This window comes from Neofelis nebulosa, chromosome 4 (genome assembly GCF_028018385.1).
Source record: "Neofelis nebulosa isolate mNeoNeb1 chromosome 4, mNeoNeb1.pri, whole genome shotgun sequence".
NCBI classification, from domain to species: domain Eukaryota; kingdom Metazoa; phylum Chordata; class Mammalia; order Carnivora; family Felidae; genus Neofelis; species Neofelis nebulosa.
This window is the reverse complement of record NC_080785.1, coordinates 38313928-38385626: the sequence shown is the minus strand read 5'-3', so window position 1 is coordinate 38385626 and position 71699 is coordinate 38313928. Positions and strand designations below refer to the sequence as shown.

At 40.1% G+C, this 71699-nt stretch overlaps 3 protein-coding genes across 3 annotated transcripts; all 3 read left to right on the top strand.

The window, feature by feature from the left end:
- Positions 1–28727: 28727 nt before the first annotated feature.
- On the top strand, positions 28728–29014 carry LOC131509123 (uncharacterized). The gene has a single exon (XM_058724559.1). It carries the CDS (start codon positions 28856–28858, stop codon positions 29012–29014), a length of 159 nt encoding a protein of 52 aa, XP_058580542.1. The 5' UTR covers positions 28728–28855.
- IFRD1 (interferon related developmental regulator 1) lies at positions 29011–50289 on the top strand. The gene is made up of 12 exons (XM_058724558.1): positions 29011–29148; positions 32952–33056; positions 33214–33298; positions 34083–34207; positions 36026–36183; positions 38853–38903; positions 38985–39163; positions 39250–39358; positions 43673–43807; positions 47594–47722; positions 48119–48214; positions 49991–50289. Exons 1-12 carry the CDS (start codon positions 29058–29060, stop codon positions 50078–50080), a joined length of 1353 nt encoding a protein of 450 aa, XP_058580541.1. The 5' UTR covers positions 29011–29057; the 3' UTR covers positions 50081–50289.
- A 717-nt stretch (positions 50290–51006) lies between these two features.
- Positions 51007–65228, top strand: LSMEM1 (leucine rich single-pass membrane protein 1). Its single transcript, XM_058724557.1, has 4 exons — positions 51007–54555; positions 58675–58803; positions 60535–60663; positions 64616–65228. The coding sequence occupies exons 2-4, from the start codon at positions 58680–58682 to the stop codon at positions 64744–64746; spliced, it is 384 nt and encodes a 127-aa protein (XP_058580540.1). The 5' UTR covers positions 51007–54555; positions 58675–58679; the 3' UTR covers positions 64747–65228.
- The last annotated feature ends 6471 nt before the right edge of the window (positions 65229–71699 follow it).

Here is a 71699-nt window from a genome sequence, read left to right as displayed (position 1 = left end):
AACACAAATAGAGACAAACAAATAAGAAGACATCCCACCTTCTTGGCTTAGACACTGTAGCATCAGGGAGATGCCAATTCTCCCCAAGTTGATATATACATTTACTGTGATCACATTAAAAGTGGCCTTTTTTCTCCCCAGAGTCAAAAAGGTTTCCAAAGTACTTTTCTGAAAAGGAGGCACAATGGACAAAAAAATATGAACAGGTGGTTAAAATTAAAAAACAGTTTGAAAAGGAAATGGCCTGTAACTATCTGAAAAGCTACTCCGTCTTGCTTATATTAAGAGGAAAATGAATTTTAAAAGTATTTAAAACTGTTACTACTCACTGATGGTAGCTACAACAGTCCTGGCTGGCACAGCATATTGTGTAAACTTGTCTAATCACTACCTTGTAACACCTGAAACTAATGTAACATTGTCAATTATACCAAAAAAAAGTTCTGTTCACCTCTCTGATCAACAAAACTCAAAATGTTTGCTGATACCCTCTGTTGGTGAGGATGTTGACAGTCACTGTCATAATTGTTAGGAGTGCAAAATGGTGCAGTCTCTAGAGAGAATAATCTGGAATTAACTAATAAAAGCTACATTTGATTCACCTGTTGACTTAGCAATTCTACTTTCAAGAATCTCTAGAAATTAGAAACACTATGTGCAGGGAGTTATTCATTGTGACATTACTTAAAATCGCAAAAGATTAAAAACAATCCAAACATCCATCAATAGGGAACTTACTACATAAAGCAAAATAGAAAACAGAGCAGCTGTGTAAAAAAGCTTTAAAAAGGAACAGCTCTCTAAAAACAAGATTCAGAACAAAAGACTAGATAAAAGATAAAGATCGGATACAGTCTTTTGTGTAATAAAGGAGGAGAAATAAGAATGTTTGCTTATTTCTGCCAAAAACAAAGCTCTTGGAAGGATAAGTAAAAAAATTAGTAAAAATGGTTTTCTAGATGAAGCAGGAAAAAGGCCTGTGTAGATGGAGATGGAGGGGACAGTTCTTTAAATACAGTGAACAGTGGAGACATTTTATAAATTTAAAAAATCATAATAAAACGAGGGGCGCCTGGGTGGCTCAGTCCGTTAAACGTCTGACTCTTGATTTCAGCTCAGGTCAAGATCTCAAGGTTTGCGAGTCTAAGCCCTGCGTCAGGCTCTGTGTTGACAGCTCGGATTATGTGTCTCCCTGTCTCTCTGCCCTTCCTCTGCTCTCTCTCTCTATCTCTCTCTCAAAATAAATAAATAAACATTAAAAAATTATTTAAGGGGCACCTGGGTGGCTCAGTCGGTTGAGCGTCCGACTTCGGCCCAGGTCATGATCTTGCGGTCCGTGGGTTCAAGCCCCGCGTCGGGCTCTGTGCTGCCAGCTCAGAGCCTGGAGCCTGTTTCAGATTCTGTCTCCCTCTCTCTCTGACCCTCCCCTGTTCATGCTCTGTCTCTCTCTGTCTCAAAAATAAACAAACATTAAAAAAATTTTTTTAATTATTTAAAAATCATAATACAATGAAATTTAAAGGAAAATAAAAGCAAACCCTAATACTGGAAACACATGAATTTAAAATGAAGAGCAGACTGAGGGACCCCATGCCTCTTCTTCTTAGCCCTCTGTATATGTTCCCCAGTAAAGCCCGAACTTCATAACCAAATGATGGGATTCTGGAATTTGCACAACTTGTCTCAGTTACAATTATTGTCTCAACATAATTTTCCCACTGAACAGCCAGCTCTACAGGACAGGGATCTTTATCCATTCTATATAGTGTCTGGCACATAGTAAGTGCTCAATAAATATTGTTTGACTGAATGAAACTCTTTGTGGGCAGGGAAGCCATTTATGTGCTTATTAATTTACGTGCTTATTAATTTATGTGCTTATTAATGCCCCAGATCTTATACAGGGACGGCTAACGCAGCGATTGCTTAATACATATTTTTATCCAAGTCCAAATGTTTTTAGCAGAACTACAACTACATTTCTGTCCCCACTGTCATTTATTTATGTCTGGCCAATAGCCCTGAAGAGTGCTGCCATGACTTTATCTGCAGCTGGAAGTCCCTAGAAGCCAAGACACTGCCCAGGCTCACTCTGTGTTGAAAGTGGCCCAAACCGTCAAAGATTTACTCTCCTTTCTCTTTTGGTATGCTTCCAGCTGAGCTGCTTTGTAGATGTTTCAGAGCTCTCTCTCTGTTTCTTTCTAGTCCATGGACAGTGACAAACAGCGATATTTTGGATTCATGGAGAAATCAACCTGCCTTTGAAAATGGCTATATCCAGATGAAGAGATTTCTTTCAGTAGGTCTGATTTAGTAATAAACTGGATAGATATGACTAAGAAAAGCATCAGCCTTCCTACATCGCTCTCTCTGCATTTCCTTCTCTCCATAAGATCCACTAAAAGGCTTCAGTTGGGAATCCACTTCTTAAAAGGTTTTGCCCTGAGAGTGAGACACGTAGATTGGAATCCTCACGCAGGCAAAGTATTAACTCACCTAGTCCTAGAAAGGACTCGGTTCCCACAAGTTCAGCAACACCTGTATTTCAGAGTTGTTGGAAACACTCGCAAATGTGTGTCACGCTCTTGGCAAACCCTAGTTCTTCACTGAAGGGTGCTATTAATAAAAACAGGCTTCCTCGTCCTACTGAAAACTGTAGGGAAAAGAATTTGGAAGGAAATCTATGAAAATGTGGACTGTTATTGCCGTGGGGTGGTGAGGGTTTTATGCTTTTTATCTTGGTGATTTAAACTTTCCTGGATTTTCCGTGTCTTGTAAAATCATTATACAATAGTTTTATGATCAGAAAACATTAACAAAAACAAGTTGTATGACTGTTAATAGTTAAAAAAAAATTGTCAGTTCTCCTTCCTTGATTCTGTGCTGTTTCTCAATGATACCTCACAACAAAAGTCAAAGTAAAAAAAACGAGTTGTGTCAGTTCATTTCATTAACAACCAGGAGAGTTAATACAAACACACAGACCCAGGGCCTGAAAAAAAATTTAGTCTGCAAACAAATTTGAATAAGAATGAAAACTGAGGCCTTGGTCTTTAGCACAAATGTTGAAGTCAGAACTTTTAGGACCTGGTGAGCAGGTGGCAACACTTTTAGAGTGTTGACCAATAAGAACAATCTGGAGGTCAGCGAATGGCTCAACAGAGTGCCCTGTGTGTGAAGCAGAGAGAGCAGAGCAGGGGGTGTAGATTTCCTAACACGAGAGCCATCCTTTCTCTGCTGGGAAGGCATCCTCTCTGATAGCCTTTCTGGAGAGTCAGGCATAGAGGAGTGAGGCAGGAAGCACTCACCCATGCCACAGCCACCCTTGGTGATCAGTGTGGATTGGAGTAAAATGTCCACACATTTGCGAGTGTCCATCCCCACGATGGGATGGCTACATTTGCATCACCTGAGGCGGGGGGAGGGGACAGGCGATAGTTCTCAGAGATTGAAACCCAAGAGGGAAGGAAATGGTAGAGTTGGTGGTTAGTACTCTTAGGACCTGGCAGCCACTCCCACCTCCTGTCACTTGCAGGGACTGTGGTCAGGGTTGCAAGAGAAGTGGGGACAGAGGAGGCATTTGTGACCACTCAGTCCTTGTGTATCAGACTTCTAACCATTCCTTCTAACCACCTGGCATTTCACAACTGAGAAAATAGGAAGTGGGGATTTAGGAGGAAACATGGGGGCTGGGAGCAGTATACCCAAGACTTCGAAGGGCAGGGACTTTTGCCAATACAGATTATTCAGTAACAAAGATGCTGAAATACATTTCCCATGTGGATTTTTTTTTAGAGTGTTGTTGACCAGTTCTGTGACTCAGGACACCTGTAGACTGTTGTGACGCTCTGAAGCCTGGAAATCAGAACAAACCATTCATCTCACACTCCTACAGCACAGAGCAAGGGTCAATCAGTTACCAAAATTGATGCTTAATATCAGGAGAATTTATAGCAGAGAATGGATGGCAAGCCATCTTTACAACTCTGGCAGCACCCTTAGATTGCACAGATAAGATTAGGAAATTGATAAAGTAGTTGTGTTCATCTGTCTTCTGGAAAACATCTCTAATTGTTTTCTTTTGCTTCTTTTTCATCCATTTCTACTATGAGCAGGTTTTTTATTTGCTTCCTCCTCCCTCTCACTTAACTCTTATAAAAGAAAAACTTGAATGGTGTTTTCAGGAAGAGAGCACCTCTCTCTGCTCAGGGAATCCCCTGATTCACAGGTGGAAATCCCCAGGTATCAGTAAGAGCACCTGCCCATTTGGCTGTGGCTCAAGAACTGAAGCCAGGAGGCTTGTGCCCAGAGAAGGAAAATAACCAGTTTGATCAGTGGGCAAGAGATGAGAGCCTAAATTGGGCGAGACAAAGAAAAGGTCAGGTGCAAGTGGGTCAGGAGATCAGAGTGGACGAGTAGGCCCTGGAATGCTCCCCTGGGAGGCCAGCCAGGAGAGCTGTCAGTCCCCTGCAACCCCTGCCCCGCCCCTGGGTGGGATGATTCAGCATTCCCTATTATTACTAATAAGGCCAACCCCAGAGACCCAGCAAGGCTGACTCCTGTTAAAACCGGACTGTTCTCCTTCTGGCTTCTGGTTCATTCTATGTCTACATAGCAATAGGGCATTCCAGGAGGGATGTGTAATTCATCCCAGTATTTAATGCTCTTTTATTACTTTTTTTTTTTTTTAACTTGGGCAACAGCCTGAACTGGTCAGGCTTTGGGCTGATGCCAGCTACTTTATTTGGGTACATCCTCACGTAGTAACAAGTGATTACTTGTTACTATCACCCTTTTTGGTGATTGGTAGGTGCTGACATTGTGCAAACTTTACATAGACATCCTTTGTAATTCTCGGAAGCAAGCCACAGGTAGGTATTATCTTCATTTGCAGATGAGAAAACAGAGGCTCAGGTATGTTTATTAAATTGCTGAGGACCGAGAGTGTAACTCAAGCCTTTTCACTTAGGAGTCCATGTATCCTCTTAACCTGTACCCTCTACTGCCTGGCAGAGATTAGAAATGGCCCACTGAGTTTAAAGGAAAGTCAGAAGGTGATCATATGTGGGAGAACTTGAAGAAAATTGAAAGCAAACAGTGGGCCAGGAATGTGATGAGAAGGGAAGGACAGAAGGAGGGAAGTCTATGCGGTTGGTGGAAAGTCAAGGTGGTAAAACCACTGGCTCTTTGTGGCCACTTAAGGTCCTACCTAAAGGCTTGTTTACCTATTAACATCTGTTCAAGATGGACTTGCTTTGTTATCTCCGTTTTCTATGTAGATGCGAATACGGATTTATTATCTACATTTGTATTGTTTTAGCCACCAGAGGATAGGTGTATATTCAATGTGACTCTGTGTCACGTGCACACGTGTCATACTGTTGCCCCATCTTCTACCCTCTCTGAAAATTTCATATGGCAGTAACTGGGTCAGGCAGCAAACGATGGGCATTGTCTTCAGAAGGTTATTTTTGAAATGTGCATGTCGTGCTCCAAGTCACATTCCATGAAGGCAAGGATTTTGTCTTGTCCACCTCTATATCCTTAGCTGTGGGAATGTAGAGGGTAATCGGTCCGGTTTGAATTAAGAATATTAACTCAGTGAAATAAAGAGGTGAGCAGGAGGCACAGTGTCCCTTGAAATCTTTGTTGAAACTCTTGTCTAGGTGATTCATTGACTTTGCAGAGTAGAAAATGGGACTGGGTCATGTTTTAGGGGATGTGGTTAGGTAGGATTAGAGACAGGAAAGTCTGGGGCTTGGGACTCTGTATAGTGGGAGAGCTGGTGAACTGGTGGCTAGTGTCCACTTCCCACCTGCCTTCCTTCCACTTCAGTGTCCATGTCTCTGTACCGGCCTCTCACCCTTCCCTCAGCTTCTGACTTAGCATGGCGGCCATCGCTAGGTGTATGGCTTCTCCAGCATCTTTGATCTTTACTTCTGCCACCTTCAAACAAGCACAGGTATTCCTCCTCCAAGAAAAACAAAAACAAAATCTCGTTTGACTCTCAAGTCCTCTCTCATCACCCTATTTCTCTACTTCCATTTTACTGTTACCCTTGAATAAATGGTCTGCACTTTTTCTCTTCATTTGCCCAGTGCCCAGTAACTCTTAGTTCCTTGAAATCTGGCTTCTGCTTGTACTGCTTTACTAAAACATTCTCTTTTTCTCTGTTTTGTAGAAAGCAAACAGAACAGGACACTTTCCATCTGACCACCCGTTGTCCCTGATATTCCTTTCTCCTTTTTTCCTTTTATGAATAAAACTCCCCAGAGTTTTAGCTGGGCATGTATTTTTCCATTTTTAAAAAATTTAAATCCAAGTTAGTTAACCTATAGTGTAATAATGATTTCAGGAATAGAATTTAGTGATTCATCACTTACATGTAACAGCCAGTGCTCATCCCAACAAGTGGCCTCCTTACTGCCCATCAACCATTTGGCCCATCCTCCCACCCAACACCCCTCCAGCAACCCTCAGTCTGTTCTCTGTATTTAAGAGTCTCTTATGGTTTGTCTCCCTCTCTGTCTTTATCTTATTTTTGCTTCCCTTCCTCTTTGTTCACCTGTTTTGTTTCTTAAATTCGACATATGAGTGAAATCATATATTTGTCTTTCTCGGACTGACTTATTTTGCTTAGCATAATACACCCTAGTTCCATCCATGTGGTTGCAAATGGCAAGATTTCATTCTTTTTGATCTTCACTGGGGATATCAATGCCCAGCTGGAGACTGCATTTCCCCATCTCCCTTGCAGCTGGATATGGATATTTGGCCAGGAGCTGGGGGCAACTTACTGCTTTTTTAAAAAAAAAAATTTTTTTTTAATGTTTATTTATTTTTGACAGAGAGGGAGAAAGACAGAGCATGAGCGGGGCAGGGGCAGAGAGAGAGGGAGACACAGAATCCGAAGAAGGCTCCGGGCTCTGAGCTGTCAGCACAAAACCCAACAAGGGGCTTGAACTCACAGACTGCGAGATCATGACCTGAGCAGAAGTCAGACGCTCAACTGACTGAGCCACCCAGGCACCCTGCAGTTTATTGCTTTTGTCCTGTCCTTCCTCTTTCGTTCTCACTGTTGACTAGAAGCAGCCTTGGAAACTGGCAGTCAAGAGGCAGGGCTGGCATGTTGAGGACTGCAGTGCTGTTCCACGAGCCCTGCATTGATCACCTGTGCATCTCTACATGAGAGAGAAATAAACTTGTACTGTATTTTAATCATTTTATTTTGGGGTCTCTTTGTTTTAAGCAGCTTAGCATGTACCCTAATAAGCTTCTTTATTATTTCAATAGTACACATTCCCTGTAAAAACTATAACTTAATGATAAATAGGAGATGACACAACTCCTGTTAATCCTTATACTTTTCTGATATAGCTGATGCTTAACTGCCTTCTTTTCTTTCTCTTACCTACAGTAATGGGCATAGCCCAGAACTAAATTCTCTATTCTCTTGTCTCTCTCTACTTTGTCTACAGAGAATGACTCATCTAGTGATTGATTCAGTTATTAATTTGTTCACTTGAAAATAATCTAGTGGGGCAACTGGGTGATTCAGTCGGTTAAGCATCTGACTCTTGATCTCAGCTCGTTCTTGATCTTAGGGTCATGAGTTCAAGCCCCACTTTGGGCTCCACCCTGGGCATGAAGCCTACTTAAAAAAAAATTGAGTGAGAACCAAATTCTGATGAGTGCTAGAGATACGAAAATGAGTTAGACCTGGCCCCTACCCCCAAGTTGATGACAGTCTGGAGCAGAGAGGAAAAGGGAGAAAGAAACAAGTCCTCTTAACATAGTGTGCTGAGTACCTTGAGATGGGTGGAAAAGAGGAAGATGAGGAAGGGAGGTATTTCCAAGCTAAGAGCTCAGCCAGGAACCAAAGCCTCGATGCGAACACTTTCAAGGTGTTTACAAGGAAATAGAGGCAATATGTTGTTGATACTCTGAAGAACCAAGGGTGGAGAGGTACAAAGATGAGGTCGTGGAGGTCTTGCTTGTCATGCTAAGGAAGCTGAGAGCTTTCTCCTGACTGGGGCTTTAATGAAGTGTACTCACTAGATGTGTGTAATGTAGATTTACGTTTTAGATAGACAAGAGTTTTCTGGGTGTTAGGGTCAAGAATTTCTGAGAGGTAAATAGGAACAGGGAACCTGTTAGGAAGCTATTTGCAGTAGAGTAAGTAAGGAGATGGCTAGATACATGGTATTGGCATTAAGAATGAAGAAAGAAAGGAATTTGAGACGTTTTCAGGAAGTAAAATGGACATGACTTGGTGACTGAAGAGGAAATAAGAGGAAAAAAGATGACTCCTGGGTTTCTTGCTTGGGTGGTTGGATAGATTGGGCAATAGCGTTAGTGGCTTCAAGCTATCACTTACCTGTAAGGTAGCTTATTCTGAAGGTAAGAAAGCTTAATCTTGAGCCCTCCTTCCCTGTGTGGGCCCATTCAAAGGCTCTGGGAACGGTCCCAGTGGTTTTGTATTCTCAAATCAAATATTCTTTTTCTTTTTTAAAATTTTTTAACATTTATCTTATTTATTTATTTTTTTTGAGAGACAGAGTGTGAGTGGGGGAGGGACAGAGAGAGAGAGAGTCACAGAATCTGAAGCAGGCTCCAGGCTCTGAGCTGTCAGCACAGAGCCCATCACGGGGCTCAAACCCATGAACTGTGAGATCATTACCTGAACTGAAGTTGGACACTTAACTGACTGAGCCACCCAGGCGCCCCTCTATTGAACTTTCTTACTTACTACCAATCCTCTTTCTTTCTTTCTTTCTTTCTTTCTGCTTTGCTTTTATTCCAGTTGTGGCTTTTCTTCCTTAAACACTTGTTTAATCTCAGACTTGGCTATCCAGTAAAAGCTGGTGTTTGGATTATCTCATACCTATAGAAAGCCTCCTTGTATAAGCAAGCATCACTTTTTATTTTGGTCCTGGTTTACATCTACCATGGGATTATGCTTTTCAGTTCTGTTTTTGATAATGTTGAGTCAGAGGCAGTTTGCACTCTAGAATGGTCATTCTGGGCTCTAAACCTTTGACTATTAATCACTCAAGCATTCCAATATCTGGAATATAATGTGCTGTTATCTGCAGTCACAGCATCCCGAACCATCCTCTCATCAGAGAGAAGAGCTGTGTTCATTGTTGTTTACTGCACTGACACCTGAGAAGTGATGTCTGAGGGTTTCTCTGCTCTCTGAGCAGCTGCTACTCCATGTATGAAATGTCTAATTTCACTTCCTAAGCATTTTTCCCATAATGCCCCTTCTGCTTTAACAAATTCTCACCCAGACACACCAAAATCGGACTCATAATAATCATTTTATTATTTTAGCAGTCCCCATAAACAAGGCAGTCTCACCATGTTCCTTTTTTCTTTGGAGATAAGGCAAGCCTAGCCTTTTTCTATAAAAGGACATACTATATGGCTTCATGTTACAAAAGATTCAGCTTTGTTAAATTTTAACAGACAGTCCTTCAGTTTTTCTTTTAAGAAGATCACTTATGATGGATAAAAGTTGTTATATGTATTTAACAAATAAAGATAGAATGTTGATATTAGGAGATTATTCTGAGCCATAGAGCCCGGTGTTGATATTTCATACCAGATATTTTTCAACGCCTTTCTTCTCAGCTCCTTCCTACTCTCTCAGTCTTTCCCTCTCTCTGTCCCATGTTGGGAGATACAAATCAGAGGTGTCGTGGGGTTGACGGCACCCGCGGAGGCCTAAGGACTTCTTCTGGATGAATGGATTTAGGTCTGTGTGCCATAATTCCACAGAAGGGGTTGTGAACCAAGGAAAGCAAAAAATGGTAATACTAAGAAATGTGGGACAGATGTAACGTGGTGCAGGAGGAGGACTTGGGAGCCCAGTTCTTTCTTGGGCAAATACTGTTTTCTATATTGTAATTTTCTTCTGTTGGCGTAAGCCATTTGACCTTCACGGTGCCGGGAGGGATTCAGGCAGGGGAATGAGTTGTGGTTGCAGTAAAGCAGAAGCGGAAGCTGGGCAGCAGCCTGGGGAAGGTGGTTAGGACACAGGGAGTGGTGCCCTGCTGAGGGCTGAGCTGAAGCCTGGCTGGGGACAGATAGTGGCCAGAACGGATATGTAGAGCAAGTGAGCACTCCTCAAGGATTCTTACAAGTATCTGGAAGGAGAACCTGTTAAGAGAAAAATTCCCTTTTTGTCACACATGACAGGAGTTTTGATCCTTGTTGCCCTTGGAGACGAGAGAAGTCTGGCGTACCCAGAACAAACACTAGTGAGCATCTGTCCAGGAAGGGGCTAACTCCCTAGCTCCCTCTCACATACACACTCCCTCCCAGCTGCTGTTCATGCCACTTCTGTGTCTTCCATTTGGAGTTGCCCAAGTGGAAGGGGTAGACTAAAAGGTATTTTTTTTTTTTTGAGAAAGAGAGAGAGAGTGCAAGTCGTGGAGGAGCAGAGAGGGGGAGACCAAGGATCTGAAGCAGGCTCTGCACAGAGCCTGACATGGGGCTTGAACTCACAAACCTTGAGATCAAGACCTGAGCTAAAGTCAGACACTTAACCAATTGAACCATCCAGGTGCCCCTAGAAGGTATTTTATATATAGAGACCAAGGAGGATGTTGAAGACTCTCACCACCTGTTTGCAGCTTGGTACCCCCCAAAAGTGACCCTAGGCACTCATGTAGTCTGGTGTCTGAAATAAAGGGTTCTCCCAGCATCCCGTTTCATATAGGTTCAGCATCATATTCCTCAGCTAATTAATACAGATGCCCCCCAAAGGTCAGTAGGGATATAAGGGCCGTACATTAGAGCTCCTTCAGTTCAGTGTTTTACATAATTAATCCTTGATATGGCTGGACCTTGTCAGGTTAATTTATTATCTCTTGCCTTTCTCTTTCTTCTCCCTTCCCTCCTACCTTCTGTCTGCCCTCCCTTCTTTCCTTGTTGCATTTTTGGTCGTAGTAAAATTTCATTATTTTTCAGGCAGTGTTGCTGCCACTCACTGTGTCCTGTGTTCCCTGTTGTAGCCAGAAATCTGCTTACATTAAAGGTTTAGAGGGCACACAGGAGGCTGAGGAAGCTTAAGGCTAGGCCTCAAGTTTACTGCCTAGAACTTTTTGCCTAGAGAGGATTGTATGAAGACCTATAACATTGTTTTAATACTGTGTCCCATTATATTTTGAATTAAGGATCTCAATATATAGATAGGTGACAACAAAATTCAAATTGATAATTAAGCATGACCGCCCTGGACTTTTTTCCTTCTCTTGGACCAATAGTACTCTGGTATGGCTGATGGAGTCTACTTTATGATCATTCTCGGAGAAGAGGAATGACACACATCAGTATGGAATATTTTAGGTGAGATCACCAAGAAGCCAGGTTACAGGTGAGGTATAATCATTTATCTTTAGACTCACAGCTGCAATTTACCCTCCCTCCACCCAGACTTTATTTCTACACAGCCCTCTTTCCCATGGAGTTATAATGATGGGAGGGGAATATCTGGGACAGTAGGAACCTCCCTCGTCCTGACCTCCAGACTCACAGTTTCTATACTATCTGTATTTGTGACAAAGGTCACAGGCACTACCTCCCTCTGTCTAAATGGGTGGGACCAGAAAGGTCACAGTTATGAAGGTAATATCTGAAATAAAGAGGAAAGGGGCTAGCAAGTGTCCTGTATGTTCACTGGGATCTTTTTGAATTTACTTTACATGGGATCTCTAGTCACCTGAGACCTCAGGTTCTTGGAAAGCAAGTACAGAGATGTACTTGTTCAGAAATATTTTATCTCTTTTGGGTCCTCCACATCCTAAGTGCTCAATAAATGTTTACTAAACAAATGAGTGACTCTTGCTTCCTAGAATGGTGTTGTGTTGGAGGTATGAGCACAATTTTACAGAATGTATTAGTCATCAGGCTAGCCATTTAGCCATGTCCTCTATTGCCTATTCCTGTAATTACACGATAAATACATAGGCATGAATGTCCACAGCATTTTTTACAGCCTATTTTTTGTGTGTGTGTCTATTTGTTTTGAAAATCAAAACTCAGTTTTTGGTGCCTGCCATCTACCAGGCACTGTAACTGCGATGAGCACTTTATATACATTACATTCTCTGTAATTCTCACAATAGTGCCGTGAGGAATGATTTTTCATTTTCTATTCATTCACTGGTCCATTCAACAACAGCGGCCTCTGTGTTAAGATGCTAAGGACAAAGAGTGAATGAGACAGACAGCATCTGACCTTCATGGCGCTTAGAAGCCAGGGCGTAAAGAAGTAATGGGTAGTTAGGGGACACAATAAGTGACCAAGCCTGGATGTAAATCTGCCTGTTTCCAGAACTCATTCCACCTCTGAAAAAAAATACTGGACAGTCAGTTGCAAAGAACCTACAAAAAGCCAGTCCTTTACAACATAACTCGTTTTCAAGCCTTCATTCCAATCCCCTGGGTTAAGTGTTCTCTCCATTTTATAAGTGAGGAAATGGGGCTCTGGGAGGTTAAATTACTTGCTCACGATTATAGAGCTAGTGGACAGCAGGACCAAGACCTGGATGCAGGTCAGCCTGTCTCCAAGAGCCCAGGCTGCTTCCACTTGATTGTGTCGTTGCCCTGCGTAGCAGAGAAGACAAAGGTTCACAGGCCCTACCCTGTGGGAGCTTACAGGCAAGAGAAGCAAAATACAATCACAGTACAAAGCAGAAGAGCACGAGGCCACACGAGGAGTATAAACAAAGTGCTTTGAGGTTGAGGAGGAATTATTTTAGTCGAATGACTCCTTGAAAAGTGGACAAGGAAAAGTGCTTGATTTGATAGATCTACAAGGTGTCCTCTTTCTAGTGAAAAATGACCTGTGATGCTGAGTGAGATATAAAAATAGAATTTAGAATTATTTCACTTCCCCCCCCCCTTTTTTTCCCTTAGCAAATGTATCCATTATATAAAATTTATTAAGTTGCTAACTGGGGATTGCACTGTAAGAAATATCAATTCCAGAGTTGTTAAATTGTTAAAAAATGTGGATCCTAGAATCAAATACAGTTTTTTTAAAAAAGTCTTTTAATGTTTATTTATTTTTGAGAGAGAGAGATGGAGCGTGAGCTGGGGAGGGGCAGAAAGAGAGAAGGAAAGAGAGATTCCCAAGCAGGCTCCAGGCTCTGAGTTGTCAGCACAGAGCCTGACGCCGGGCTCAAACTCATGAACGGTGAGATCATGACCTGAGCCAAAATCAAGTGTCCAACACTTAACCGACTGAGCCACCCAGGCACTCTGACTTTTAAAATTTTGGATAAGTTAGAAAAAATTCTCTGTGGGCTAACAGTGACCCTGGATCCTACAGCAGGAATAACGATAATGGTGCTGCAGGAGCCAGGGTTGAAGTGTACTTTTTATTTTTGAGGTTGAAATATAATTGATATACAATATTATATTAGTTTCAGGTGTACAACATAGTGATTTGATATTTTTATACATTATAAAATTATGTCCTCAATAGGTCTAATTACCCTCTATGACCATACAAAGTTATTGCAATATTATTGACTGTATTCCCAACGCTGTACATCATCACCCCCTGACTTATTTATTTTATAACTGGAAGTTTGTACCTCTTAATCCACTTTCACCTATTTCACCCATCCCCCAACTCTCTTCCTCTCTGGTAACCACTGGTTTGTTCTCTATATCCATGCATTTCTTTTTTTAGATACCACATACAAGTGAAATCATATGGTATTTGTCTTTCTCTATCTGAGTTACTTTATTATCACAATATCTTCTAGGTCCATCCATGTACATGCAAATGACAAGATTTCATTATTTTTGTGGTGGAGTAATATTGGAATATACACACATATACATACATTCATACATACATACATACATACATACCACGTCTTCTTTATTCAATGATCTATCAATGGACACTTGGGGTACTTCCATATCTTGGCTCTTGTAAATAATGCTGAAATGAATATAGGAATTTATGTATTTTTTTGAATTAGTGTTTTCATTTTCTCCAGATAAATACTCAGAAGTGGGATTGCTGGATCAATGGTAGTTCTATTTTTAATTTTTTGAAGAACCTCCATATTGTTTTCCATAGTAGTTTCACCAATTTACATTCCCACCAACAGTGCAATAGAGTTCCCTTTTTTACACATCCTTGCCAAGACTTGGTATTTCTTGTCTTTTTAGATAATAACCATTCTGACAGATGTGAAGTGTATCTCATTGTGGTTTCGATCTGTATTTCCCTGATGATGAGTGATGTTGAACATCTTTTCATGTGCCTCCTGCCCATCAGTATGCCTTCTGTGAAAAATACCTATGCAGATTCTCTGCCCATTTTTTAACTAGGTTGTTTTTGTTGTTGGTATTATTGAGTTGAATTCTTTATATATTTGGGGTATCAATCCCTGATCAGATGTATCATTTGTAAGTAGCTTCTCCCATTCAGTAGGTTGACTTTTCCTTTTATTAATGGTTTTCTTTGCTGGGCAAAAGGTTTATAATTTGTTGTAGTCCTAATTGTTTATTTTTGGTTTTGTTGCTCTTGGCTGAGGAAACATATCTAAAGTAGTATTGGTATGACCATTGTCAAAGAGCTTACTGTGTATGTTTTCTTGCAGGAATATTATGGTTTCAGGTATTATATTTAAGTCTTTAATCCATTTTGAATTGGTTTTTGTATATGGTGTAAGAGAGTGGTCCAATTTCATTCTTTTGAATGTTGCTGTCCAGTTTTCCCAACACCATTTGTTGAGGAGACTGTCTTTTCTGCTTTATATATTATTGCCTCCTTTGTCATAGATTAATTGGCCATATAAATGTGGGTTTATTTCTGGGCTGTCTATTCTATTCCATTATCTGTGAGTCTATTTTTGTGCCAGTACCATACTGTTTTGGTTAGTATAACTTTGTAGTATAGTTTGAAATCAAAAAGCATAATATCTCAGATTTATTCTTTCTCAAAATTGCTTTGCCTGTTGGGAGTCTTTTGAGATTCCATATACATTTTAGGATTATTTGTTCCAGTTCTGTGAAAAAACACAACTGGTATTATGATAGGGATTGTATTGAATGAAGTGTACTTAATATGACAACATTTTTTAAAGTTTATTTATTTATTTTGAAAGAGAGAGCACAAGCAAGGGAAGGGAGAGAGGGGGGGGGATATTCTGTCTTGGTATCTAATAAAACACATAAAAGAAAATGAACCTTTATGTAAAAAGAAAAAGACTAAATTTAAGGGCGCCTGGGTGGCTCAGTCAGTTATGGTACTCTTGATTTTGGCTCAGGTCATGATCTCATGCTTGGTGAGTTTGAGCCCCACATAAGGCTCTATGCTGACAGCGCAGAGCCTGCTTTGGATTCTCTCTCTTCCACTCTCTGCCCCTCCTATCCTTGCACTCTCTCTCTCTCTTTCTCTCAAAGAAGTAAACATTAAAAAAAGACTAAATTAAACTAAAGACTAAGACTAAAACTAAAAAAAGACTAATTACTAATATTAATGTAAAATCTGTTAATGAGAAATTTTATTGATTCTCTGTTATTACATAGAGACAAGTTGTAATATGGAATAAAATATAATTTTAGGGATTTCACAGCCCATCTAATCCCATTTTGGACCTCAGATTAATATAACCATAATTTTGTATGGAATGATTCAAAAGGAATTGAACACTTAACAAATACAACATGTGGTCAAAACCTAATATTTTCCCTATGGGCAGACACTTAAAAGGTCACCCACAGTTTAACATGTACATGATTGTATATTACCTGGTTACTGAGTAATCCACTTTGGAAGTGTGCGATACTTTTTGAATCACCCTGTATCGTTTTCTCAACTTCATCTCAGGGGTTTTAAGTGCCAACTTGGCAGTCTTAGTTTGGGGTGCTATTGTGCCGTGGATACATATTCATTATGGCTCACTTTGCAAGTTGACTTTTATAGGTTGGATCAATGATGAACAGAGTAGTTCTTTATTGGATGACAATAATTTTACTTTAGATTTCAGTGAGCGATGTTGGCATTACTGCATTACTCAAAATCAAATTGAAAATATAACTTCTTCCAGATTTGGAGCCTCTTAAAGGTTCCGAATTGTCATAGTGACCATGAAATTATAAACTACTCTACTATCATAGATAGTGAAGTTTCCCAGGACAATGAGTCATTATTATAGCAGAGAGAGAGAGCCTCTAAAGGGTTCCCTCATTAGACCAGCTACTGTGCAACTGTAAAGCGTGCATCTGACAATGTGGTTTTCATCACTAGCCGGAGGCTGTCTTCCACTTCACAGAGTAGCTCATGAAACTGTCATGTTAAGTGTTGATTTTTCTGGCCAAATGTCATCTTTAAGAAATACTATTTCATCAGAGAGTTTGCTGAGAGGAGACTGGCTTGGGATTTTTACCATAATCCAGAGGAAATCTGCTGCAGGTGGAGGGGGTGGGTGACCACTAGGTCGCTAGTTGAAATGCCACATGATCTGACTGCAAGTATATACATGAGCCCCATTAACCAATGTAAGTTCAAGTTGACCTTGACAGCAATACTTTTATGTGGTCAGTTTAGGTAATAGCTCTTCGTAAAATTTTAATTTTCTCCTATCAATAAGAACATTCATATATTAATGTATCATTAATTTTGAAATGTTCTATTCAGTTTATTCTGTTGATAATTTTTTCCTTTTTAAAACATGCAAGTATTTATTCAAAGGAGACATGTTTTAACCACAAGTGAAAGCTGAATATTAACAATGCAGTATGAAATCACCAGGGCACATGCCAAGCATTTTGCTTTACTATCCGAAGCAACAAGGATGAAAGTGATTGCAGGCAGGATTTGCATGTTAGGGATGTGCACTATCAATGATTCAGTGGTTAGCAGTTTTCCTAGCCTAACGCGTAGATGATCTATAATAATTGTTGACATTTTGTTTATTTACAAATAATTGCTGAGTGCCTCACCTGTGTCAATCACAGAATTGGGTGGTTGGGATGCACAGATCAATAAGGCAGGGCCTCTGTGTGTTGCACCCTGGGTGATCAGTGCTTCATTAAAGAGACCAAAGATAACGTAGCAGCACATAGGAGGGAGGGATCAGTTCTAGCTACAGGGTGCCCACAAAGTCTCGAAATGCAGACGTATTATTTCATCCCATAATGTAATATAATGCCAACAAAACTATTACATATTTGCCTGTGTTTCTGGACTTGGTGGCCACCTATAAGATGGTCAGGAAAGACTTTGTGGGAAAAGATACTTGATTTGGGTCTTGAATATCAAAAGACATCTACCAGGTTTGGAGAAAGGGCCTGGGAAGACATTCTCAGTTAAAGGAAATGTTTGGGGAATTACAATGGTCTTGCTTAGCTGGAATGTAGAAGATGAAACAGAATAGACGTGTAAGAGCCAGATATCAGAAGTTTTGTAAATCATGTTAAGTGGATGGATTTTATACTACAGGCAATCAGGAGCCAATGAAGGATTATGAGCCAGGCAGTAACATGGTCAATGAATCAGAAAGTGTTCATAGAGTGCCTAGTACTTTTCAGGCAAGTACGAGGTGCTAAAGCTTCAAAAATGAATTAGATGCAAATAACTCAAAGCCTGATAAAGAAAAATACTGAGAATGTGGTGCAATGGAAATCAGATTTTCTGTCATAATCATATAATTATTACATTTATGGAGTATTTACTATGTGCCTGGTGTGTGCTAAATGCTAATGTGCATTGTCTCATTTAATTCTCCCAATAACACTAGAAGCATTATTGATTAGTACCACCTTATAGAAGAGGAAACTGAAGCACACAGATTCAGTACTTGCATCTGGTAAATGGTGGTGCCAAGGTTCAAATCCTAAGAGTCTGACTCCAGAAAATGCCCTTTTTACCATATTGGAGGGGACAGTTCATCTGTAGGGACAGAGGTGGGGTTTGGAAAGCCTTCATGGAGATGGTGATGGGATTTGCCTTAAGGAAGGTCGCTGTTAATTCGGAATGGTAAAGACGGAGAAAGAAAAGGATACTAGGGAAAAAAATCTCAGAAAACACTCACATCCACTAGTAATGGGAGTGAAGGAAAGGAAATTCTCCAAATAAAGTGTTTTAACGGGTGTCCTTGGACAGACTTCTGTGGAGGTGGCACGAAGTGGGCAGTGGCACTATGTTGACACCTTCTGTGTACAAAACAGCAGATGACAGGAGTGAGAATTTCAAAGACATTTTCTTTCTTGGAACATAGGGGACTTTTAAGGGTTGTAGGGGAACAGTTGAGGGATTATTTTTTATTCAATTCACTTTTAAGCACATATAAGAATGTTAGAAACTGGGTGCCTGGGAGACTCAGTTGGCTGAATGTACAACTTTTAATTTTGGCTTAGGTCACGATCCCAGGGTCATGGTGTTGGGCTCTACACTGAGTGTGGAGCCTGCTTAAGAATCTCTCTCTCTCCCTCTGCCCCTCTCCCCTGCTTGTTCCCTCTCTCTAAAAAAAAAAAAAAGAATGTTAGAAATCGCCAAATGCTACCATCATGATTGATTGATTGATTGATTTAGCTACCATCATTTTAAAGGGATTGTTAGATATAACAGTATCAGTTGGGATCCTTTCAGTCCCAAGTCACAGAAATCTCCAGTTAAACTTGACTTAAATATTCAGGACTTTTATTATCTCACATAATGAGCAGTCTAGAGGTAGTAGGTTGTGCCACTTGGTAACTGAGTGTCTCAGAAATCTCATCCAGTTTCTGTAATCCTTCTGTCTTGTAGTTCCTGGTATATTAGCTTTGTTTGCCCTCATTGATCACAAATGACAACATCCTGAGAAAGAGAAAACCATCTCTTTGTTTGTATTTCTCTTGGGAAGGAGAAGTCTTTGTGCAAAACCCCTCACCCTTTACACCTCATTGGTTATAATTATATTGTGTGTCCAAGACTAAACCAACCATGTGTAAGAGGAATCAATCATGGGATCATTCATGACCCAATGCCTACAGCTGAGGCTAGGTCCAGCCTTCCCTGAAGCAAATGGCCGCTCAAAGGAGGCTGGAAAAATGGACAAAATTGGGGTTTTGTGAATGAGGAGGGAGGGTTGGATAGATTTGGGGTAGGCAATCAATGGTGTCTGTTACAAATTAATTACAAAAGCCTTTCTTGAATGGAATGAAAAAATATTTACCAAATGTATCTTATTAATAAAACTTTCAGTCTTTTATCAATGTGTTCAATAGCCAATTTTCTCTTATTTTTAATAAAATAATTATAATTTTAGAACTAATTAATATAAATATTTCAATGTGATAAACCTAGTATGGCTAGTTCAGTTTGGTTTAGGTTTTTAAACTAGCTCTTTAGAATTCTTTTGGCTGGATTGATTCACAACAAATATCACTGATGATGAATGAAATTTGGCAGTTCACTAATTCTCCATAATTTAGAAAAATGCTAACATGCCTCCAAAGTGTTGGAGAATCTGTTCCTACTTCCTACTGCCTTTCATCTGAGAGCAGAAGATAGGTTTTGCAAGTCCCATTTGCAGCTGCCTAAACAGTTTCTTGGGTCTCCAAGAAATATTAGACTCAAGGAAACAGGGCATTGCCAAGAAGAAACTATCAGTCACTCCAGCTTACAAGAAATAGAAACTGACTAGACATAACTTAAGCATAAAGAAAGGGTTTATTTTATTTTTTTAAAATATTTTTTAATTTCATTATTTTTTTTCATTTTATTTTTTTAAATTTACATCCAAATTAGTTAGCATATACTGCAACAATGATTTCAGGAGTAGATTCCTTGGTGCCCCTTACCCATTTAGCCCATTCCCCCTCCCACAACCCCTCCAGTAACCCTCTGTTTGTTCTCCATATTTATGAGTCTCTTCTGTTTTGCCCCCCTCCCGGCTTTTATATTATTTTTGTTTCCCTTCCCTATGTTCATCTGTTTTGTCTCTTAAAGTCCTCATATGAGTGAAGTCATATGATATTTGTCTTTCTCTGACTAATTTCGCTTAGCATAATATCCTCCAGTTCCATCCACGTAGTTGCAAATGGCAAGATTTCATTCTTTTTGATTGCCAAGTAATACTCCAGTTCTTCTTTATCCATTCATCCACCGATGGACATTTGGGCTCTTTCATACTTTGGCTATTGTTGATAGTGCTGCTATAAACATTGGGGTGCGTGTGTCCCTTCGAAACAGCACACCTGTATCCCGTGGATAAATACCTAGTAGTGCAATTGCTGGGTCGTAGGGTAGTTCTATTTTTAGTTTTTTGAGGAACCTCCATACTGTTTTCGAGAGTGGCTGCACCAGCTTGCATTGCCACCAACAATGCAGAAGAGATCCTCTTTCTCTGCATCCTCACCAACATCTGTTGTTGCATGACTTGTTAATGTTAGCCATTCTGACAGGTGTCAGGTGGTATCTCTTTGTGGTTTTGATTTGTATTTCCAATGATGAGTGATGTTGAGCACTTTTTCATGTGTCGGTTGGCCATCTGGATGTCTTCTTTGGAGAAGTGACTATTCATGTCTTTTGCCCATTTCTTCACTGGATTATTTGTTTTTTGGGTGTTGAGTTTGATAAGTTCCTTATAGATTTTGGATACTAACCCTTTATCTGATATGTTGTTTGCAAATATCTTCTCCCATTCTGTCGGTTGCCTTTTAGTTTTGCTGATTGTTCCCTTCACTGTGCAGAAGCTTTTTATTTTGATGAGGTCCCAGTAGTTCATTTTTGCTTTTGTTTCCCTTGCCTCGGAGACATGTTGAGTAAGAGGTTTCTGCAGCCTTTTTAAAATATTTTTTAATGTTTATTCATTCTTGAGAGAGAGAATGAATGGGGGAGGAGCTGAGAGAGAGGGAGACACAGAATCCAAAGCAGGCTCCATGCTCTGAGCTGTCAGCACAGAGCCTGATGCGGGGCTTGAACTCGGACCAGATAGCGAAATCATGACCTGAGCTGAAGTGGGATGCTTAACCAACTGAGCCACCCAGGCACCCCAGAAAGGGTTTATTTTAAAAGTTCAGGGGAGGGGCGCCTAGATGGCTCAGTAGGTTGAGTGTCCAACTTTGGCTCAGATCATGATCTTACTGTTCATGAGTTCGAGCCCGCGTTGGGCTCTGTGCTGTCACTTCAGAGCCTGGAGCCTGCCTCAGTTTCTGTGTCTTCCTCTCTCTCTCTCTGCCCCCTCCCACTCATGCTCTCTCTCAAAAATAAACATTAAAAAAAAAAAAGTTCAGGGGTGATCCCAGAACCCAAATTCAGCTGAGTCTTAGGAAGTTCTGCTGTCTGAAGGTAGAAGCCCATCTCTTGTCCCTGCTTCTCTCTATAGTCCTGTTTGTTTCTTTTCTCTATGGGAACTGGCTTTCTTGTTTTTTCATGATGATAGAGAGCTAATTTACATTCCTTGCCATCACATCCCCTCTGCTGAAAGGACTAGTCCAGGCTCTTAATGTCTCTAAATTCTAACTCTGAATTCCCAAGAGAGAGAATCTAATTTACAAATGAGGAAGCTGTGGCTTAGAGTAAGTAGCTTGCATAAGGTCATCCGACTAGACTAGTAAGTGGCAGATAAGCATTGTGACTCTAGGTCTGTCTGGATCTAAAACCTGGTTGACCTTCCAACAAAATAGATGGCTACCAAATAGATTTTCAGGAGCAATGCGGATGCCTTGTTGACTCAGTCTAGTCTTGTCCTTGTTACGAAGCCTGTTTTGGAGGCTTGGTGCAGTTCTTCCTCTTACCTTGTCTACCAGCTCCTAGCCAGAAGATCTTCCCTTGCTGATTGTTGTCTACAATTGCATCATGAGGAGAAGCCTTTCTTTCTCTCACTTAACACATGGAGTATCTCATCCTTATAGAATACTGGACAGATTACAAAGACTACATAATGATTTCATTTTATTTTTACAACAATCCAGTGACATAATAGGCAGGGTTGTTTACTCCCTTTTATACCTAAGGAAATGGACGTCCACAAGGGCAAAGTGATTTGCTGCAGAGGAGAGGATTGCCCTCCCTGGGGAGCCTGTGGACTAGTTGCTCAGGGGTAGATGAAGGATCTCATTGGTCAAATCACTGGGGAATGTAACAGTATCACCTCCAACAGAGCTGTGATGGCAGGACAGCTACAGGCCACTTGGTGCTGAACTCTTGATAAATTAGGAACTTCAGGAGGCCAGATAACTGTTCTCACTCATCTCTTTGTTCTCAGGTTCTAGCATTGCATGTTATACATAGCAGACACCTGATGAATGTTGAAGAAATATGAGACTTCTTAAAATGATAACTGTGCAATACTGGAATGATCTGTCTTGAAAGTTGTGCAATACTTAGCACTGGCAGAATTTAAGATGAATAAATATCTGCTTGCTAATGTTAAAGACTAACATTTATTGTTTACCATGTGTTACTTAGCACTGGGCTAAGTGCTCTACATGTATTATTTCACATATTCCTCATTATAAGTCTGTGAAATAGGTTCTAGTATTATTCTCATTGAAACCAGGGCACAGAGGGGGAAGTGATTTGCTCACAAATCCATTGTAGGGAGTGTGGCCAGGACTCAAACCCTGAGTTAGAGATCCGCTAGACTGAGTTAGAGATCAGGATCTTGGTCCTGTTGCCAAAGTGTTTCCTAGATGAGATAGGAGATTGAGGTAGATGACCTCAAGTCTTTTTTTAATTTAAGATTCTCTGGTTATTTGGCCAGAAGATTGGTGCTACCACAGAGAAAGTGAGGTAAGGAGAACTGGCTGAGGATTTTAGGAGAGAGGGGTCAGTAGAGAAAAAATTGATTTTGATTATGTTGGGTATGAAGTATCGGAGGACATCCAAATGAAAAAGTCCAATGATAGCTCTCTCTTCAAAGAAAAGAAAATCCATACATATGCTGTTGCCATGCAAAGCCCCTTCAATTCAACCTGTGATAAACATGGTCTGCATGTGTATATTGTAGTATTTACAGCTCATTGTCCTCTTTTCTCATAGCCTTATACTGTATTATTGATATTAGCACAACTTTGTGAGATAAGCAACATTCTCTTCTTAGAAGACCTTTGACAACCTTATTATCTTTTATTTTTCAGAAATTTCGTTAGAGAAAGTGTATGCAATTTCAAAACTGACAACCCAAAGAAATGTCTCCTACATAACAAAAAGAAAAAGCAAACAAAATATATTTGGAAGCTTAGGAGCTTTAACTAATTTTGCCACTGTATCTCTTCTTAAAAGAAAGAAACAGGGACTTCATATTTAGCATGTTGCATTATCACCATTCCTGGCAATAAAATAAAACTTGTAAAACTGTTAAGAAAGCAACATAACCTAAAACATAACAAGTGATAATGCATTAAAAAATTATTTGATTGAGGGGTGTCTGGGTGGCTCAGTCGGCCTTTGGCTCAGGTCATGATCTTGTGGATCATGACGAGCCCCACGTCGGGCTCTCTGCTCTCATCACGGAGACTGCTTCAGATCCTCTGTCTCCCCTCATCTCTCTGCCGCTCCCCTGCTTGCATGCTCTCTCTCTCTCAAAAAATAAACATAAAAAAATTATTTGATTGAATAACATTGCTATTTGATAATACAATTCTGCTATTGCCTAGAAATATCAGAAAACTCTAAATCTGCCAAACAAACAAACAGGCAGTCAGAAATAGTAGGGGTCAAAGGACACCAAAAAAAGGCTGAACAAGGCAAGATTGTGCCCACATGGGCCCGTCCTAGCGGAACAACATACATAACCTGTGGCTCCTGGGAAGAAGCAGTCAGGGCCCCATGTGGCCCAGGTCAGCCAAGGACAACCTTGGAATCAGATGGGCCCGGGTTTCAATCACAAACTATTTGATAATGGTACAACGTTGGGGAACTGACAAAACCTCTCTGAGCCCAGTTTTTTATCCACAAAATGTTAAAACTGATCTGTCATGCATACAGTGTAAGAAGTATATAAGATGTGAAATGAACCTAGAATTAAGTGTTCTTATTACACACACACACACACACACACACACACAGAAGGTAGGAGGAAACTTTTGGAGGTGATGGGTATGTTTATGGCATTGATTGTGGTGATGGTTTCACTAGCATATACATACTTCCAAACTCGTCAGGTTGAATCCATCAAACAAGCACAGCTTTTTGTATGTCAATCATACCTCAATAAAGTGGTAAAAAAAAAAAAAAAAAAAAAAAAAGGAAAAAACCAGAAAAGCACCAGCAGCAGAGTGGACTTCTGATAATTGTTAGTGTCATCCTTTTCCCAACTTTAGTTTCTTTGTCTTTAAGAAAATTGCCCAGATACAGAGGAAATTCACTCCCTCACAGAATTAAACAACTACTGTCTACCAGGACCCCTGTGTACAGATGGATAGGTTGTTCCCTGATGAAGGGAGAGAGGGGGTTAAATTCCAGCTCATTATTACTCATCAAGCTGGGTGCCCTGGCCTCTAATTTGCACAAAGGTGCTGCACGTGCTTGTAAAGCTCTGGAGTCTGATTCAGTAATGATGATCTTGGACTTTGCCCATTTTGTGTCTGATGGGGAAACAGACAAGTAACCAAGAATTATAATACATATAATTACTGCTGTTCTAGGGAACAGCACTATAGGAACATAGAAGAGAGACATTTAAATCTGACAGGGGAGGGGAGGGAGGTCCAGGATCTGTGACTTAAAGGATGAAGGGAGATTGTGGAGAAGGATGTTTCAGGCAGGGGAGTGACATTCAGTTATTTATCCATTTATTCGTTCAGTAAACATTAATTTAACATGTACTAAGTACCAGTACTGAAGATACAGCAGTGAGTAAAACAAAATCTCTTTTCTTATAATTCTAACATTGTACTAGAGAAAACACTCTACAAGAGAAAACAATAACTGAACTTGAGAAACCTTAGGTGGTGAGATGTGCTTTAGGAGAATAACATAGGTGGGGTGGTGGTAGGTGGGATAAGGGGGCTACCTTAGAACAGAGAGTAGGGGAGGCCTCTTCAGGGATGTGTCACTTAAGCTGAGATCTGAATGGCAATCGTGGAAGCTCAGGGGTGAGGGAGGGCTGTCAGTCTTAAGCGGGGGATAAACTTTGTAGTCTGAGGTGGTAAAGAAGACACTTTAGGCAATGTGCCATAGTGGGCAAGGAGTGGGAGAGGCCTGGAAGCTTGAGCATGATAAGCTCTGAGACCTGCCAGGGGTTCCATGTGGCAGAAGGGAAGGGACTGTGTTGTTAGGTGTTGAGAGGTGAGTTGGGAGAGATAGGTAGGATCTAGGTTATGATAAGTCTTAGCTGGATCTGGGAGACATTTAATTCTGCTTAATGCCATGCAAAGAATCCCAAGGAAGCCATGACTGAAGACATTCAAAGAAAACCTTTTATGTTTATGCCTTCAAGGGAGGTTTGAATACCCAAGTCTTATTTGTGTTAATTGTTCTTGAACTGCATTTCTCAGGATATAGACCCCATGAGAGCTTAGAACTCTTCTCAGGTGTGCCGACAAATTCAGATTAATTTAAAATCTATTTTTACAACAATGAGTATGCTTACCATGATAGTGATATCTGTTAGACAGAATGTTAAACTGAGTAGTAGGTTGTGTTTTTTTAGGAGGAGGATACATCTTACTACTGGTAAGAGGTGAGAGACAGCACATAATGTCAAGTTGGTAACAAATATGTGATACTTGTTAGAACACGGGAAGACTTTGTCATAGTACATGAAGAACACACTGCTAGATGCCTACTCTACATCCAGGATCTCCCCTTCGTTCTTATCGACAGAACGCAGTTTTGATTGTCAATAACTCCAGCTAAAAATCCTTGTCTTCTAGACTCCCTTTAGGTCCGGGACTGTCAGGTGACAAAAGTCTGGCCAATGGGACCTAGGTAGAAATTCCCAGGGAAGGTGTTCTTTCCTGAATAAACAGGCAAAGCCTGGCTAGGAAAAAGCCCTTGTGTCCTGGGTTCCCCTTTCTTCCTGCTATTTGTAGTCATTTGGTGACTCACTTAATGTTGTTTGGAGTCTCATAATTTCTTTAAATATGTTGTAAAACCAATATGTTAAGGACCACTGTGTAATGAGGACAGTGACTAAATCTTCTTGGTATTTGTACATATCTGAGGTAACTATAGATATAAAAATATATTAAGATGATTTTATCAAAAGTTCTTCTTGGAGTTCGTAATTTGAAAGTTATCTTCCATGAATGTAATGTATCTCCCTTTTCTTGAACTAGAGAAATCTAGTCAATAATTATTTCTTAACCATTCATTTAACAGACACTGACTGTAATTACAAAGATAGCACTTCTTTATATGCCATGAGGAGTAGGAATAATGAAAACAAGGTTCTTGTTCTTGGAGACCTGGCAATTTTATTAGATGACAGATGTGTTCACCACTAAACGTAAAACAAGTATGTGTATGATGTGGCCGGGCCTGCCCAAGAAAAGCCTGTAAGTGGACATGAATATGGATGCAGATAAAAGGAAGATGCCTCACATGCAGGCGAAGTACAAGTTCAAGGTCTGGAACCTGGACATCAAGCCTGGGTAACGGGCTCACACTGTAGCAAGATTATTGCCTTATGTGTAGTATTAGTTGTTTCCGGATGATGGAGAGTCTGGGTTTATAAACGTTACGGAGTTCTGTGCTTCTCCAACCTAGGGTCATCTCACTCAATGTGCACCCAGGCCACCAGGCTTCAGATGTGTAGTCATCGGGAGGGAAATTAGTGTGAGCTATGTCCACCAACCTGCGTCCTCATCTGGTTTACAAGGTCTGTGTAGTTTACTTGCTGCTTCAGGGTTAAGCAAAATGAAAGCTACCTTGAATTCTTGCCCCCTGAAGAGCATCTTAGAAAAAGCTGTGTGGCCTGTGGTGATATAATTAGTGGCAACAGAGCATTACAAAGAGTGCTGAGAGTTGTGAGGAGGAAGAAACAATTCTGGTTAGAAGCTTCGTGAAGGAGGTGGGGGATTTGAGCTACACCTTGAAAGATGGCTAAAATTTTGTAAGGTGAAGGTGGGAGGAAGGACGTTACAAGAACATGGAACAATGTGAAAGAGAAAATGGAGATAGGAGAGCAGAGTTGTGTCCTGGAAATGACAAGCAAGAGCAGTGTGGCTGAAGAACAGGATGTGTATGGGGGCAGCAGTGAGAGATGGAGCTGGGAAGGGAGTCCAGGCCAGGCTAAGAGGGTTGGCATTTCACATATTAATAATGGAACCAAGGAATGTTTTTGAACAATTGTTAAATTAGTGAATTAGTAAGACAGGGATACATAAATAAATCTGGCAGCATCATCATGCACGAAACCTTGGTGAAACAACTGGAAGATCTTTAAGTGTCCAGGTATGAACTGAGGCCACGTGTGACTGGAGAATGGGTCATGAATTTGAGTTTTATTGTAAAGCCCATTGTTTTGGGAGGGCATTAATTAGAGAGGGGAACCATGTATGAAGTTGAGTTTTTATTTTTATTTTTAAAATTTTTTTTAACGTTTATTTTTGAGACAGAGAGAGACAGAGCATGAACGGGGGAGGGTCAGAGAGAGGGAGACACAGAATCTGAAACAGGCTCCAGGCTCTGAGCTGTCAGCACAGAGCCCCACGCCGGGCTAGAACTCACGGACCGCGAGATCATGACCTGAGCCGGAGTCGGCGGCTCAACCGACTGAGCCACCCAGGCGCCCCTGAAGTTGAGTTTTTACTTTGGACATATGGGAGGATAGTAGTACTGTGAACACACAAAGGGCAGACAGGAAGAGGGAAACAGTTCTTGTTATAGTGATACTGGATTGAGGTGCAGGTGGAACATTCCGGTGGAAATGTGCTACAGGCAGTTGAAAATAAGAGGAGCTCAGGAGAGGTGCAGTGGGGGATGAGTCACCTATATTGAGGTGAGTCAGTGAGTTCGGTCTGTCATAAGCATGACAACTAATAACAGGTCCTAAATAAATAACAAATGTAACAAGGAAGACATATCTAGGAGCACCTTGGAAAATAAAAAACACTGCAATATTGGTATTTATAGTTTATGTTTGTTTTACCATCTGTTAAATTCTCAGAAACCAGACTGACCCGGCAGGTATAATTGTCAAACGACACATTCTTGTGTAGAAATACGACTCCTGCGACACTGAATCGCCAGATCTTTCTAGTCTGTAATAGGAGAAATACACAAACTACACGACTAAGTAAATTAAAGCACACCTTTTTTGGAGGTGCACACAGCCCTGAACCACAGCTCAATGATAGATATTGGTGATCGCTAAACGAATCCAACAACTAAAACCTTGGGGGTGTTCTCGAGCAGGGGTATGGCTGTGCCCGAGCGAGACTGCAGAGAAGCAGGGTAAAGGTTAAACAGAAGAACTCCAGCCTCTGGAGAAAGATGAGCTAAGCTGATTGCGTAGCTCCCAGTTGGAAGCTGGCCGTCGTCATCATGCATACTCCCTGCATTGCTCATCACCCACGATCAACTCAGTCTCTTCCAAGGCGGGGCTGCTGGGAAGCAGGGGAGGGGTCATGAGGTGGGAGGCAAGCCCGTTGGGAGGAGACAGAAGGCCAACCCCTCCCCGGCCCCAAAGGCCTACTACATTTCCCAGAATTAAGTGCGGTAGCTAAGAGTCACTCCCTGGGCGCTGCCGGAAGACTTGCGACATGGGATTGGTAGTCAGGATCCGTCAGCCGCCGGAGGTAGGACTCTGGTCGGGAGATCTATACGGATTGGTTACTGGGTGTTCGAGTCCTGCCCACATATGGTGACGACGGGCGGCGGTCTTGCTACTTAAGGCGTCGTGGCCCAGCCCGCCCCGCCTTAGCTCCCGCGCTAGAGAGAAACATGTATCGTTTCCGATCACAGCTCTTCACCGGGATTTCTGCTGCTGCCACCGCCCACTCTTACCCCCGCCGCTTCTCGCCTCTGTTGTTAGCTGAAGACTCGCCTCTTAGCCGCCCTCCGCACAGACGCACGAGTAAAAAGTGCAGCTCCATCGGCTGATCTTTGCTAAGCCCTGAGTTTAGGCGGCACCGGGCGTCCCACGATGCCGAAGAATAAGAAGCGGAATACTCCCCACCGCGGTGGCAGTGGTGGCAGCGGCTCAGGGGCAGCTGCAGCGACGGCGGCGACAGCAGGTAAGGGGGTATCCCCGTCGCCGGCATCCCAGTTGCCGGCCGTACTAGCGAGTCTCTTAACCTCGGGCAGCCTGGGATTTGTAGTTCCTTCGCTTTAGACATTTGTGTTGGCTGGGCGCTTTAGTTGGCTGGCGAACTACAATTCCCAGCGTGCCCTGGCGACAGTACCTCGCGCGATTTGGATCTGGCTTTCGAGCAGAACTCTTAGGCACCGTCCGTGGGGGCGGGGAGGGGGGCGAATAGGTCCTAGGGTCTGAGAGTGGGTCGGAGTCCGGCGTAAAGGGTTGCTGGGCTGGAGAGGCACTGTTTTCAGAAGCTGGTGCTTGCTCTTCAGAGCTCGCCCTGACGGAGGGTGGGGCCGAGTTAGGATTTGCGTCTGGGCTGTCAGTGGTCGTCTTTGACCCCCCGACTCCAACATGGAGTTCTCGGGAATGCTAAACGTCCGGCGGGTTTGGCCGGGTTCTTGCGTCACGAGGCCTGGACCTTGAGCTGTGGGGCCGACGTGACGCAGAGGCGCACGTGTGGCATCCCGTTCCGCTGCCTTCCTGGGCATCCCGCGTGTCCATCTGGCTGGGCGCAGGCGTAGGAGGCTTGGGGCCACTGTCCCAGCCTACGCTCTATTCCTACCCCTGACTGGCACCTGCAGAAATCCGAGCCCCCTCCTCCTCTTGTGGCCGGACGGTCCAGGCGACCTCCTCCCCGGGGCAGAAGTCGCGTTCTCCTTTGTGCTGCGTTCTATAGGTTCTGTGCTCTGAGGCCGGAATAGGCGGGGTGGCGAGGAGCTCTGATTGCAGTTGGCCAAAAGTTTAGGTTTTTGTGTTCTCACAGCAAAGTTGAAGCTTTTCCTGAATGGGTAGGTGCTTCAATGAATTAATGATTCTGTGCTACTAACTATAGGGGTAAGAATAAAGGACTTCAAAGCGGAAAGTCCTACGAGACACCACTAAACTCAAATCGAGTATTAAGTTAAACTGGGTGAAGTCAATTTTTTGATGGAGATTTTGAAGTTAAATACTGGAATATTCTCAGACATTATCCCATCGGAACTACCAGCCGTTATGTATTTGTCAACAGAGTTGCAAATCCGACCCACAGAATGATATGCCTTTGTTCATTACTGAATAGCCCAATTTTCTTGTTAACAAGAAGGATGATTGGAAACTAGCATTTAAAGCGCTTTCGTATAGGATTTATAGCAGCACGAAAACTCGTGTTCATGTATTAAACATTTAATAATTGACAATAGGAATGGATTGTTATAAGTGCAATTTTTTTCTTCATATCGCTCTATATTTTGATTGTATCCCTTCGATATTCGTGAAATTCATTTTTGATCAAGATGTAAAGTACAAAATTAGTTTGGTGTGGCATATGATTGCTCTGTGTCAGTTGAGGATACCTCTGTACTTTTCTGTTGTTAACCTTTTCCTCCTCTGAAGTAAATCTGGATTCTGTCTGGAAGGCCCTTATTTTATTCTCCTTTAAGCTTGCCTTTTGTTGATGGAATAAATGGTGCAGAGCTGCAAGCCAAAGTCATTTAAAATTTGTAACGATGTTACTAATGGCTTCCTTGAATCGTAAACAAACCTTTTATTCCCTGTGAAACTTCCTGTCTAAGCTTCCTTTCTTCGTGGTACTAGCAGAATAACCTCAAGTGGCAGTGGGGGATTGCTTTTCAAATTTTACCTCTAGGCTCTTTCCTGATCTTTAATCAGCCTGATTATTTTCAGTAAAAAAAAAAAATAAATAAAAAAGTATATTTAAACACTGAATTTTAGTATGTTTAAGTAAGTGGAAAAGAATTCCTTGATTAGTTTATAAAACTGTACAGGTTTTGAATGTCTTTGGAAATTTACTCTAGAACTTGTTAACTGTGCTCACCTCTGGTAAATGGAGTATGCAGGTGGAATTTACTTTTTTAAAACCTTAATTTGATTCCATGTGAATGTATTACTCAAGTGAATAAATAATAATCGAATAGAAGAGGTAAAAAGTTGTCACAAACTTGTACTAATTTATAAGCCACTTACTTACTGGTATTTTTAAATGACACCTAGAAGAGATGGGATTCAGATGAGATTTTAACATGTACAACTAAAAGATAACCAACTTTTCTATCACTTTAATTGGTTGCCCATTTAAATTCTAAGTTCATGCAAAGTTCTAGGAAGCTGATAAAATTGACAAGTATGCATACTAGTTATAGCACTTAATTTGAAGAGAGCATTTTTTTTGGTGAAAGAGCAAAACCTTGTAAGTCAGCCCCCTAAGAAATAGGACTATATGTGTCTAGAGTGCTACGTAATTAAAATTACTTGGGAACACAAGGTGGGTGAGTTTGATCTAGATATCAGGCATTCATACATGGTTCTTTTTCTTGGTTTTTCTTTAACTTCTCTTTCCCTGGAGTCTTGGAAACTGATTGAAACTTAGAGAAAGAGCGGGGTAAATGTATAGAATACGTTTCTTGGCAGTTTAGAAATAGACTGAATATGAAAAGGAAAAAAATACGAATTGTTGAATAAATGTTAGTATTATTCAGATGACTCTCAACCATAGCCATGACTTCACATCATGAAGACAATGAAGATAGATCCAGAAATAGAGAATGATGTCATAGATCCTTGTTTATGTGTTTGTTTATTCCTGCCGTAAGGACTCTGATTAATATGTTGTGGTATCTTGGCTTCACTGCTTATTCTTTATGCTTTCCTACTTTGATTGGCAAAGTTTATTCCTTTGGGATAGCAAGCAAATTTGAAGGCCGCTTGCCACTTTATATTGATTTAAAAATCAGGCAAATCTCTGTTCTGATTAAAAAAAAAAACTCTAGAAAAAACCCTAAATTTAGCAGTAAAAACCCTAAATTTAGCAGTTTTAGTCAGAGAGGATTTAAACAACAACAACAACAACAACAACTTTTCTTAAGGTGGTAAATTTCTTGAACATACGCACCTGGTGATGTTTGGTGCAGTCTTTGATTTTACTGATAAGGGAACTTGGGCTCAAAGAAATCAGGTGACTTAGAGTCATTTTGGGGGCAGAATTTGGGATGTAGTTTGATTCACTGCTCAGTGTAATTCATGATTGGGCAGTACTTTTATTAATATCAAATTCCTGCCAAAAAAACCCCACTTACCTATGGATTTATTTTTTTTAAGTTAATTTGAGGAGAGATCCTAGTTTTAAAAAAGATTTTTCTAGTAACAGCCCTGATATTTTTAAAGTGTTGGATATGTTAACCTTTATTTAGAGGTGAACTATATAACAGGCTTTTATATTAAATACCAAAATTTCTATTTTACTTCTGTTTTTCCCTCTTAACTCGTTTTCTTTAAAACTACCATCCCTTAATGTCTTAATTCTTCCTCATGTGGCAGGTAACCTAAAAATTAATCCATGTTTGTTTACTGTCATATTTGTTCACTAAGCTCAGTCATTCTCCTTGAAAAATACACTTTTCTTATTCTTATGATCTATGATCTCATACTCTATCTGGATCTATTTTCATCGTCTTCATGATTTAATGTCATGTTTGGAAATAGTTTTTTCATCCATAATACCAGTTTTTGACATTTCTGAAATTGATGTAGATTGTAAACAGTTGGTGGTCTGAAAAACAGGTGAATTGACTTATTTTAGGAATATTTTAGTATGTTTTTTGTAGTATAATCATCTCTTCACCTAAGTAAGGTTGGGTTTTTATTAATGGATTTTTCCTAAGTAAATTTTAAAATTCCCAACGTAAATATTTGTATATATGGCAACACAGTCATCTCCTTTGACCCTCTTTTACCTAATAGGTGGCCAGCATCGAAATGTTCAACCTTTTAGTGATGAGGATGCATCGATTGAAACAATGAGCCATTGCAGTGGTTACAGCGATCCTTCCAGCTTTGCTGAAGATGGTATGAGTTTTAAATTTAAATTTGAAACTTTAGATAAAGGATGTTTTAGGTGGAAGAATTCTTTATAGCTAAAGCATACTATCACCGTTCCCCATCTGCTTTTTTTTTTTTTTTTTTTAAACTTAAATTACAATGGTTAGTTTATATTATTTCTTAGGACCAGAAGTCCTTGATGAGGAAGGAACTCAAGAAGACGTAGAGTACAAATTGAAGGGATTCATTGACCTGACCCTGGATAAGAGGTAGGAACTACTGGAAACTGTTCGTTCTATGTCAGGGATTCTGGCCAGCCACCGTGTATATTGTATCCACTTCTCTGAACTTCTCTGATCTTGATTTGTTTACTTTGGATGTTTTAATGTTTTTTGTTCCTTTGGACTTCTAATGTGGATAGGAACATACCAGTAGACTTTAGATGGACTCGGATTAGTCATTATACTAGCATAATAGCACATAACTGTATTTGATTATAATTGAAATGGATTCATTGGATTAACAGTTAATTTTCAGCTTGAAAGAACAGCTAAACCCGGCTTTAAGCCTCTTGTCCACTAATTTTGTTGCCTACATGAAAAATAGCAAAGCTAAATTTTCTTATTTCATAGTAGTTCTAAAGTTGACTTACAACACACAGAATTAAAAAGCCCTGGAGATGCAAACATGAACTCTAGACTTTTGTAATAAAAGTGTTAAAAGAAAAAAAAAGTGTGACTTTACTTAAATATGTACTACAAGAGAACATGTCTTGCACATTGAAACTATAAAATATTATATGGCCATTTAAACTTATGGTTATTAGATGAATAAGCAGAAAAATGTTCTATAAAGCAGCTTAAAATCTTTGTGTAAAAAGATGAATTGTATATGAAAATTAAATTATTGAAAAATGGTTAGAGCTTGATGACAATTACATAAGAAAATGATTTACAAGTCTGTCAATAGAAACAAAGAGGGGACTAGTGGAGTTTTTGTAAGTCATTGACCTATGGTACACTCCAGCTGGATCTTTGATTTTGTTTTAAATAGTGCGAAGACCAGGCAGGCAGCTCTTGAAGGTATTAAAAATGCACTGGCTTCAAAAATGCTTTATGAATTTATTCTGGAAAGAAGAATGACTTTGACTGACAGCATTGAACGCTGCCTGAAAAAAGGTACTGTCCTTATTTTTGAGTCAGAGTCACAGAACTAAAAAGGAATTTGCCACCTCTTGGCAGTAACCTTTGTTAATGGAAATAGAAAACTGGCTCACTCTTTTAACTTTAGGTGTCAAGGAATACACACTATGCTTATTCAAATTCAAAATGAGACTTGTTAGAAACTTTGTTTTTATTTATGTAATAGACAGCTTAACACTAGGATTGTGGTGGATTGTCATCCTTTTTTTGTATTGCAAGAAGTGATTGCCATTCTCAAAGAAGAAAGTCTTGAAAGCTTGTGTCAGATGTCAACAAAAGCCATTATTAAAAAAAACCATCCCACTTCATCTTTCTGAAATTAAAAAAGTATTATAATCACGTAGCTCATTTTCCCTTGCATGCACTTAAAACATCAATCATACCTGCAGATGACATCATTTTTAGGATATTCCTTGGGATATTTGAATTCTAGAACTTTGTAGTAGAGATTCTGGAATTCATATTGTTGTAATCCTAGAACTTTTAAGAATGAAGAGAGGGGCGCCTGGGTGGCTCAGTCGTTAAGCGTCCGACTTCGGCTCAGGTCACGATCTCACGGTCAGTGAGTTCGAGCCCCGTGTCAGGCTCTAGGCTGATGGCTCAGAGCCTGGAGCCTGTTTCCGATTCTGTGTCTCCCTCTCTCTCTGCCCCTCCCCCGTTCATGCTCTGTCTCTCTCTGTCTCAAAAATAAATTAAAAAAAAAAAAAAAAAAGAATTAAGAGAGACATTAAAGATGAAATCTAGTATCACCAGACTTCAGCTTTAGGAACCACCAAAACTAAAAAGACTTGGGGCTGCCAGCTTAATTATTTTGCCAAGTGAGGACATTGTGAGGATAATGACTCTTCATCATTATCTCTTTGTTAACAAAATATTTTTAGCACCAGAATGTGGGAAGCCCACATGCTCTTTTAAATTGAGTGAGCTTTATTAGCTTTATGTCTTTGTTTTTCTCATTTTACCTTACGTGAAAGCTTTGTCAATGAATGGGTATTTGGAAACCTTTCATCCTTTCCACCTCTCTCATTGTACAGAATAAAGGCCTAGGAAATGGGAGATTGGTCTAAGGTTATATAACTTCTTAGTGGTATAGTTGATAGCAGAGCCCGCTTTTCTGAGATGTTACAAAGGCTTTTATAGAGGTGTTTACATTGAAACTATTTTCCTATAATGATAGTTGGATTAGATGACTTCTAAAAATTCCATTCCAGTCTGCTTATTTTATAATTTTTTTGTTTGGCAGGTAGTAATTTGCATTTAAAATCTGCCCAAACCCTTTGGTGTCTGTAGTTTTTGTATGGTTTTAACCTTGTTTATTTTTAAAAAATTGGGATGGGGCAGGGGGGACCCTGAAGGTTTAGGCTTTCTCACGGGCTGTGTACATCTGAAATGCTTCAGAGATTAATGCAGAGGCTACCTGAGCACAGTTCTGTGAGTACATGAAAGGTTTGGAAGGTCAAATCAGCTGAAACACGTTATTTTGTAAAACAGAACACGTTTTGTTATAGTACTTGCTTAAGGTAGATATTGATCTCCATTTTACTGCTGACGAAATATGTTTTGAGAATAAGTCATTTGGCTAGTAAGTGGTGTGGATATAGGATTTGAGTGAGGTCTTTTCCCAGAGTTTGAGCTCACTAGGGTGCTGCTCAGGTCAAAACTTGGAACGTACTATGGGTTTTGTAAATGGTAGATGATATTCTGGAATTGTACAGATTTGGGAAATGGCTGTCTTAATAAGGTAGTCTTCTCAAAGTCCTTTTTTTCACGGTTGCACTGTTGTTTTTTCTGTAGGTAAGAGTGATGAGCAGCGTGCGGCTGCAGCACTAGCATCTGTTCTGTGTATTCAGTTGGGCCCTGGGATCGAAAGTGAAGAAGTTTTGAAAACTCTTGGACCAATCCTAAAGAAAATAATTTGTGATGGAACAGCTAGTATCCAGGCTAGGCAAACTGTAAGTATGTGATTTTTTTAGTTTATAAATTTATCTAGGCGTGACAGCCAGTGACTCTGATGAATGATCTAGGAAAGTTAGATTTTTTAAACTAGCAGGTTTGTAATTAACATTTTATTTTCATTTGTCTTTTAGTTTGAGTGAACAGACTTAGCATAACAACTGTTTTCTTAAATTTTCTTTGATGCCATAGAATAGCCCAGATAGATTTCTACACCTTTGAAATTGAAGGTCATACACTAATAGGGAATACTCTATTGGGTTACTTAGGATGATTGAAGAGTAATTTTGAGGGGTGCCTGCATGGCTTAGTTTGTTGAGTGTCTGACCTCGACTTGGGTTTGAGCCCCACATCGGGCTGGCTGCTGTCAGTGCAGAGCTTGCTTCGATTCTTCTGTTCCCCTCTCTCTATCCCTCCCCTGCTCTTGCTTGTGCTCTCTCTCAAGAATAAAACATTAAATAATAAAACATTAAAAAAATGTTTTTTGGTTGGAACTTAAAGAAGTGATCTAACAGTGTTTGTTGGGTGGTTATTTTTTACTCTTAAGAAATGTAATAGGTGTTAAAAAAATTGGCTTGGTGTGGCCGACAAGTCCTTGTGAAAAGCTGAATGCTCTATTTCCATGGGTGGATTTGGGTTGATGTAGGAATCTGTAACTTGTGAGATCCTCATCTAGTTTTGGGGTTTGAAAAACTTTCATTCTCTAATTTGAAATTTATCACTTATAACATTTGACTTCAAATTGGGTTTTGTTTGTTTTTGGTATGCTTAAGTGATTATCACAAACATCTTTCTGAGTTTAGAAAGTAGATTTGGATCTTAATGGATCTTAAGAATCTTAATGCATCATAAGAATTTAATCTTAGTAGATTTGAATCGTAAGCTGTTTTCCTAACGAGAACCAGTTCAAGTTTTTAATACTTTTAAGAGTGAGTTTTCAAGCTTTCTCTTTAATATTACTTAAAGTAATTGACATTGATCTTTATATCAGATAAACCCTGAAATCTTGGTGGCTTAATAAAAGTTTCTTGCTCATGTCACTGTGTAAGTAAGTAGTCAGAGACCCTGGTTATCCATCCACCCTGTGGCTCTGCCCTACCTTTAGGTCCTCCATATGGCAGCTGGAAGGGGAAAAAGAGGACATATGCTCAGGCCAGAGCATATCCCTTTAGCGGCCAGTTCCTTGGTCTACCAGCTGTATGGAAGCCGGGTATAGTGAGGCTGTTTCCCCCAGAGGCAAAGAAATCGAATTTTGGTGACTTCCTAGGAATCTCTGCTCTCTAGCATTTAGTGATCCCAAAATGGCTATACAAGCTTATGCTGTTGACATTCTTTGCCCCCTTTTTGGGTAGTTTCATGCAACTTTTAAGTCATGCAGGACTGGAGAGGTGTTTTTGAAATGTTCGACAGAAAACCCTGTTAGGTGGGTACTTGTAGCAATGTCTTAATTTTCATCATGCATGAGTTTGTTGTCATTTTTTTAAAAAATATGCTTGATGCTTGCCGTGAATTAAAAAATTCCTTGACAGTTCTTATATTAGCAGAGGGATGTAGGCAGTTCTAATTGTTAATATACCTTTTTTCTCTTTGAGGCAGCGAAAGGAGAGATGGGGCTTGGCCTGTGCTGCTTGCTCAGGACAAGGGATTACAGATTGAAAGTTTTTGATACTGAGAATAATACCTAGATTACTTTTTAACTTTAGCAATGTCCAGTTTTTACCAGGGTGAAATAATGAAAATAAAATAGTGACACAAAGCAGATCAATGCCGCAAGTGTCCTTATGCTACCAGATCCAAACTAACTGAAACCTGGGTGTGCGAATGGTGACTTTAAAGACTTAACGCTTTAGTGGCACTTGGAACAACATGAGAATTTTAATGAAAACGTGGAGAAAAGGGAAGTGGACAATAATAAAATGTCATAAGTCATAAATTGTTTTCATATGATCTGTTAGAGCAGTGTTCTGAAAATTAATGGCTCCCATTTATGCTACAAGCACATGGTTGCATATGTTTTGTCTTCCGAGTCCATTTTATTAAGTAACTTTACCTTTGTAGTCCTATATCGTTCCTTTTTCCCCCCTAACAAAAGGCAGTTACAGGATTCCTGACCGCTTTTCAGTATACTTGGAAAACAATGGGATCTGGATTAATGAGATCCTTCTTTAAGCGGAAGTTCAAGGAGAGTTATTAAACTGGAGGAGATTTCTGCTCCTACTGTGCTTATTTCTGGAAAAATGATTTCTTTTGGAAGTTTTCATAGTAGAGTCTATGTAAAAACAAATGAACATAAATGGTTTTAAAAGCCTTGTAACAAACTTAATGTATTTTAAACGTTTTTAGTAGAGTAGGCTTCTTAATCTCCAATGTGCAAACTTCATCTCTTTCTTTGAGTTGGAGTTGGAAGTTTGAAAACTATCTGCTGGATTAATGGAAGAACTGAGAGAAAGAGAAGAACTTAACCATACTCTCAGTTTGGTAGCATAGTTTGAGCTGAAATCCACTTCCCTTAACTCTTGATTCTATATTCTCTCTTTTTATACTCTGCTTGGGAACATTATAGTCATGTAGTTAAGAAAATTTTCACATTGAATTATAAAAGCAGGAAGATACAGAAATAGTAAGAAAATTACAAACATTAATGTCTATATTTACTTTTTTTTTTTAGTGTGCAACTTGCTTTGGTGTTTGCTGTTTTATTGCTACAGATGACATTACTGTAAGTAGAAAACCTTTGACCCAGTTATTTGCTCGTTTCAAATTTAAGATGGTTACCTTATTTAATGTTCTTATGCATTAGGAGCTGTATTCAACTCTGGAATGTTTGGAAAATGTCTTCACCAAGTCCTACCTCAAAGAGAAAGACACTAATGTTATTTGCAGCACCCCTAATACAGTGCTTCACATCAGCTCGCTTCTCGCATGGACATTATTGTTGACCATATGCCCGATCAGTGAAGTGAAGAAAAAGCTTGAGATGTATGTATTCTTTGTTTCATATTTTATGAAAACATACATTGACGTGATTGGCTGTGTTCACATAGTAATGACTAACTGTTTTTTAGGCATTTCCATAAACTTCCAAGCCTCCTGTCTTCTGATGATGTAAACATGAGAATAGCTGCTGGTGAATCTTTGGCACTTATGTTTGAATTGGCCAGAGGGATGGAGAGTGTAAGTATTTGATGAATAGAGAAAAAAAGATTATATCACAAGGACTGTGATTCTATCATTATCTTCATAATTAAGAGTTAGATGATAACTTCGGAGTATGACCAGCTTGAAAACCAAGTGATTGATTGCCCTGCTTCTTGGCAGTGATGATACAAGTTTTAAGAGCATAAACCAGTAGGGGTTGGTAGAGCAACATTTGAGCGTTATTGCACTTACCCTTGCTGTCTATAGAACTCAAGTTTAGGGGCACTGTTACCATGGAGAAAGTTGTTTACTACAATCTGTTTGGAACTGCTTGGATTTCTCAGGCACGGGACACATCCAGGTGATTCAGGCATGGATGCCTTATAGTAAATGTCAGACAAGTGGATGAAATACTAAGTCAACATAGGTTTGGGATCAGATAAATTTAATCATTGTTGTTTAACTTCTCTAAGCCAAAGCTGGAAACAAGCATGGACCTTTAGACTGGGACATGTGCTTTGTAGTTCCCCATCCACTGTCTGCTTGTCATGTTGTTACTCAATTTGGCTCTCAAAGGTATTTTGTGATAGGTGACCAGCTTTACTGGATTGCCTGATACTGTTCTAAGGTTAGCATTAACAGCCCTGTGTTCCAGGAAACCTCTCGTCTCTGGCTAACTGGGATGTTTGGCACCCTAGTTTGTATCCCCTGTTGTGAACCTTTGGTTACTTACTAGGTGCTCTTTAATGTAAAGACAACAACTATACTTCTGGAATGAAACCTTTTCTGGAATTAAATGTGTTGTTTAATAGTGAATAATTCCAAATAGGATTAATAATATCTCTGTCGCCTTTGTTCTTCACATTTCATTCTAGTCCTGTGTTTAAAAATAATGTTTAGGCTTGGAGCGCCTGGGTAGCTCAATTGGTTAAGCATCTAACCTTGACTTCAGTTCGGATCTTGCACTCATGGTTTGTGTGTTTGAGCCCTGCATCGGGCTCTGCACGGACAGTGCAGAGCCTGCTTTAGATTCTGTCTTTCTCTCTCTGCCTCTCCCCCAATTGCTTTCTTTCTCTCTCTCTCTCTCAAAAAATAAATAAAAATAAACTGGAAAAAAACCCAAAACAATGTTTTAGGCTCTTAAAACTTCTATCTAGGAAGTGTCTTTGTTAGGCTTCCTCTAACCTCCCCCTGCCTTTTTTTTTTTTTTTGAAAGCTAGCAGGTAGAATGGAAAGAAGCTATTAATGCTGTCAGCGAACGAATGTACTTAGGAGAAATCGGACTCAAGCTTAGCAATCAATTTAATTTTATTGAGCTACTTAATGGCTCCTTAACCTCAAGGCATAGAAGCCAGATGTCCCAGTTTTTTAATTTTCTTTTACTCTACTGGTTATAAATGGTAATTTCTTTGCTTTTTCCTTTGAAGTGTATCTTAAAAGTAAAGTAATAATACAATTTAAATTATACATGTTGGATTTTTTAAAATAATTGTGTAAACATACATTTATTATTACTCACATATCTTCTTTGTTCTCCGGGTTTGATAAATTGTAGGAGATAGAGAGAGCTAGAACTCAGGTCAGATTAAACATGTTTGGATAAGTCCCTATCTAAGGACAAAAATGAACTGAGTTACAGAATAGAACCTAGTGTTTTGTTTGCTATTTTTGTTAAGTAAGCTTTTTGAAAGTGAGTTTGTGGTATTGGGTAGGAGTAGATGTAGGGCGTTCAAAAAATTAAACCAAGTGTTGATGAATACATAGGCTGATTTAAATTGTGGTTTTAGTAGCAAATGCATGGCATGGAAATATTCAGAGCCTTTGCTAATGTAAGTTTCCATGGCGAATTAGATATTGTGAGAGCTGTCTCTCTAGTTTATTATGCATATTTGCTCTCTAACCACATAGGTAGGTGTGTGCTCTGGAGCCACACTCCCAGGTTCAGATCTCTTTTCTACCCTTACTAGTTGGATAATTTGGGCAACTTCTCTATGCCTCAGTATCAGTATCTTTGAAATGCAGAATAAAATAGTAATTACCTCATAAGGTTGTTGAGAACACGATAGGTACAGTATAAGTGGTAGCTATTACTGTTAACTCTTGATTAAACTGAATATTACTTCCCCTCTCTGGCAGTGGTCTAGTAGTGGCCTTTTAGGAGCTCTCTAGGATAACTTACAATAAGACCGAGACTGTTCACTAGGCAGAGTTACAGATCTTGGGAGCCAAATAACATGCTGACCCTGGAAGACATACCAAAATATAGCATAGACCTTCCTTGATTCTCCCATTTTTATACCCTGCTTAACCTGACAAAGGAAGTGCTTCAGGAGAGAAACAGACACACACCCTTGTGTGATCATGATTCTGCTATTTTCTTTTTATATTTGATAGGAGTTAAAGTGTTAATTTGTACCCCAAGAGTCCAATTTTCATTTGTCCCTGGATATATGGTTTACTATATAGTTATCCTAAGCCCCAATAAGTTGGCTTTCGGATGCTATTTATGGACTGTTTTTGTTTTATATTTTCTTTCTTTTTAATGCCCAAATGTTTTGGAGACATTTCCCTACAATATATAACATTTGTTTTTTCCAAGTTAGTACTATATTGAACTCAGTGATTGATACCGTAACTAGATTGAGTTTTATCGGTTGCAGAGATCAATAACTGGGATTTCTTAACGTCTGTATGGTTGGTAGGTTGGGCTGTGTAATTTTCTGTTGGGAAGAGGGTGCGGGTGCGGTCCTGTGCATTTTAGGATGTTTAGCAACATCTCTGGCCTCTACTCATTAGATGCCCGTAGCAACTGCTCCTTCCTCAGGTATGACAACCAAAAATGTCCCTGAACATAGCCGAATGTCCCCGGTGGGTCAGACTAGCAGTGGTTCTCAGTTCTTAAAACCAGTTAAGTTAATATCTAGAGTTTTCTTAATTTCGTTTATTTTCCTATATGTATTGTAAGGTTTTCCATACATTTTTCTTTGAGAATACTATAACAGAATGTGTAGCCAGTGAAATGAGTAGGAAACTTCCAGTGTCTGAAAGGTACTTGTTTCTACAAGTAAAACTTTATGAAAGCATCACATTCATTGGAATTTATATACATAGAGATAAACATGACTTTCATCTGTTTTAATAAAACCTCATCAGCTTTGGTAGTAGATTTTCTAGATGCAAATCTTAAGGTATTGTTCCAGTTACTCAGACATAGGAGGTTGATTTGGAACATTTGAAGAAAACTTGTTGAAATAGTTAATAATACACAATCTCTAAAATATTGACGATAAGAAAATATGTACTTAAGAGTTGGGGTATCAGTTGTAATTTTCCACCAGTAATAATAAATTTTAAATAATAAAATCTCTACCAGTTTAATAATCTTTTTCATTTTAGACTTTAAAAGAAATTGCATTTATGCTTTTTGAGCTTAAACAATTATATATACAATTTGAAGAATATCCAGAAGAAGATCTACTTATTTTAATAGAACAAGTTAAATGATTATTATAGCTAATGCAAAAAATATTAAACAGCCATTAATAAGTGGAACTGGAGATTGTTTACTTTCTGGCTTCTCTAAGTGTCTGCTCTAATTTTGGTCAGCTAAATAACTTTGAATCATTTTTTAATGTGTTTATAAAATGTACATAGGGAATAAAAACACTCAAAGGTACTTCTTAAAAGTATAGCCATTGTTAAACTATAACAAGGAAACTCACAGTCAAATCAGGGCAGTAGCAAATAGTAGTACGTTTTGTGGCTTCTCTTCAGAAGGGATTAAAATATCTTCTTAGCTTGAGTAACTTAAGTACATGAGGTGTACACCTGAGTTAAATGCTTGCTTATTTGAAAAATGAAGAGTAAAAAATTAGGTGTTTTAAGCATTACTGATAGCTTGTACTTTGGGAATAAGAATATTTGGAATTCTGGGATTGTGTGCTTTGGGGACTGAAGAGCCAAAGGATAGAAGCTGTGTTGATATTTGTGGTATCTGACTTCCACTGAACTTTGAAATCCCAGGAATGTCTTGAATACGGTAGGAACACAATAAGTATTTGTTGACAGTATCTGGATATAGTTGGGAGGGGAATGTTAATTGGTTAGTGGTAGTGTATCATCTTGTAGTCACCATTTCTGGATTAAAATTTTCGCACGATGCTATAAATGTGTGAATGTGTGCCTGTGTGCCAAGATCTCTAAAGAGCTCTGAGATGTGTGGTGCTCCTTTTACCACTGCTGGATGATTTCCAAAGTGGACTCTTCTTTGTTAGCGCTAGGAAAGGTTGGGGTGGTGGTGGCGGGGGGAAAGGAACCCAATAACAAACTAAAATTGTTTTTCCTGACCAGGACTTTTTTTATGAAGACATGGAGTCTTTGACTCAGATGCTTAGGGCTTTGGCTACAGATGGAAACAAGCACCGTGCCAAAGTGGACAAGAGAAAGCAGCGGTCCGTGTTCAGAGACATCCTGAGGGCAGTGGAGGTAGGTCTCTCAATGCTACAATGCCTACTCATTTTGAATGAGATTGTTTTAGGCTAAACTTGGCAATTGGGTCATTTTGTTGGTTGAACTTCACCTTTGATCAAAATAGTTTCCTCATTTTAAGCCTGGAGGGTATTTTAAAAACATATATATATTTTTTAAACAAAGGCAAATTTCATTTTGATGCATAAAGGTACTTTTTTCTTAGTTTAAAAAATACAAAGTGTATTTCCCTTTGTTGTACTTGTCATCATTTAAACAGTGGTGCTTAGCACATACATATTTAGTACAGTGTTCTCTGTGAATAGTGAATTATTGCCTACCCGTCAGTACATTTAAGCAAAGACCTTTGTATTCTCCCTAGGAAGCCTAGGTGCTAAAAACTGAAATAACAAAACCCAGCATTTAAGTAATGTTTTAAAATCATCTGATACTTGAGTACCTTCTACAGTCTTCTAACCTGTTTCAATCTACCTGGCAAATAAATTGATTTAGAAACCTTCGGGGATTCGATTAGAAGGCACAGTTAAAAGGAACTGCAGGTTAAGGGCAGTTTTACTGTGGAGAATACCAAAGTCATTAACATTTTCTTTTATTCCTTTTTTTTTGGTTTGACCAGGTAAGAAATATTTCTTGCACATAAAGGATAAATATCTCAGGTTCTTACTATTGAATAGGGCAGCTCATTTAAGAGTAAGTGTGTCACCAGAGTCTTCAACCTGGCGTGTATATGAAAATTTAGAATGGTAATTAAAAAAAGTAAAGATGGTAAGATCCCATTCAGGTCCAGTTTGGAAATAATCCAGTGATTCTCATGCATAGCCTGCTTAAGAACTTTGTTCATTTTAATTCAAGTAAAACTTAGGGTATAAATTAGTATAGAGATCTTCAGGGATCTATGCATTTCAGTTAATGCTAACTCTAATTACATTATAGTAATATTTTATATTTACTCTGGTTTTTAGAATCTGAAAAATAAAAGCCCCCAAGCTCGAGCAGACATCTATATTAAAAATTGATCCTTTTGATCTTACAATTTTAGTGTGGTGGTGTCCCCAAATTAAGCAAGGCATTTTCTTGAATAACTACAAACTACTCCTCTTTGGATAACGTCACCGCCAAAGATAAGATAATGGCATGTTCTATGTTTTCTGGATTAGACCTGATGTTAGATTTTCTGTCTTGATGCATCCTTTCTGGATCAAAGATTTTAAGGCTCAGCAGGATCTGAGCAGACCCTGTTGACAAGCCCCTCGGCCTGAGCAGCCACAGCACACAGCACTGATTGTCCTAAGACACAAGCCAGATCGCAGTGCACACCAGCCTTCACAGGCCTCTCGTGTGCCCCCCACCCCTGCCCAGCACCTCCTACAAGTGAAAGCCCTTTCTTTGCCTCATAATTCTTCCCTGCAGTGCTCTCCCCTTAGGCCTTCTCCACCCTCCCCTCTCCACCTCAGGATTTCCCTTCCTCCCCTGCCCTTTGCCTGGGTTCCCTCTTCTCCAGCTCTGCTTCAGTGTACCTACTGAAGAAAGGTCTGTCCTCACCACCTTGCTAAGTGTTCTTGTTTCTTAACTTTCACTGGAACCCAGCTTTCTCTGAAGGACCCTGCTTCCTTGATGGATCTTTTCAATGAAGCTGATTAAACTGCCGTAGAGGAGAGTTCTCCATTTTAGGTGTGCTTGTTGCTGCCCATCCTTTTTTTCATCTGGAAGCCTTTCTTTAAGCTCATGTATTTCTTAATCAGCAAGCATTTAATACGTTAGGTGCCTTGATATAAAGTTTTCTTATTTCTGTTCCATTGTAACACTTAAGCAACACAGTTATTTTTTTAAGGAAAAATGGAGACCAAAGGCAGAAAGAACAGTAAGTAGCACAGCTGGAATTTGAACCCATTGTACTGTGCCATCAACAGGGCCACATGCTGCAGATAGGTCAAGTGAGAGAGAGTGAAGGAAGTGTCCATTGGATTTGTCAATTCGGTCATTGGTGGGTGACCTTTATAAGAGCAGCTTCAGTAGAAGGATGTCAGGAAAGCTTGACTGAAGGGGATTGAAAAGTGAAGCAGTGGAGATGTTGTGTTTTGACTGTTCTTTTTTTTTTTTTTTTTAAACGTTTATTTATTTTTGAGACAGAGAGAGAGCATGAATGGGGGAGGGTCAGAGAGAGGGAGACACAGAATCTGAAACAGGCTCCAGGCTCTGAGCTGTCCGCACAGAGCCTGACGTGAGACTCGAACTCACGGACGGCGAGATCATGACCTGAGCCGAAGTCGGCCGCTTAACCGACTGGAGCCACCCAGGCGCCCCATTTGACTGTTCTTTTTAAAAACGTGGCTGTAACTGGAAGGGGAAAGGGTCCATCACCGGATTGTGGGAGGGTTTTGTTGTTTTGTTTTGTTTTAGATGCTGGGTGTTTTAGATACTCCCTTTATGGGAGAAGGAACCAGTGGAGAAGGGAGCATTTGAAAATACAAGTTTATAATTTTAGTTTGAGGGTATGATGATAGATTGAGAGTATGATGTAAGGAGTATGATTTGCCTTGAATCGGAGAGATTTAGGAGAGGAATAGGTTATGATGCAGATGAGTTTAGACAGAGCTCTTTCCTGGTGTCTCAGTGTTTCTGAAATAAGAACGGCTGAAATAGTAGAACCCTGTTGGGTGTTTTTTCAGTTGTTGTGACAGACCAGGCAGTTTGTGCTTCACAAACATGCTTTATCTTAACACTTCTCATAACTCTGTGGTATAGGTATTGAAGGCTCCACTTTACAGGCAAGGGAACAGACCCAAAGGGGTTAAATTAGTTGCCAAAATGACAAGCCAGTGAATGGCACACCCATGTAAGTCTAGATTTCATGTTCTTTTCTATCACATTATATAATGTGTCTGCTGAGAAGGAAGGGGGCTAGGTAGATGTCGGGGAGCTGATTGAAGTGGGCAAGTTCCATCTCCTTTGTTCTGTCCCTGTGGTGATCAGCTGCTCTCTTCCTAGTTACTCTTTCATAATCATGATTCATTAAAGAATGGAGCAGCCAGTTTTTTTTCATCCCAAGTTCTGCCCCTGTTCTGGGTGACTCCTCTACATTTGGAGGGCCCTTTCCTATATTTGTTTCAATGATCTTTACTTCCATTTCCTTTATTTCCTTGATTCGCTAGATTCCCACTCATGATTGTACTTTAGAAATTGTCTTCTGGAAAAATCGTTCCATCTCTGAAGTCTTAACCTCTCATTTTAGTAAACCTCTCATTTTTTTAGTAAGTCTGCTCTGAGACCCTTGGAGCCCTCTTGTTGCTGGTACTCTACTTTTTGGTTGGTCTGTTATGTCAGTTCCATTTATCTTCCCTTCCTTCCGTTGACCCCCGCTTCTTCTCAGTTTCACTCCTGGTGTGTGGGGGCATCTTGTCTTCTGACTTGTCTTGCAGCATCCTGCTCCTCTCTCCCCACCTCACCCTGTATTTGTAGACCAATATAGATATCTGATTTTTTTCTTCAAGTTTGTAGAGTGTTACTGAAATTTAAAGACATTCACAACACTGTGGTTTTGCCAATAGAATTTATCCGAACTTGGTTGTGCCTTCAAGTCTACTATAAATAGACAAGTTCTGTACCCTTATGTTAGGATAATACTTGCTAGTCTGTTCACATCTCAGGGGTGGAGGTATCGGAGTTATCAGTTTAAACCATATTGTTTACTTGTAAATGTGTCTGTTTAGAAATTGTGTTTCTGTAGGATCTTGTGAAGCCATCGTCATTCCTCTTAAAATTTTTGGTTCTTCTGTTGGCTAGGAACGGGATTTTCCACCAGAAACTGTTAAATTTGGTCCTGAACGTATGTATATTGATTGCTGGGTCAAAAAACATACCTATGACACCTTTAAGGAAGTTCTTGGTTCAGGAATGCAGTACCATTTGCAGGTGAGTGTGAGTGACCTCTTTTCTGTATGTTTGTTTTTAAATTAGGGGGCATTTTGGAATGTAGTTCACTTAATGGGCTTTTGAAGTTAGTTGGATATGGAGATGCTTTCAGCATGGTACAGAGCTGCATTTATTCTTTTTAAAGTAGAATTGATAAGTAGGCAACTGTTTGGTGGAGCATCTGTAAGTTTTGTAGACGACTTTTGCTTATGTAACTTTCTTGGATTCGAGGCATTGGAAACAACCTAGTCTCATAAAGAGAGGAAAATACGTGACCCAAGTACTTATTTATAAGCTCCACATAACTTCTATTAATCAGATTTCACTTTATGTAGTAAAAAAGAGCTGATATTTGATAATGAGCCTGATTTTATTTACCTTTCTGTTTTACCGAAGTCAAATGAATTCCTTCGTAATGTATTTGAACTTGGACCCCCAGTGATGCTTGATGCTGCAACACTTAAAACCATGAAGATTTCACGTTTTGAAAGGGTAGGTTTTGTTTTTGTTTTCATCAGAACTCAATGCATCAAAGAAAAGTAGACCGAGGCTTTGATTATACCAGGTGATAGGTATTTAACGGAGTCTATGGGCTTGTAGTGCTTTATGATGTTTCAGACACAGAATAGCTGTATTAAAATTGTAGACGCTTTATTAAAATTGTAGACACTTTATTTAGAGTATCGGGAGTTATAATGAATAATTTTTATCTATAATCCTATTAGCACAGAAATTATTTTCCTTTCTTGATTTCTTTTATTCTGTTAACTTTTTATAGTTATGAATCAGTACACAGTGTCTTTTGTATCAGATAACTAAACCTACTAAGTAAGTACCAGATTCATTTTGCAAGCTGAGAAAACATGTGCTCAGAGAGTTTGTAACATTAAATACTAATTAATGTAATTTCACTTAACATTTCCAAAATCCTTAATTATATTTTTATGTTTTTATTGAGGTGAAATTCACATAACCTAAAATAAACTATTTTAAAGTGTAGAATTCACTGGGGCGCCTGGGTGGCTCAGTTGGTTAAGTGTCTAACTTGATTTCAGCTCAGGTCATGATCTCACACTTTCATGAATTTGAGCCCCGCGTCAGGCTCTGTGCTGACCGTGTGGAGCCTGCTTGGGATTCTGTCTCTCCCTCTGCCCCTTCCCTATTCATGTGTGCATTCTCTCTCTCTCTCTCTCTTTGTCTCTCACTCTCAAAATAAATAAACATTAAAAAAATGAAGTGTACAATGCAGGGCATTTAGTATACTCAACAATGTTGTGCAACTGTCATCTCTGTTTAGTTTCAAAATATTTTCATCACCGCAAAAGGAAACTTATATCCATTAAACATTCCCTTCTCATCCCTCCCCACCCCCCCAAGCTGCTGGCAACCACTGATAGATGCTTTCTGTCTCCATGCATTTACCTATTCTGGATATTTCATGTAAATAGATTCCTAAAACGTGACCTTTTGTGTGACTTTTTTCATTCAGCATCATGTTACCAATGTTCATCCATATTCTAGCATGTCCCAGTGTTTTAGTACTTTTTGTGGCTGAATAACACTCCATCATGTGGATACACCACGTGATTATCCGTTTATCAGTTGATAAACTTTTAGCTTGTTTCTGCTTTTTGGCCATTGTGAATAGTGCTACTGTGGACATTTGTGTACATGTTTTTGTTAGAGCACCTGTTCTCAGTTCTTTTAGGTATATACATAGGAGTGGAGTTGCTGGGTCATAGGGTAGTTTTGTGTTTAACTTTGTAAGGAACTGCCAAACTGTTTTCTACAATGACTGAACCATTTTGCATTCCCACCAGTAGTGTATGAGAGTTCCGATTTCTGTATCCTTATCAACACTTTTTATTCTGGCTTTTTTTGTTTTATAGCCATACTAGTGGGTGGGAAGTGCTTAACTATATTTTTATAGACTATAGTTAATCATTTTTATAGCCACATAATTGATGATTAGGTATTTTAATATTAATATCTTTACATATATTTCTCTTTTGAATCCCTTCTTGGACGAAATCTTTACATGGGAATACAGGGCTGGATTATGACTCTTTGATATGTACTGCCAAATAACCTTCTAAAGTTATTGTATCATTTGTAATTGTTTCCAGTAATGAATGAAGGCATGTAGCTATTACACACACATTTGACAACATTTTTATGATTTTAAAATGTTATGATTTTAAAATGTTAAAATATAAGAATATTTTAAGCTTTAGTGATTCACTTGTATTTTCCTTTCCTTCATTTCAGCATCTGTATAATTCTGCAGCCTTCAAAGCTCGAACAAAAGCTCGAAGCAAATGTCGAGATAAGAGAGCAGATGTTGGAGAATTCTTCTAGATTTTCGGCACTTGAAGATCACTTTCTATTTTTTTTTTTTTTTTTTTTTGGTAATTTCTAATGTATTTAAACTAGAGATAGTTTTTATCTTGGGTTAACATAGATGGCTTTTGTAGCAGGGGTTATAATTTAATGTACAATATTGCAGATGGTGAGTTCTGGTTATTGAATATTCTCTGTAAATATAATCAGTAAACATAAATAAAGTATTTGTAATGTTTGGTCATTTCTATTTATGAAGAGCAAAAATATGTTACTGTACTTGATTTCCTAATGAGGAAACCTATCACCCAAGTTTAAATTTCTTATACTATAGTTGTCCAAAAATATTGATTAAAATGTTGTAAATATACAAAGTACTTAATATACTAGACAAGTGAGTTTTGGATACAATTTTGGGAGCTAATTCTTTTAGAATTCTGCTATATTTTAATTATTAAATGGGACCTAATCATTTTAGTTCTGTCACTGGGGTTGACGAAGCATGAGACCTTAGAGCTACTCTGAAAGGCCATTTGGTCTTTGAGACCAAAGCTAGTGGGAGTTCATGAGGAGTTCAGCATATGCCAGAAAGGCTGCCAACCTTGACCTCTGAGGGCAGTAACACATTTTATCTGCTATAGTCTTACATTTTGAAATAAAGATCTTTTCACACTAAAAGTGCTTCTTTTCTAGTAGAAGAAACATTTATGGGTTTGAGGTACAAAGTTCAAAATAACCAACCTAGATAGGGGGAGAGAGACAAAACTCACTTGTATATTTGGAAGCATGAAGATAGATGAAAGAATGTAGCAATGTCATTGGGTATATCACTGTAGAATAATACTTAGCGCCTCATTGGGATTCTAGTTACTGATTTGTTTGGGTTTAGTGCAGAAAACAGTAATAAGAGGCTTCGTGGGGGGGGGGGGGGGGGGTGTGGTGGTAAACCTGTACACAAGAGAAGAGCCCAGATCGGTGAAGGTGTTCTTCCCAAACCAGGGCTCTTCCCAACATTCTCAGTAACTCCTGGGACATGTGATGTAGCTTCTTGTTGAAACCGTATTGTCTGGCCTGTAGAGTCACTGTAGCTGTGGCAAGCGTGAGTCCCATCTCTCAGTTTTGGTGCAGAGGAAAACTGCCTCGGAATCCAGAACCGGAGTTTGCTGTTGCCACCTTCTTGTACTCCCAAGTAGGTCAGAATCCTGGAAAAACGATTGCAAGTAGTTATCGCCCGTAAATTTTCAATTTCATATATGTATACTATTTGTAAATAAAAATTTTTATTAATATGATGTATATACATAGTTGAATGGTACCTCAGGGATTGTAAGGGGGAAAGTTAGCTCCCTGCTCCATCCTTTTCCATTTCACAGGGGCCGTTTCAGCCTTTGGTGTTTTTCCTAGGGCCTTGGTTTCAGATTTCTAAGTAATATGCTTATACTGTTACTAGTTTACTATGTTTAGACATCTGACAGCTTCCTATTTGATAGATGATTTTTCCTTTTTCCTTTTTTCTCATTCTGGTATTTTTCCATTAAATTGGCATCGTTGGATTATAGTGACCATATTTCTGTGTTCATTCCTGAATGAGTTGCCTGTGCTTCCTTACCATTCTCAACATTTTGTGTTGGTTTTACATTTACATCACTAATTCTTCCGAAACAGTCCCAAATACGTAAAACTTTTTAAGATCAATTTTCCACAGGGTCAAAGCCCAACCGTATACCTGTTTCAGTCTAAACTAATTTCTCTCTTATCCATGTATATGTACAACTGTTTCTGAGACTTCATCATCCTGGGATATGTTTTCCTCCCTTGGGTTGGAGTCCACGTTTTCTGGACCCTGTGTCTTTGTTCTTAGATTGCTTGGTAGAGAACACTTCCTTCAGTGAAGGAATGGGTGCCTAGAGGCTCAATTACTTAGACTACCGCATGCCTGAAAGGTAGTATGGCTTGGTATATAAAATTTTAGGTAGAAAATCAAATTCAGAATTTTGAAGACCTCGCTCTATTGTAATAAAACTGTTGTGATGTGCAATTTTTATTTCTTCGTTTTGTTATTGGAGGTACTTTAGAGTTGTAAAAATTCAGCGATAACTGTGCTTTGGTGGGCCCTGACCCCGCCCAGCCCCCCTCACCTACCCTCTGCCCACACACACACACGCGCACACACACACACACACACACACACAAAACCCACACATACACACTTTGTCCTGGAACTCCATGAAATAACTAGAACTGCTGAATTGAGCCTCTGGCTTTATTTCTTAATCATTTATTTGGGGGGGGGGTAGATTTCTATAACACAGTTTTTCAATCTTTATGAAATCACCTGCCTGGATTTAGCTCCATACTTCATTCTTGCCTCCAATTCCTAAGCCCGCCTGAGTTCTGCCGTTCTACACATGCGGATAATGACTACTCTCTTCCGTATTCAATACATTTGTTGGAATCTTGTTCAGTATTATTTCTTCCAATTTTCATTCTTGTGGTTTTCTAATTTTAATTCCTATTCTGCCTTTTTAATGGGGTTTTAGGAGGAAGAAGAGAGAAATGAGTTAATCTGTATATTAAATTTATGGATGGGTACATCTTCATGAAATTTATGGATAGTTGCTAGACAAGGATTACTGGGGCTTCAATGTATAAAAATAGAGTTTTCTCAAAAGTAGCAAAATGGTATATGATAGTTCATATCATATGAACCAGTTCATTCCTTGGTTCTTGATTAATCTTGCTGGTTTAAAGGAATTTAAAATGGTCCCTGCCTACTCAGTTCTTAATGTTTTGAGGCTCAAGCATTAATTTTGAAGCAACCAGCATCCATGATTCAAGGCTGTGATGGCATTTACTGAATTTCCTGGGAGTTGAATCTAGATATAGTAAAATAAAGTGTTTGAAATAAAAATCAAGAAATACTTAAAAGTGCCCCCAGATTATTTCAGGTGAGAATACCTATTTTCTTCTTACGACTGAACTCTTCTTGATGTGATCTTTCAAGTACGTAATAGATAAAATGAGGTATGTATGTCATCTTTCTTTGCTCTCACTTGCTTCTCCAGAAGTCTAATCGCAAGCCATAAGAACTTTTCATCCCTTTCCCTTGTGTAAAATATGGTTGAATTCAGACTTTGGGGTAAGGAATTGCTTAGGCGACATTTTCCTCATCCCTGAAGGGGGACTGATAGGGTTGTAAGGTTACAGGAGTGAGAAAAACATACATAGTACATATTCAGAATGAGGCTGCTGTTTCTTCAGAGGTTTGATGGTTTAAGACTGATCAGGTAGCTAGGAGATTTATAAACAGGCTGATAATATAACAGCAAACAAACATTTTCATTTTTCAAGAAATTTGGCATAGCTTTTTAATGTATAATGTACCTCTGAGGAGACAGTTACTAGTTATATTGCTTCCTCCGTGAACTGGTCCCCTGGTACAGATGAAGCTTAAGGAAATGGCATTCCTTTCCCCTAAATGTAGACCGCGGTCCATACTAAATATAAATGTAAAGAAAGTTCCGTGAAGCAAACATTTTCTGATTGACGTACAAACTGTTTCAAAGATCTATAGATGTGTCCATCTAGATGTGCAGTGGAAGAAGGTAGGTTTGGAAAGGACTGCGTATCTGATTACTGCCCAGCCCTTAGTGTCCTGCCAGGATAGTTTGTCCCTGTAGCCTGCGAATGGGACTCACAGGATGGCAGTCCTCACTGTAGCTCCTCTCATGTACACCAGAGGGCAGGCGCTCCTTGGCGTGCCTGTGCGGGAACCCCATGAGAGAAAGTCTGGCATTTCTGAGAAAGCGGATGCATAAAAACTCAGAATAAATAAAGGCTTTGAGTAGAAAGGGAAGTTGATGAGACACAGTGCTTCTCTCTTCTGCAGCGGGTCTGTAGCCATACAATCTCCCACTCGCAATCTTTTTTTGTAGCTTCTGGAAGCACTCGGAGTTCTCTGACGTGCCATCATCCCAGTTAGTATCACAACCTTTCTCTGTCGCTCTTTATTGCAGTCCTCTGGTTGGTCTGGAGTCCTGTCAGAATGGCAGCTCCGGTCCGCTACTGGATATTTATATATGGGAGCATACCGTGGCAGGAGTGCGAGAAATGTGTCCGCTTACCCGGTCCCATCAGCCAAATAAGGACATTAACTTCGGTCCAATAACAACCTCAACAGTTACCAATTGAATCAAGGCATGGTGGCTTTTTCTTTTTAAAGCATAGTTTCAGTAATATAGTCCCTAAAAACCTTAGACATTGCATAAAAAGTATTTGGAAATCTTACCCTGCTTGGCTAAATTAACACTAAATATAGACCAACATCATGCCGGGGTTTATGGGCCTTGTAGGAGCACCCGTTCGCTGAAGGAAGGCAAAGACAGGACTACAGAATTCATAGAAAGTTTTACTGTAGTTGCTTCTGAATAGTATTTTTTTTTTTTTCTTTCTTTTCCTTTCTGGTAACCTAGCAGTCAAAGCTCACATTTTTTGTAAGTAATTTGCATGCTATTACTCTACCGACACCGAATTATGATTCTTGCGGCTGGGATGTTTTTGGTTGCGTGTGCTCTGTGCTTTAAACTTTTGATAGAAATGATTTAGACTTGATTTAAAAAATTAATTCCTGAATGTGAAGAGGCACTGACTCTGAAATGGAATTAAAGAACAAATTACCATGACTCACTCAATAAAGCTTCCTATTAGCTTTGAATTAAACCCTATTATAACAATTTGGATTTTGTGGCAAGCAATACCGGTGTGTCATTTCTGTGCTTTGATATCGAGCACCCAGGGGAAAAAATAAAGAGCAAAGCAATTTTTCATAGACAACTCTTTTGTTGGAATATTTATTTGTAGCTGGTCAAAGAATTCTTAAATGATAAAAAGAGCTGTGAGCGTGATCTAAGCTGGAGGAAAATGAAATTACTTACATGTTTCAGTGCAAGGGATTAGAAAAGGCTCCGTTAAAAGGATACTGCTTTGGTCAATCTCAGAATAGTGAGCAAATTTGCACACCAGAGTTAGGGAGGAGGGTTGAGCTACTGTGATGCAGAATTTAGTAACACTTTGGCTTCTTCAGCCCTGCTGCTTGTTCCCAGGTGCCCTTATATGGAGATGCCAGAGATAGCAACAACTGGTGTCAACAACAGTGGGTCCTGGCTTCAGGGCATGTGATCCTGGATCCATTTACTCACGGAGCCATTTATAGGCTCTTGGTGGCCATGAACCACGGACACCCAATCCCATTTTCTTTGCTAGTTATTTTTCATTTGCATGTTGTAGTTCATTTAAAAGTACATGAAAATGGCATCTATTTATATTATGACTTTACCCTGAGGAAGAAATTTACTTTCAGGGCACGTCATAGCTTACTCTAAGTTGTTGCCTCAGTGATTTTGGATTTGTTGTTGCACTGAATCACCTTTTTCAGTGAGTAGCAAGGCTGATCATTTGGAGATTTAATTAGCTGCACTGCTCCTAGGTTAGTTTTTGTGGCTATGATTTTCTAGTTGTTCCTCCACTTTGTAACCGTTGATTAAGCTCCGGTATGAGATTTGAGCAATAGCAATCCCATTCCTAAAGGGGAAGCTAAGGCTTAAGGACGTTGAGTCAGAGATCCAAAAATGAACCACGTGCCAGTCACCACACCTAAAATAGAAGCCATGGCTGGAATGATGATTCTATGATGTGACATACAAACCTTTATTGCTCATCAAATATTAGTACTCGGGATAATAAAGTATAAGAGATGATAAAATACAAAGCATTTCTGGAAGAGTAGGATCTGTGACCATGCATCAGCCATTGCTTATGATTTTATCTGTGAAAGGATAAGACTTGATTGATCTCTAAGTCTCCTTTATTTTATATGCTGCTGCTGCTTTTTAAAAAACGATCACTTCATGTCATTCCCTTAGGACTATTCCATGAAGTATATTTGGAATTCAGTAATATCAATATCAATGCTTCAGTAATATCTAATCTAAAATACTCTGAGAATTACATATTTTTGTTAATTAAAATTTCAGGATACCTGGAACACCTTGTTTAGTTATTAGCTTTGACTGATAAAAAGTTTAATTAGTCCATGTTTTTCTTAGGGTTTCAGGAGCATATTTTTTACAAGTACTAGTGGGTTTTAGGTATGACTGGGGAATTCCTGGTTTTTAATGTTTCAGGATGCAGTTTACCCTGTTTATTTAAAAAAAATTTTTTTAACGTTTATTTATTTTTGAGACAGAGAGAGACGGAGCATGAACGGGGGAGGGTCAGAGAGAGGGAGACACAGAATCTGAAACAGGTTCCAGGCTCCGAGCCGTCAGCACAGAGCCCGACGCGGGGCTCGAACTCATGGACCGCGAGATCATGACCTGAGCCGGCAGCTTAACTGACTGAGCCACCCAGGCGCCCCCAGTTTACCCTGTTTAGTAAATGGCTGATCCTTTTTCAGATCTGTAGGTGTTTGCAACTTTTTTTTTCTGAATTTGTTTTCTCCTAACTCTATCTTTCTTCATTTTGCAACTGCTATTAAAGGAAAGATTTTTAATGTTAACAGGAAGTAAACAGTGTGTTGCTTCATATAAATGAAGGCACAAAGTTTATTGACTTTACCAGAGTCCAGATAGATATCACATGAGGATTTTTATCCTCAGTTTCTTTCTGTCATTGCATTTATTATTAACTGCCTCAAATTCTTTTGTAAATGGTGAGCTTCAAATCGTAAACAAAATATTTTAGCTGTTCCAACTTAACGTAAGTCATGGCTTATACATTTGACACTGAGTATTTGAAGAATAGGATTGGTGCCCACCCTGAGGAGTTCTCAGTCAACCAGGAAAGTCAAAGATGTAAGCAGTAAATGTTGTAAAATAGAATGTGTGTTCTGATGGAAGAAGGTACCGCATCCAGCAAAAGCACAAAGGAAAGGCAGGTTGATTCTTCGAGAGATGGGGTTTGAGCCAAGTCTTGAAAGAGGGTTAGGGAGGCACCTGCGTGGCTCAGTTGGTTAAGTGTCTGACCTCAGCTCAGGTCATGATCTCGCGGTCCATGAGTTCGAGCCCTGCGTCGGGCTCTGTGCCCAGACTAGAGCGTGTCTACAGTCCCTTTCACATCAAAAAGTCCCTATGTCACCATTGGACTCATTTTATGAAGAGACACCACCATGAAAGAGACAGTTTTGATGGTAATTTGAATTTGTCTTCCTAGAGCCCTTTATTTCATGTAATTAAAAGGGCACACGTTCTCTGTTGTGCTAGAAGAGACCTAATAAAACAGACTTTATAAATAAACCCATTCGGGCTTTTCAGGTTTGCTGGAAGTGCTGTCATCAGAAAATATTACCTTAAGTGTCAACCTCAGTTTTAAAATTCTTTACTATGGAAGAGGCCTCAATCTAAGGAAATTCGGCAGAAAGAGCCCTCAGACGTCCCGGAGTTTAGCCTCCAATCCGCTGCGCGGTTCCTCTTTATAGCACCCTAGGCTGCGAAGATTTTTGTCTTGAGGACTCCCTGCCAGCATCTAATGGCTAAAGAATACATGTAAGGTGGAGACTCATATATACCATATTGAGTGAGAATGTAAAAATCGCAGTTATGTTTTAAAGCTTCATGCAATTAGGATGGTTTGCGGTAATATTCTCTTGCCCTCTCACAATCTGTCTTTGGGCCACAGGCCGACTAGCTTAGTTTTACCTTTCCGTATGTTTATACATAGTTTTCTTGTCCAAAGGACTTGAGGCATCTCACCAGAATATAAACTGTGATAAAAGAAAACTATTTTATTTTTTCAATTTTTATTCATTTTTTGAAAGAGAGAGAGACAGAGACAGAGAACAAGTGGGGGAGGGGCAGAGAGAGAGGGAGACACAGAATCTGAAGCAGGCTCCAGGCTCTGAGCTGTCAACACGGGGCTGGAACCCATGAACTGTGAGATCATGACCTGAGCTGAAGTCGGATGTTTAACTGACTGAGCCACCCAGGTGCCCCTAATTTTGTAATTTATTTTAAAATAGTTTTCTTGCGGCACCTCAGTGAGCTTGGGCAGCTCAATCAGTTAAGCAACCTACTTCAGCCGGAGTCACGATTTCATGGTTTCACTCTTCATGAGTTTGAGCCCCGAATCGGGCTCCACCCTGTCCGCACAGAGCTTTCTTAGGATTCTCTCTCTCCATTCTCTGCCCCTCTCCAACTCATGCTCATGTGCTCTCTCTCTCTCTCTCTCTCTCAAAATGAATAAATAAAAACTTAAAAAAATTAATGAAATAAAATAAATTACAAAATTAAAAAGCAGGCTCAGGGAAAATAGCGAGAATTAAGAAATCTGAGGAGAAGGAAAGAGGATATTCAGATAAGCAGGGTATAAAGGGCTCAAATTGGGTGTCACAATTGAGTCTGAGCTTCCTGGCAAGCCAAGCAAAAAGAATAGGTACAACGTTGTCCCCAAAGGGAAATATTTTCTTCTGGACAAGTGCAGCTTTTCTAGACCTTCAGCTGGAAATAATGCATGTGGGTGGTTCTTTCCGTGCCTGTCCAGCTTCCTGTGGCCTCTGATTCTTGTGCAGTGGGGCTCCCAGAGCCGGCCTTCTGTTTAGTGTCAGTGTTTTCTTCCAGGAACTATGAATCATTCCCAGGACACCAGCTCTCGAGGCATGCCTGAAGATCGAAAGCTTTATATTGTGGATTCCATAAATGACTTAAACAGACTGACCCTCTGTCCTGCTGGCTCACAGCATCTGCTCCGTATGTGTGCCTCCCAGGCTTGCTGGCTCTTCCTGGCTTCTAGGCCCCCTAAAAATAGTAAAGGCTAATCTGGACCTGTGGGTGTGGTGGGTGGCAGGGTGGGCATTAGGAACAGCTCAGTGCAGGAAATGCTTTTTATTATTAGTCAACTTTTGTGTTAGTTCTCTTAATATTTGACAGGCTTATGGGCTTTCTTGGGTCCTAAGCAAGATTTGGAATGTGTCTTCAAGAGTTCTGAGAAGTTTCTGTGGAGTGTTTCTCCCTGGAAAGGCCAGGGAAACTGCAGTGCTGGTCTTCCAAGAGGTTTGCTCATCCCCTTTGGCTGCTGTCGTGCCTTCCAGAGACCACGGCCAGGTCACGGTGGTGCCCACTTTCCAGGAGAAGTCTTACTTTGTAGTGCATTGCTGAGAAAATGCTCCACACATTCATCCAGATTTCAAGAAGTCATTAAATTTTGGGGGGGCATGAAGTCAACTTCATTTTCTACTTAAAAATCACAAATGGTCCCAATTAAAGGGTTAAAAAAGGAGGAGAAAGGCAAAACAAAAATCCTCTAAATACTAAATGTGTACTTTGTTCCCTAAATATTGTGAACGAGCTCTCTCAGATCATTCTGAGCCCCATTTTTCCAGCTTCAACTCTGACTTTCAAACACAGGCCTTAATTTTCTACTAGTCGTTTGTTCCATTCCCATTCTAAACTCAGGTAATTCCAAATTTATATCTATTATTCCCCTTCTAAATCCTAATTGAGGTCTTGCTTTTTTCTTCATTTTAATGGGTTCAGACTTTCATCTGCTTCTACTGCAGTCAAGTCTCCGCAGGAATAGGTGTTTGGGTACCAGCTTATGCCATTGCTTTGATTAGGAAGCAAAAGTTGTTGCGGGGTGACGCATGATGTATTTACACGGCCCAGGACCTAAGCCACCCACCTAGCTATTATCAGGTAGCACAGTGTGTGGGACCGATGCAAAGTAGGAGAGAATACAGAAAGGAAGTTAATGGTCTCCATGACCCCAAGTTCCTATAGTGCTTATTTAATTTAATTTGGGTGTTCCTAGGCAAACAGGCCTTACAAAATGGCCAAATGCAGACACTTCATGCTTTAGCTGCTTTATAAGCATAGTTGTAGTCTCAATGTAACTGCACAACATTTAAAAGAACCTTGTTTGCCAAGCAGTTTCATCCCAAAGACAGCTCTGAGAAACCCAGACACATCCGGGCCATTTTTCTATTTAAATGGATGTCAGCTTAACTTACTCCTATGGTGAAAGGCATTTCTGGGAGATACCCTAGAGCATTCAGCCTTCCACTCAGCATAGGTGTCCCAGCCAGCTGTATTTTACTCCCCTGTCACTTCAGAGAAGAGGGCAATACAGTCTCCATCACTCTGAAAGCTTAACACACATATCCTCTCCTACCCATCCAAAGAAAACCCACGTCCTGCCTCTTCAGTATTAACACCATCTTCAAAGAACTTTCCAAGGAGAGTGCTAAACCCTGCTTATTTTTTTGACTACCAAGGATGAAGAAGGTAAAAAATTCACAAAGAGCACTAAAGACGTAAGTCCAAAGACATTCCTATGACATAAGTCACTTTCCAGGGTGATCACAGGGAAAAACGGGTGTATCCCTTACTCGGGTCTTTAACAGTGGGGGACTGTTCAGTTCTGCTGGCAAGGTGGACCCTGAGGAGTTTTTGTCATAGGTATTTTTGTTTGTTTCATGTTAGCTCTCCAGGAGAAAATCCCAGACGTTGGCACTAACTCAGGAAACGGAAGTCACAGTCTATTTTTTATGGGGCTGATAATTGTGCTGATTGTCAGTCTGGCACTGGTTTCCTTCGTGATCTTTCTAATAGGTAAGTACCACTGACACATTCTCGTTTCTTAAATGCTCTTACTTTGTTGCTGGTTGTTTAACTTTGCTCCTGTGAGGAGTCCATGCTTTTTGGCAATCACTGCTACACTGGAAAGACAGACGGCAAGTGCCTGACCCTGTGATTCTGGGGAAGTAAGCCCACAGTGCCACAAGTTCACGAACAAGGACATTAAATATTTCTATAACTTTCTTTTCTTTTTTTTTTAAAGTTTATTTATTTATTTTTAGAGAGTGAGCATGAGAGAGTGAGCAAACGCAAGCACATTAGTGGGGGAGGGGCAGAGAGCAAGGGAGAGATAGGATCCCAGGCTGACAAAGCAGAGCCTGACGTGAGATCACCACCTAGGCCAAAATCAAGGGTCAGATGCTGAACTGACTGAGCCACCCAGGCGTCTCTATAACTTTCCTTTCTTACTTGGGAGTCCCTGGCTGTCAAATGTTGATTCTAGTTTTTCTTAATCCAGTACATAATTGCTCCATTAATTCAGGTCTCTACCATAGAGTCACATTCAGGTTTCAAACTCCTTTCCAGGTTTTCTCACTTCCCAGAAATCTATTGGAAGCACTGAGGGCTTGTGCAAGGTCCCAGAGGCTGTGTTGGGGAGGTGATGAGGCCACTTCTTTCCTGTTTGACACTCCCCGGGGCTGTATGACGACCTGCCCTCCCTGCTCTCAGCCTGGGCCTGACCTCTGCCATTGAGTGGTGGCTGGGCTGTCCCACATGGCGAGACCCCCCAGGCCTCAGGGCCACTCTCCTCTCTGCCTTGGCAGGAGCAGGGTGCTGTCCTTTCCTTCTGTGGGTTGCCCTCTCCCCTCAAGCCCATCAGTTCTCTCCCTCAGCTAACCTCTGTGGGCCATTATCTGGATTTATTTCAGCTTCCTGCTGCCCTGAACCACGCCTTTTCCCCTGGGTCCTGAGAACCATCATTTATTTCTTCTGCCCTTTCCTGCTTTGCAGGCCCTGTAGCCTTCAAAAATCTTCAGTGAGAAGTGGAGCCCATGTCTTTGGAAGGCCTTTAATTTAAATACATTCAGGATTAAAGGAGGTAGTGGTGGTGATGATGGGGGGAGACAGGTGGGCAGGGGGTGTGGCTCTTTTACAGCCTCAGACCCCTTCTCTTCCCCAAACTCCCTTCTCCTTCTGGCTTTTTATCTAGCCTGGGGTCGGGGCAGGTGGGGAGGTGGGATATTTAACTGCTTCTCTCTGGCCCAGTCCATGCCCTCTCTAACTTAAAAGCTTCAATGGGAACTATCCTTACAATAATGGTGCCCTTGTCTCTGACTGTCCATTGGATGTGGGTTGTTCCTGAATCTTCAGGGCCAGAAAAAGCCCATGCATTACTCTGAATTCTGAAATGTTATACCAACAAAAATTAATGCTCCAAATACCATTCTGCCACACCCATCTGGGGTAATGACTGAGTTAAACCAGCAGGAAATTTTAGATATCCCTATTGGCAGGAGAGCCACCCAAAGGAACTTCTCTCTTCTGTGGAGCGACGGGTAATGAGGTTAAAGGTAATGATGATAAGAAGTGCTATATATCGAGCACTCATTTTCCCAGGCACTATGCTAAGTAACACTTGAAGTCTGTTTGCTCACAACCTTGTAACAACTCTAGGTCGTACGATCTACTATTATTCTGGTTTTACCGATGCTGACACTGAGGCTTCGGTTAATCACCGTGCCTGAGGTCCACAACTAATAAGTGCCGAATCAGGGCCCAAAGACACTCCTGCCTGACTTCAAAGAGCATGCACTTTATTACTGTCATTATACCCCTCTTGTATAAATGTGATTTATGTTATATTTGCTGCTGGTGTTTTACGTTGAGAGCAAAGTCATACGAAGAAAGAAAAAGAAGATACGAACAAAGAATGTCTTTTTTTTAATTTTAATTTTTTAATGTATTTATTTTTGAGACAGGGAGAGACAGAGCATGAACAGGGGAGGGTCAGAGAGAGGGCGACACAGAATCTGAAACAGGCTCCAGGCTCTGAGCTGTCAGCACAGAGCCCGACGCGGGGCTCGAACTCATGGACCGTGAGATCATGACCTGAGCCGAAGTCGGCCGCTCAACCGACTGAGCCACCCAGGCGCCCCAAGAAGAATGTCTTTCTTTGGGCTATTGCTCTGTGCCAGATACATAAATTCATTATCTTACATCTTTACCTCTTAAGATAGTATTTAGTATTTCTATTTTACTGACGTGAGACTAAGACCTAGAAATGTACCTCTCCATGTGTACCCTGCTAATCAGAGGCAGAACCAAGATTCAAACCCTGACCTGTCTGGCTCCAAAGCTTCCCTGCCCTCCATTGCCTATGTTGAAGAAATAAAACAAGGACTTCCTGTGGTTTTCAGACAAACCTTAACTCAGCCTCAGAGTGGAGTTGGCACAGGCCTCTGGAAATGAACTTGGCCTGTGCTCTCTTTAACAAAGAAACCATTTTGCTCTCAGTGGGATTTAGTGCAAATTTGTAGTCTTTTCACTGATGTGAAAGAACCTGTATTCTTTATAACTGGTATTTTTATGTAAGAGGGAAAAGACTTATTTTATACTTGATTACATTCTTATTAAACCATTGGACCTTATGTTTTTGTCATAATCTCTGTCCTAAAAAGGAATAATGGGCTACAAGAGTAGATTACTATACATGCCTCTGGTAACAAATTCTAGTGGCCAAGCAGTCTATTCCAGAGAATACTAGGTTCCTGGGATGTTGTTGTTGCCTGAGGGAAGAAGGATTCTATGGTCAAAGGAGTTTGATAATTGCTGAGTTAGATAATGCTCAAATTGTTTTTTTTTTTTTTTTTTTACTTCTTGTGAGTTTCCAAGAGGCAGATCAGTGCAAAATTTTTCTCTAACATTTTTGCACATGGAACTCTTTCTTTTTTGGAATTTAATTTGGAATCAGTGTATCGTGGAACACACTCAAGCCAGCCCGGCTGCTGCTTCCTTCTCTGTTTGACTTATGTTCCACTAGGAGGTTCCCAAGAGGGGAAAGGATATTATGTGTTATGAATTTACTTCAGTTTCACATTTTTCCCCAGAAGCAAGTGATTTTTCTGCCTGGCTCTGTAGTTAATCTCAATTAAGATCCTTCCTTCATGTCTTAGACCATAATTCATCCAGCATAGTTTTGCAGACATGGGGAAGAAGCAGCTTCTGGGCAACCATTTGTCCCAAGCCTGGAAGGGGAAGCTCTTCTATCTAGTTTACTTTCCCACATTAGTTTATCCACTAAGCCTCGTGGCATGCTACCAGCAACATTAGTTGGGGAAAAACAACTTGCTTAAAATGGAAATAATAAGAAGCTCAAATATTAAGTATGGATTTTTTTGCTGCATTTCCTGGAAATTTTAACCTTTGATGAGTATGGAGTAACCTCCATAGCTTATTTTATTGCCAAGAGTTCTGTTTATTTTGAAAATACAGTCTCTGTTCTTAGGATGGTCCGAGGGGAATTACTACATGTTCATTTATGGGCTGGTAATTCAGAACCAGCAGAGCTATGTCAAAATAGGCTGAAAGCCAGAAAACCTCATTTCCCAACGAGGAGCAAAAAACCTCTGGAGAAGAGCACTCTAAGAAGACGATGTAACAATCACTTCTCTGATATGCTCCCAGTGAGACTAGCTGGTGGTTTCCTTTGGTGGCTCACAGTGAAGTTTCTCAGCCAAAATCTGTGTGGAGCTGCCAAAGGTAGTCGAGGCTGGGCCCAATAAATTGTAAAAGTAATGCACTTTGGTAGACAGCTTTAGTCTTCGGCGATTTCTCTCCCGGGCTTGTGGGCTGCGTGGGTTATTGGAGCAGGGGACTTGCCAAGGGGGCCTTTCAGCACTTGGCTAAACACCAACACAAGGCACTAGCGGGTCCCGATGGAACACACTGGCTATCAATGCAACACAGTCTGTTTTCTGTTTTGAAGTTCAAACTGGAAACAAGATGGATGATGTGTCGAGAAGACTAACAGCTGAGGGAAAGGACATAGACGATCTTAAGAAAATCAACAGCATGATTGTAAAGCGACTCAATCAACTGGACGCGGAACAAAACTAAAGAAATGAGCATCTAAAAGCAGCCGCCCTCACCTGAGCTCCGCGCTTTATTGGGTGTGCACGGGCTTATGAACTGAGCATGCGCATTTCTGCAGGCAACAGACCATCTGGTTAGTGATCCCAACCCTGGGGCCAAGTTAATGCTGTAGGGTTGGGAGCGACTCCAAGGCAAAGGGGTTTGGGGATAGCAACCAGAAAAAGGGCTCGTTGTATGCTGTGTCCTTCTGCTTTATTGGGGTTAAGGGTGGCCGTTATGGAGGAGAACCAATAGTAAGCCAGAGAATTTGGCTCTGTACATACAACTTCTCTTACAAAAGGAGCTTTCATCACCAGAACAAGTTCCCTGTGCCAGTGAGGTTCATGGTGCCTCGTGCATTTTTATGAATTCCTGTGACAGCCTCATGGTTTCATTGAAGTATGTGTTTTCAAGGGAACCAGGTGTTAACTCTTTTCAATAAAAGAAAATTTGCTCAGGTGATTAAACTTTGACTCTTATTTCCCCAGGGACAGGGGGGCGGGTGGATTTCAGAGCTAGTTGCCTTCTGGTATTTGCTAGCAGTAGTTATATGTGTAATGGTAGGGTGGGGGTCAAAAGAGAGAGACTAATGTATTCAAATAATGTTTATTAAGCTCTTACTGTGTGCAAACCAACTACTTTAGAAGAACTTCTGTTCGATTTGGGAACAAACAGAATGTATTGTTATATATAAATTATATAAGCTTAGTTGGCTTCCTTTCTCATGAAAAAAAAATTCCTTCAATGTTCTGCTGATTAATTTTGAAGAAACCTGATAGGTTTGTGGTCGTTACTATAGTAGGAAATTGTATATTTGGAATATTTGGAACCTGCTCTGTTTTAGCACAAAAGGTAATGTATACAGTTTATGATCTAAGACATGGTGTGATATAAATAAGCTTAAAAAAGTAAATGAATCTTGGGACCCCTGGGTGGCTCAGTAAGTTAAGCATCTGACTCTTGATTTTGGCTCAGGTCATGATTCCAGGGTCTTGAGATCAAGCCCTGCGTTGGACTCTTCATTGAGCATGGAGTCTATTTGGGATTTTCACTCTCTCTCTCTCTCTCTCTCTCTCTAATAATAATAATAATAATAAATAATTGACTACAAAAATCACAGTGTTAGAAAATCTTTTATATAATACAAATATATTGCACAAGTTTATTGATGAATGTATTGTGATTCTTCATTTTGGGTTGGTCAAAGACCTGTCAGTTGACCCCCAAGTTAAAAACGTACACATATATACATTTTATAACACTAAATAATTAATCAAATAACACAAGACATTTTACTTACACATTTTTGCACTCAAAAAAGTTTGTCCTGGATACTCACTTTCGTAAACTGATAAACACTATATAGTCTATGTTAATAATCTAAAATTTGTGTTCACTGGGAAATCCTTATTGAATTGTTGATGGGTTGTAGCAAAATAATTTATCAGGATTTGTTGTAACATTATTGTAGAAATGACAGAAGAAGTGAAGCAACAACTTTTTAAAAATTTACCCATTTCTGGGAAGCATAGGTGGCTCAGTTGGTTAAGCATTTGACTCTTGATTTCGGCTCAGGTCATGATCCCACAGTCATAAGATTGACCCCTGCCTGGGGCTCTGTGCTGAGAGCACAGCTTGAAATTCTGTCTCTATCCCCCTCTCTCTGTCCCTCACCCACTCACACTCATGCACATACTCTCTGTCTCAAAATAAATAAGCATTATATATATATATATATATATGCACATATATATGTACTGTGTGCAAACCATATATATATATATATATATATATATGCCCATTTCTTTCCTGGAATCTGTTTGCACTTGTTATGTTTTTTTTTTTTTCTTTCAATTTACAGTGGGTGTATTTTGTGCCCAGTAACAAATGATCTTCATTCCAATAAATTTATAATTTTCATAGCATGAAGTAGGGTCTCATAAATCATTTCACCTGTCTTTTGTGGCTCTGTTCTTTGGAATCTGCACTGGCCTGTCTATACAACATAGACGGATGGAGCCATGGTCACAGCCTGGAAAACTCCAGTCACCAGAGCTCTTGATATTTGGCCTCACAGATTAACAATTTCCATTGACCCTGTTTTTTTTTTTTAATTTTTTTAAATGTTTATTCATTTTTTGAGAGAGAGAGAGAGAGACAGACAGAGCATGAGACAGAGAGAGAGGGAGACACAGAATTTGAAGCAGGCTCCAGGCTCTGAGCTGTCAGCACAGAGCCTAGACATGGGGCTCGAACTCATGAACCCCAAGATCATGACTTGGCCGAAGTCAGACGCTTAACAGAATGAACCACCCAGGCGCCACCCCCCCCCCCCGCCCCGCCCCACCCCTCATTGACCCTGTTTTGAAACGTTGGGTGGCTATTTGTCCACATGTAGGCTTTTTTTTTTTTTCCTTCAGCACAGGGATTTTAATTTGCCATAAAGGCTGTTATTGGAACAACTAGCAAAATCTGAATAAGGTTTGTAGATTAGATAATAGTATTATGTCAATGTTCATTTCCTGATTTTAATAATTATATCATGATTATGTAAGAGACTGGCCTGTTTTTAAGAAACATACATGGAAGCATTTAAAGACAAAGGGACATCATGTCTTCAAACTCAAAAAGGTTCAGAAAGGTGTGCGTGTGTGTGTGTGTATAAAATAACCATGGTACATGTTAACATTTGGAGAATTTTTTAAATGAAACTGTCTGTTTTTTCTTTCTTTTTCAACAGCTTTCTTGAGCTATCATTGACATATAAAAATTGTACGTATTTAAGGTATACAACTTGATGTTTTGATATATGTATGCATTGTTCAATGAGCACCGCAATTAAGCTAATTAACATATTCATCACCTGTATAGTCACCATCTGTGTATTGGGGGCAGATTTGGGGGGGGGTGAGAATATTTAAAATCTATCCTCTTAACAAATTTCAGGTATACAATACAGTTTTGTTGATTGTCATCACCATGCTGGACATAAGGTCTTGAGAACGTATTCATCTTGCATTACTGAAACTTGGTACCCTGTGCCTACATAGCAGTCAAATATGGCAGCTGGGACAGGGGCTGGGGAGCCCAGCTTCCTGGTTCAAATTCTGCTGCCACTATTTACCATGGGTTTGGGAAAATTAACCTCTGATTCTTCATCAACAAAATTGGATAATTATAAAATCTATTTCTTAGTAGTGTTGGGAGGCTTAAAAGAGATGGTAAAGGACTTAAAGCTATCGGAAAGAAAGTAACTACTAGCTGTTACTGTAATTATTACTAATGTTCAAAGTAGTAAGTATGGTATAGTGGAAATAACCCACTACAGTTAAACCTCTACATTAAATCTTTGGGACTTAAAGCCAAAATACTTTTTCTGCTGCACTGTTTAAGACCATAGCATCCTTATCTCATCTGGCCCATCTGATAAGGTAAGAGCTTTTTAGCAAAAAACTTACTATGCTATAAGAGGTGATCAGTAAACGCAGGAGGGTTTATTGTTTACCAAATAAGCTAGTCTGAAGAACGTAAGGATCCACATTTGCCTACCTGAGTTGAAGGCAGAAATCTGTCTGCCCTGCACTAATAACCTGACCACAAGATTCAATGGCAGGAGGGAGCTGGTACACTAAAGTGAGGCGAAGGAGGACAAAAAGAAACAGAAGAGACAGCTGATCTGAGACCTGCCATGATAGGAAAAGAACATTTTGTATCGTTCTTTAGACTCTGTATGTGTTCACAAGAGGCTAAGAGAGAAGTTTTTTTTCCTGACAGTGGGCTCTACTGTGATGGAAGGATTATACACATCTTCTGCCCCCAGGGCCATGCACTTTATATTTCACCTTCCTATACCCCTCAAATTGTTCTACATTGACAACCACCTGCACAAATTGTTCTACATTGACAACCACCTGCAGGTGAGCCTGGCCCAGCCCTTCCCACCACACACTGCTGTTCACACCTGGAGGCCACTGGGGCACAGAGTAACCTGGAACCAGGAGGCCCCAGCTTCCCAGTGTGGCTGCTGAGCTGCAATTGAGCGGACACACATTACTGATTTCTCCGGAAAAGACCAAGGTCATCTGTCCGAGATTCTTCCAGTGGACACCAATCTCCAAAGCAAGGCTTTTGGGTAAGAACAAAGCAAACCTGGAGGGTTAAAAATAACACAAAACAATTGTTTTACTAAAAATAACCTGTGGAAAAGGGAAGAATATTGGTGTGCATGTCATGCAGAGGTGTCTTTGGAAATACGGCACAAAACATTGTGTTCTATCCCACTGTTATTGCTTAGAAAGATAATTGCAGTGGAAACAGGACCTCTCTGAGTTAGGGTGTATAAAATAGTTTTATTCCACCTTAACGTAATGACCCCAATTTAAATTCAGTCGAGGATGAGCAAAAGAGAGATCAGAAAAGATTGGCAATCTATCTCTTTTGTGAATGAGTTTGTGCAAAAGAAGCTGTGAAAAAGAGAAAGGACCAGGAGCTATCTTTTCACAGAGTCAGGAAGTGTATTTTTTGAAACAGAGGAAAAATGAAAATATTCTTATTGGCACCTGTGCTTCCCCTTATTCTTGGTGACGATAAAATCTTGTCAGTAAAAAAAATTTATGGGGAAAACATGGAGATATTCTACTTTTTTGAAGGTGAAAATGATGTTTAAAGACGTGATGAAAAAGCAAGTGAGAACAAACTTGATTCCCTGGAACAAGTGGGAATTGAGAGTATGTGCCGTACCCAGTAGTGTGGGCTGTGCTGGGCTTCTCTGAGCCGGTGCTGCAGAGGACCCAAGAGGAGCCAAAGTGCGTTTCCTTCTGCAAATTGGCTTCTCACCTATGTCATATGGTACGTTAGGAACCAATTATTTTCCAAGCTGGGGAAGTCAGATGGGACATTACCTTTGGTTGGGGATGGAGGGCATTTTGATAAGCATGAAGATTTTATGAGGAACAACTGTTCAAATAAATCCACGTCAATTGCGTATAATAGCAATACGTCAGCACCTGATTCTTTTTTTTTTTAATATATGAATTTTATTGTCAAATTGGTTTCCATACAACACCCAGTGCTCATCCCAAAAGGTGCCCTCCTCAATACCCATCCGCCACGCTCCCCTCCCTCCCACCCCCCATCAACCCTCAGTTTGTTCTCAGTTTTTAACAGTCTCTTATGCTTTGGCTCTCTCCCACTCTAACCTCTTTTTTTTTTTTTTCCTTCCCCTCCCCCATGGGTTTCTGTTAAGTTTCTCAGGATCCACATAAGAGTGAAACCATATGGTATCTGTCTTTCTCTGTATGGCTTATTTCACTTAGCATCACACTCTCCAGTTCCATCCACGTTGCTACAAAAGGCCATATTTCATTCTTTCTCATTGCCACGTAGTATTCCATTGTGTATATGAACCACAATTTCTTTATCCATTCATCAGTTGATGGACATTTAGGCTCTTTCCATAATTTGGCTATTGTTGAGAGTGCTGCTATAAACATTGGGGTACAAGTGCCCCTATGCATCAGTACTCCTATCCCTTGGATAAATTCCTAGCAGTCAGCACCTGATTCTAATACTCTGTCCTAATGTCTTACTCTGGCAGGCCTTGGCATTTAAGACTTCTTAAGGAAACTTTGTTCCCTGAACTGAAAGGTTTGGTTAACACCCCCATGTTTCTTACTTTTAAATTACGAATAGCCAGAGAAAACAGACGGAAGCATTTAATGCGTTGTATTGCTAACGGCTTGGCTGGTTTCTTTACATTCTTTTTTTAATCACAAGAGGAGACTGATTTCTTAAAAATGGGTTAGATGATTACTTCAGCCTGAAAAAAATACTTAAAAATACTCTCTTGTTTTCTATTTGGTCTACAGAACAAGTAAATTGTAATCACTGGAAATGGTGGGGGCGGGGGGAGAATGTGCAAATAAGAGGAAGAAACCAGTATCGACCTGTCACCACAAACAGGAGATAGCAGTTCACAGCGGGTCCATTGAGAGAGCACCTGGGAGGCTTTAAAAAGCCCCTGATTCCTGGACTCTACTCTCAGAGATTTGGATCTAGAAGGCAGGGAGTGGGATAGGAAGCTCACGTGTTTAAAGAGTTGCTGTGGTGATGGGTCTGGCGCTCAGTTTGGATTGGTGGCTGTGTAGATCATGGATTTGGAGTAAACTTGGGTTTGGATTCTGGTCCTGCACATGAGTAACAGTGTAGTCTTGACCTCTCTTCACTTCCTCAATTTCCTTGATTTTTAGGATGCTCCTATGTAACACAGAGGAGTATTGCTTCCAGTGAGAACAGGAAATTTGATAAGTTATTCAGGCTCTGTAGTGTTTATAATTCGCTAATAAATTGTACTTTTAAAAGGGGGACCACATGATCATTTGTGGATAATATTTTTTAAAGTGCTTATTAATTTATTTTGGGGGAGACACACATACACACAAAACACACACACACACACACACACCATGAGTGGGAGATGGGCAGAGAGAGGGAGAGGGAGGGTGGAGGGGAGGGAGGCAGAGAGAGAGAGAGAGAGAGAGAGAGAGAGAGAGAGAGAGAATGTCAAGCAGGCTCCACACTCAGCATGGAGCTTGACTCGGGGCTCAATCTCACAACTGTGAGAACATGACCTGAGCTGAAATCAAGAGTCAAATGCTTAACTGACTGAGCCACCCAGGTGCTCCTGGATAATATTTTTAATCTCCAGGGAACACTAATGATCTTTTGTCAAAGGACCCACAAATGTCTTAAGAAGAACACTTTGTACTTTTCATTTCCTTCCTCTCCACCCCCCACCATGTTCAGACCTTCTCAACTGCACTTGGCTTAGGCTCCAGGTTAAGAGGCTATTCCTCTTAAGGGCTCTGAAGAGCCCTTGAAAGCTTTCCTGATAGCAAATGTAAGAACTCAGGAACCCTGAAAGGTAAGGCACCTGAGGA

Excerpts from the sequence above, each read along its gene's own strand:
- IFRD1 (XM_058724558.1), top strand. The coding sequence starts at position 29,058 with ATGCCGAAGAATAAGAAGCGGAATACTCCCCACCGCGGTGGCAGTGGT. Across the intron at positions 29,149-32,951 it reads AGCGACGGCGGCGACAGCAG|GTGGCCAGCATCGAAATGTT; the intron begins GTAAGGGGGTAT and ends TTTACCTAATAG. Across the intron at positions 34,208-36,025 it reads TGAACGCTGCCTGAAAAAAG|GTAAGAGTGATGAGCAGCGT; the intron begins GTACTGTCCTTA and ends TTTTTTCTGTAG.
- LSMEM1 (XM_058724557.1), top strand. The coding sequence starts at position 58,680 with ATGAATCATTCCCAGGACACCAGCTCTCGAGGCATGCCTGAAGATCGA. Across the intron at positions 58,804-60,534 it reads TGGCTCACAGCATCTGCTCC|CTCTCCAGGAGAAAATCCCA; the intron begins GTATGTGTGCCT and ends GTTTCATGTTAG. Across the intron at positions 60,664-64,615 it reads CTTCGTGATCTTTCTAATAG|TTCAAACTGGAAACAAGATG; the intron begins GTAAGTACCACT and ends TCTGTTTTGAAG.
- LOC131509123 (XM_058724559.1), top strand. The coding sequence starts at position 28,856 with ATGTATCGTTTCCGATCACAGCTCTTCACCGGGATTTCTGCTGCTGCC.